At 43.6% G+C, this 63,323-nt stretch overlaps 2 protein-coding genes and 1 long non-coding RNA gene across 5 annotated transcripts; 1 reads left to right on the top strand and 2 right to left on the bottom strand.

Moving 5' to 3' along the window:
• Positions 1 to 6,946: 6,946 nt before the first annotated feature.
• AGMAT (agmatinase) lies at positions 6,947 to 29,465 on the bottom strand. Its single transcript, XM_040422595.1, is given in 8 exon segments — positions 6,947 to 7,170; positions 7,362 to 7,446; positions 9,195 to 9,374; positions 10,368 to 10,563; positions 10,897 to 10,945; positions 26,740 to 26,942; positions 29,069 to 29,133; positions 29,135 to 29,465. Coding segments are annotated over 8 exon segments (1,131 nt in total). The 5' UTR covers positions 29,414 to 29,465; the 3' UTR covers positions 6,947 to 7,096.
• Positions 29,466 to 30,913: 1,448 nt separating this feature from the next.
• On the bottom strand, positions 30,914 to 40,411 carry CDA (cytidine deaminase). Of its 3 annotated transcripts, none has more exons than XM_040422574.1 (5): positions 40,168 to 40,411; positions 37,800 to 38,050; positions 37,027 to 37,138; positions 33,112 to 33,169; positions 30,914 to 31,876 (listed from the first exon to the last, which is right to left on the bottom strand). In XM_040422574.1, the coding sequence occupies exons 1-5, from the start codon at positions 40,293 to 40,295 to the stop codon at positions 31,769 to 31,771; spliced, it is 657 nt and encodes a 218-aa protein (XP_040278508.1). In that variant the 5' UTR covers positions 40,296 to 40,411; the 3' UTR covers positions 30,914 to 31,768. The 3 variants fall into 3 exon arrangements, with proteins under 3 accessions (XP_040278508.1, XP_040278521.1, XP_040278516.1); XM_040422587.1 differs by having other exon boundaries at positions 37,800 to 38,044; XM_040422582.1 differs by having other exon boundaries at positions 37,800 to 38,047; positions 40,168 to 40,407.
• An 18,315-nt stretch (positions 40,412 to 58,726) lies between these two features.
• Positions 58,727 to 59,146, top strand: LOC120994107. Its single transcript, XR_005777334.1, has 3 exons — positions 58,727 to 58,756; positions 58,843 to 58,920; positions 59,012 to 59,146. It is a non-coding gene; the product is annotated as an uncharacterized LOC120994107 (long non-coding RNA).
• The last annotated feature ends 4,177 nt before the right edge of the window (positions 59,147 to 63,323 follow it).

Below are 63,323 nucleotides of genomic sequence, written 5' to 3'. Positions count from 1 at the left end.
AAATGTGTTATTGCTGTTATCGTACTGACGCAGAGAATGAAGGTAAAAGATCAGTTTTGCCACACAGTAAACACTGTAAAAACAAAAAACTGTTGGAAATTGTATGCAATATTACATGGCGGAATAAGAAAGTACAACTTGTCCTGCAACAAACAAGCCCTCATACAGCTATGCGAACATAGAAACTAAAAAATCATGGCAATACATGGCATATAATGTCCCTTTTTTTTCAATTTAAATAAAGCACCATGTAGACATAGACAATAATAAATACACAGACTGGAGAGTGGAGGTAAAAATTGGCCATGGCCTGTTTATTTAAAACCAAACTTTAACCATTACTTTAATAAACCATATTATGAGCATAGTCATAAACTCTGACTCAATTAAACCATAACCATACATAAGAGTCCATCCCATCACGAGATGACTATCCTTAACCACCCACCAGGCCAGAATTGCCTTTAAGGCGGCAAGGGCCCCACCCCACCAACAGCTATTTCCACCATAGCCTGCAGGTTGAGATTAGAAATATCATAACCAATATCCGATAAATGAACACCATCCTTAAAAAACAGGCCTGTCTCTCCACTCTCCAAGTCAATGTGCCTAAAAGAAAACCCCCATAACAATTGAATAAAATGTGACATTGCACGATTTATTCTTTTTCTGGACCTTATCCTTAATTTTGGGTCGGGTTAAACTCTCCAACACCACCTACAAATTAATTTCAGAAAATATTAGCCTAGTGTCGGGAAAAAGTCAGCCAAGGTCCGTCATTGTCTTTCTCATCTGGAACTTAAAATCCATGGTGTCTCCACAGCCAGTGTCATTACCACCTAAAAGAATAATAATAATGTCCGGATTAGGGAAATCATCGTGTAAATGTAGAACAAGATCTATCAAACCTGACCAGCGAATCCCTCAAACTCCAGCCCAGCAGATCCTGATGACCTCTGACGATAAGGTCAGATACAATCCATAACAGCGCTCTGCAGACCTCCTATTAGCCCAATGGATAGAGGAATGGCCCAGAATCCAAACTGTATGACCTGTAAAGGCTAAGAAAAGATTAATTAATTAACAAATGGGGCCTCACGTAAAGCTGATACCTATTAGAAGACCACCTTCCAATACGTCTAATAACAGATTTGTGCAGGTCCGCCTGGGCGGCAGCCATCGCAACCCCGATCCGAAACGAATGAAAAGAGAAAAACTGTGCACTTAAACCCAATTTAACTAGGCATTTAGATAAAACTGCTCTAAATTGAAATTGCAACAAAGGAGACAAATCCTGATGCACAAGAAAAAACTTGCTATTTCCCTGAGGCCGAATAGCTAAATATTGCAAAACAGCATTAACCTGACAGATCCTTTTATCTGCAATAGCCCCAACCTTCAAATAACGACCTCTTCCAGCCTGATCGGTTTTGGATCTCTCAATGAAAATTGACACCATCGAATTCTGAACTGAAACATGATGCAAAGCTAAACCTGTCCTTCCCAAACGAGAACGTGGCAATAATTCCCCAATCCGTAAAGCCCCAAAACATAATACAATGAACGCTGTACAGAATAACGACGCATCAAACTGCAGAAAACAAACTGAAACTCCACACAACTTAACCATCAAATCCGGAGAGATAGGACACCGCCCATCAGGTAAGCATCCCATGGATTTATAACCCTTCATTAGCTGCTTAATCAAGAAAAACTCTAAAAAAGATTGGGATCGAAATAACTTAAGGAAGAAAGACATGCCAGGCAAAATTCTGCATACTGAACTGTGAGCCAGCTTCTCCTCGAACAACTGCAGCAAAAAGCCAGTGCCAAAGATTCATTCACCAACGAAGGTGATACCGACAAACCAGAAGTAAACTTATCCCAGCGTAACCATGCCGACATATAGCCTTTCCATGTTGAAGCTGCAACTAAACGACTCAGTATTTCCAAGGCTACGACCAAATCAGAACCCACAGATGTTCTGGACAAGGAATCCCGCAAGCATCGGCCGACGGAGCCAAACTGTGAAAGCGGACCATCTGAAAACGTGACAAAATATGCACTGCTTTAATCCAAACATTTAATTTTAAACAAAACAAAACTAAATGCCTTAACAGCTTGATGACCACTTTACTCTTAGAGGATAAACAATTTACTGCAAACATAACTCCTTTGCTGTCAGTATGCAAGCGGATCCGTTTATTCTTAAAAAATTACACCAAAGCGCCAATGCCACCATAACAGAAAAAAGTTCTAACAGAACAAAGTTTAACAATAGCAAATTTGAAACCCAAGACTCGTGCCATGCCTCAGCACACCAATGTCCGACTGAATATTGGCTTTCGCCATTAAGGCTCCCTTCCCAAACTCCTTAACTACAGAAATTGCTGAATCAACCACATCCGGAAACTGCTGCACCGACGGCAAATTTTTAAACATTGCACAACCTTCACCCGCAAATGGAGACAACACAAATCCTTCTGAAAAACCCGCCATTAATAAATCAGCCATCTGCCGGTTTGAGAACCTGCTTAGCCAAGGAAGAATTTTCAGTAAATTTATCGGCATCCATGCTTTTGAAAATAAATTCTTTTGACATCGGTTGCGACAGCAAATTGGCTTTCTAAAAGCATCTGGACATTGGGTGATTTGCTCCACAAAACCCACTCTCAGGCTTGTACTTACAACTGGCAGGATATTTGCACTGCGACTCATTATAAGCAAAGCAAAGGCCCCGCTTCATAAAACCTCCAGCAGTAGATAACTTCTGGCTGACAGCTGGAGGCTTCTGTGGGACCAGAAGATTGAGCCACAAGTTCACATCCTTCGTGCATCCCACTTCAAACAGTGCCCTCACCATTATGAAGTAAAGGAGAAGCTTCTTGACATCATCCAAGTACCTGATGTTACTCCTGTCCTTTTTGATGACAACCTAGGTACCACAGTGTTTTGTACTTCAAGTGAGGACAACAAAATAGTCTTGTCAGTTGAAGACAGAGAATTAATAAAATAATGGATAAGGAATTCTTTCAGGATAAGTCTATTAGCTGGGTTGCACCATTACCTCTTCGTGCTACAAGGGCCAAACTCCCAACCAATCGTGAACAGGCTTTATCCAGATTCAACTCACTTCAACGAACACTAAGGAACAGGCCTGAAATGAAGGACCATTTCATCGCCTTTATGAAAAGGATCTTTAACAATGATCACGCCGAACCAGCGCCACCACTTCAAAGACACGATGAGTGCTGGTATCTGCCTTTCTTCAGAGTGTATCATTCACGTAAGCCAAAACAAATCAGGATAGTATTTGACTCCAGTGCCAAGCATCAACGTGTATCCCTAAACTATGTTCTTCTCACTGGCCCGAATCTAACCAACAACCTTGTAGGCGTACTTATGAGATTTAGAAGAGAACCAGTTGCCATAACTGCTGATATTGAACAGATGTTTCATTGCTTCATTGCGAAGACCATAGGAACTTCCTAAGGTTTCTGTGGCACCGTAACAACAACATGGACAATGAGATTATTGAATACAGCATGAAAGTACATGTTTTCGGAAATAGTCCCTCACCCGCTGTTGCAACATACAGTTTTGGAAGGACTGATATTGATGGAGAAAAGGAGAATGGAGCAGATGCTCGACACTTCGTTGAGAGAGACTTTTATGTTGACGATGGACTTAAGTCTTTACCTACAAACGAAGAAGCCATAGACCTGCTCCAAAGGACACAAGGTATGCTTTCTGAGGCTAACATCAGACTACACAAAATTGCCTCAAATAGTGTTGCTGTTATGAAAGCCTTTCAACCTGGCGATCATGCCACAGGGTTTAAGGACTTAAATCTGGGAATGGACATGCCACCTATACAGAGAAGTCTGGGCCTACGGTGGGACTTATTAAATGACACTTTCAGCTTTCAAGTCAGCTCTACAGACAAGCCATTTACCAAGCGTGGTGTTCTGTCAGTGGTAAACAGCCTATACGATCCAATGGGATTTGTGGCTCCCATCACGATACAAGGTAAAGCCTTACTTAGACAGCTCTCAGAGTCTATTAAAGATTGGGTTGCTCCACTGCCATCTGACAAGCTTTCAAGGTGAGAGACTCTTCTAATCAAACCCACATAGGGTTTCTGTTTGGGAAAGCTAAGTTAGCACCTAAGCCTGAGCACACAATTCCTAGGCTTGAACTTTGTGGGACTGTGCTAGCTGTAGAAATCGCAGATTTCATATTACGCAAGCTAGACATTCAGATAGATGACACCAAATTCTACACAGACAGTAAGGTTGTTCTGGGCTACATATCTAACCAGACTAAACATTTCTATGTCTACGTCAGCAACCATGTAGAAAGAATCAGGAAATCATCTAAACCTGAACAATGGCATTATGTCCCATCCAAAATTAATCCTGCAGATCATGCTACTAGGCCAGTGTCTGCAAGTGTATTTGCAAATTCTTCCTGGTTAACAGGTCCTGAATTCCTGCTGGATCACACAGAAGAGACCACGGCTGACGTCTTCGGTCTTCTAGAACCTGACAAGGATCCAGAGATTCGTCCTGAAGTTGCAACCCTCGCCACCAGAACTGAACTCGTCTTGGGCTATCAACGCTTTGAACGTTTTTCCAAATGGATAAGGCTTGTACGCACCATTGCAAGGTTAGTCCATATTGTGCACTGCTTTCACACACAGCCCACGAATGTTCAATGTCAAGGTTGGCACGTGTGTCAAAAGCACCTTTCTGCAAAGGACATTGCTAAAGGTGAAATGATCATAATACGCAGTGTACAACAGGATGTCTTCGGCTCTGAAATTAATTGTATCCGTGACAAGAGGGACATTCCAAAAAACAGTCCAATTGCTAAACTGAACCCATTCATTGACAATGATGACATGTTAAGAGTTCGTGGACGTTTAAACAAGGCTGAATTGGGAGAACAAGAACAGAATCCTCTCATAATACCTGCTCACCACCATATCACCACACTGCTCATACTTCACTACCATAAAAGGGTTAAGCACCAAGGTTGACACTTCACTGAAGGTGCCATAAGAGCTGCCGGCCTTTGGCTCATAGGCGCAAAAAGACAAATTACAGCTATACTGCACAGCTGTGTTCAGTGCCGTAAATTAAGAGGTAAACATCGGCAACAGCTAATGTCAGATTTGCCAGCTGACAGATTAAGTACTGACCCACCTTTCTCTCTTTCTTGGATTGGATGTCTTTGGGCCATGGATGGTAACATCCCCCAGAACTCGAGGTGGCCAAGCAAACAGTAAACGATGGGCAGTGATGTTCACTTGCATGAGTGTGCGCGCAGTATACATTGAAGTGATAGAATCTATGGATGCCTCAAGCTTCATCAACGCTCTAAGACGATTATTTGCCATCAGAGGACCAGTCAAAACACTGAGGTCTGACTGTGGAACTAATTTCGTTGGAGCCTGTAGAGAGTTACAACTCAACTCTAAGCCAATCCAAGAACTTTTAGCTGAAAAGAGCTGTACATGGATTTTTAATCCTCCTCATTCTTCCCACATGGGTGGCTCATGAGAGAGAATGATAGGCATCACAGGAAAAATACTGGACTCTATGTTTATGGACTTGAACTCCACGAGACTTACCCACGAGATTCTAACCACCTTCTTGGCAGAAGCATCTGCCATAATCAACTCAAGACCACTTGTTCCAGTGTCTACAGATCCAGAGAACCCAACTATCCTTACCCCAGCTACCCTGCTTACCCAGAAGCTTGGGTCCGTTCCTGTTCCACCTGGAAACTTTAAAGACGGAAATCTGTGCTTTGATCAATGGAAGCGAGTACAAAACCTTGCCGACCGCTTCTGGAATCGTTGGTAAGGGTATCAGAGTATCTTTCCACTCTGCAAGGACGCAGGAAATGGCAATGACAGTGCCCTAACATACAAGTTGGAGATCTCGTTCTGCTCAAGGACCAGCAAGCCGAAAGAATCGAGTAGCCTAAGGGACTTATTGTTAAAAGCGTTCCTAGTGATGACGGTAAGGTACGCAAGGTGGAGGTGAAAGTTGCAAGGCAAAGGACTGTAAAGACTTTCATCAGGCCTATCACGGAACTTATTCTGCTCTTGCCCTTTGGAGAATGAACTTATTGCCTAGGCTGCGGAATCCTACTTCAAACTTCAAGGAAGAAGTGTTTGAACTTTACTTGATACACTTAAGCCTTACATTTTAGTTGTTGCATTACATGCCTGTTCTCTTTATGTTTTTCAGGTCCTCGGACATCAAGCAAATTGCACTGTTGTTTATTTGCAATTACATAACTGCCGTTATGTAGTGACATTTTCAATGCCAGACAGGGAGTGTGCTGCTACGCAGTTAAATCTATATAGTTTAATTCATATGATATTCTATATTTGGTTATATGCTCCCATCTAGTGGCCGATTTTAGTAATGCACTTGTTTTTCTGGTTTGTGATATATGTCATTCATTTCATTGCTCCACCCCTTCTTCTGTGTACCTCACTTCCTGTTTCTTTATACTGCTCCCGGCATTTGCACAAGGTACACATGTATTCTCATGTAAGCTCACAAAAGCATCATCTTTTGACCGCACAATACCGGAATCCATCTGTTCTGCTGTACTCTGTATCTGGCTTACAGAATAAAGCAACTTACACGGATAAACTCGGTGTTGGTGAGTTAAAGCTATCTGATAAGGATTGTCCGCAGTGATTATATCTGCTTATACAGGCCAGGCATAGAGGTCTCACTAGGGATAAATCGCTATTACAACAATCGGAGTCAGAATACCACCATTTTATGATACTTTATTCAACACGTGTTTTTTACATGGACTATCTGCTGCGGAGGCGGCAGTGTTATATATGAAGAAAAGTTGAAGTTAATAAAGAAGTTATTTCAAGCATTTGGTGTGCTCTTTAAACCTACTGTTTTCATAGAACGGCGCTAGAGGAATTACAGAGTAATAGACAGTCTGGTTAGACCAAAAAGTCAGAGATATCAAAATTCTTCTAATGCCACAGCGCAAAAGGCACTTCATAGTGCTGCGCCTGCCACAGCGCCCCCTTCTGCTCATCCGCTGGTATTCAGTAGGACTGGACTCCTGGCAGTACGCACAGCATTTCAAATAGTAGGTTGGCGGCCGTCAGCGCAGTATTACCTGGGAAAACGGATAAAGGGTGAGGGTTTATATCATGGTGCAGAGCATGTGGCGAATATTGGGCACATCGCAGCTCACATCCCCCTGCTCCCCCGCTGGTTCAGCAGTGGGTGTGTACTGAGCATGCTCCGCTGCTGTGCATTAGCGGGGATGAAGTGCTGATTTTGGCTTCTAAGTGACGTCTCGCTCACCTGACAGATCGTACATGGGCGCCACTTCCACCAGGTCACAGCCCACCAGATTGAGGCCGCGGCTTCCTCGGATGATCTCCAGGGCCTGATCACATAGACATACATCAGACGGTCAGTGGCTGCACTGTGACAGGTCATACAGGGTTAACAATTCTATTACGACTCCCTGCCACAAAGCATCAGGGGACAGATTTTTGGATCTATGAAAAATGCCATCCGGGTTGATACCCTGAAGTCTGAACTAGTCTTAAATGCATCTTTTGTTTCACTACAAGCCCTAGGGTTATTTTCTGTCCTCCCTATGCTTTATACAGCAACTTTGCTCCTTCAGGGGACCACAGCGATCGGTGACTCCAGTTTAGCTGCACTGCTTATTGGAGTCTGCATGCATTTTCTATGCAGTGGATAACAGTGTGAACACAGATACCATCTATGCTCTGTTCAAAGTAGTGCCCGTGGCAGTTTTTTTCCACTCACATATGGTCCATGTGAATAAACACATTAAGGCCCCTTTCACACGGGCGAGTATTCCGCGCGGATGCGATGCGTGAGGTGAATGCATTGCACCCGCACTGAATACCGACCCATTCATTTCTATGGGGCTGTTCACATGAGCGGTGATTTTCACGCATCGCTTTTGCGTTGCGTAAAAAAATCGCAGCATGCTCTATATTGTGTGCGTTTTTGACGTAACGCAGGCCCCATAGAAATGAATGGGGTTGCGTGAAAATCGCAAGCATCCGCAAGCAAGTGCGGATGTGGTGCGATTTTCACGCACGGTTGCTAGGAGACGATCGGGATGGAGACCCGATCATTATTATTTTAACATGGTTATAAGGGAAAATAATAGCATTCTGAATACAGACTGCATAGTAAAATAGCGCTGGAGGGGTTAAAAAATTTTTTTTTTTATTTAACTCACCTTAGTCCACTTGATCGCGCTGCCCGGCTTCTCGTCTGTCTCCTTTGTTGAACAGGACCTGTGGTGACGTCACTCCGGTCATCACATGGTCCATCACCATGGTAAAAGATCATGTGACGGACCATGTGATGACCGGAGTGACGTCAGCACAGGTCCTGTTCCTGTAGTTAATGCTCACCACAGGTCCTGTTCAACAAAGGAGACAGAAGAGATGCCGGCAGCGCGATCAAGTGGACTAAGGTGAGTTAAATTATTATTATTATTATTTTAACCCCTCCAGCCCTATTGTACTATGCATTCTGTATTCAGAATGCTATTATTTTCCATTATAACCAAGTTATAAGGGAAAATAATACAATCTACAGAACACCGATCCCAAGCGCGAACTTCTGTGAAGAAGTTCGGGTTTGGGTACCAAACACTCGCGATTTTTCTCACGCGAGTGCAAAACGCATTACAATTTTTTGCACTCGCGCGGAAAAATCGCACGTGTTCCCGCAACGCACCCGCACATTTTCCCGCAACGCCCGTGTGAAAGGGGCCTAACATAAACGCATCCGTGTTCTGCTTCTGGAGAACACGGATGTGTATAAGCTCTTAGGACACAACTATGAATAGTGACTCCAGCTTAGCTGCAATGCCTACTGGAGTCTCATGTAGTCTGAAAGTCACCTCCTGTCTCATCACAGGCTCAGGATCCTCGCATCTACCTGTGCTTTACACTGCAGCTCTGCTTCTTTTAGATTGGCTGCTGTGGATAAGTCAGTACCTGGGAAGATAACATTAGTAACTAAGTAACTAACCTGCCAGTGTGAGAGGGAGGAGCCTCTATACATGGGAGGGGCCTGGAGGACAATGCTGTATATATAACCATCAGAACAAACACTACAATTATATTGAACGCGTCCTACCTGGTGTGTGGTCAGGCCGCCGATCTCTGGGGTTCCCGTCCCAGGGGCAAATGAAGGGTCGATCCCATCAATGTCAAAACTGAGATAGACCGGTTTGTCTCCCATTTGCTGTCTCACTTCTGACATGAGGGGAACCAGAGACTTAGACCAGCAATCTTCAGCAAACACCACCCGAAAACCCTGCAAGAAACAGGAGACCGATGATGTCATCAGAAACACAATGGCGTCCTTACCATGGAGGCAGACCACACGACGGCTGTGGGGTCCGGAGACAGCGGGGCTCAGCGCTGAACATACATGGTATTTTCCTGAAACTACCACTAAAGGAAGCTCAGTGCAAGGAGATTTTACAACTGCCATTGAGTTCAATGGTAGCTGTATAAATTCCTATTTGCCGTGTGCTATATGAAGGGACGCAGGGGACACACAGCGATATAGGGAGATTTATTGATGTGTTTATACCAGTTGTGTGGTATAAATGAGCGTCATTTTTATGACGCATCTTTTCCACTTTTTCATATATTGAAGTCGGATAAAGTGGGAGGTGAAGGGTTATTTATTTTATTTTTTTACCGATGATCTATCCCAGGGATGGCCAACCTGAGGCTCTCCAGCTGTTGCAAAACTATAACTCCCAGCATGCCCAGACTGCCTACAGCTATCAGCCTAAAGAAGAGCATGGTGGGAGTTGTAGTTTTACAACAGTTGGAGGGTCGCAGGTTGGCCAACCCTGATCTATCCTCGGGATTGGTCATCAGTATATAATTGGTGGGGGTCCAGCACCCAGGACCCCCACCGATCACCTGGTGCTCGCAGTAGTAGCGCCACCATCTTCTCTTAGCTTTTCCTAGGTTATGTGACGTCAAGTTTATAGGCACAGCTCAGCCCCATTGAAGTGAATAGGGTTGAGTTGCGATACCAAGCGCAGCTGCTATACAATGTACGGCGCTGTGCTTGATGAGCTGCAAGAAGGCCGCGACGCTACTGCAAGCCCCGGTGGGGGTCCCAGGTGTCAGACCCCCACCGATCAGATACTGATGACTTATCCTGAGGACAGGTCATCAGTTAAAAACCCCTTTAACTAGGCAGAAGTAAGAAATCTCACTGAGGGGCCCCTATTAAGTTTAGATCTGGGGCCCTACGATACAGAATATTTTAAGCTTCATCTCTTACCTGCTCCCTGCAGAATTTGTAGGGCTCAGGGCTGTAGGAAGAACCGCGGATCCCGATCTGCACAACTCGCTTACAGTCCAAGAGACCCTCATCCACACAGCGCCTAAATGGGGTGCCATGATAGATCTTCTCCCCCAGGGCCTGCTCCGCCGTGTCAGTGTGAGCGTCCACGTGAATCAGGCCAACAGGTCCATGTCTGCAACCAACGCAAAGTTTTGAGAGAGTACAACAGACTCCAGGATGATATGCGTTGTCTGCGCTGATACATTGTAACAGACTAGCAGGACAGGGGAAAGATGTCTGCTGCTCAAAAAATTGTCCAGACTGATACACTGCAGCAAACCCTCAGATGTATCAGGTCAGGATGGATTTACAGCCCCTGGCTTTTAAAAAACAGTGGTGCCATTCACTGAAAGCAAGCACTAATACTGAAAATAGTGAAGACTTGAAACCCAAGGTCTATTAGGATTGTGTAGCTTGGCTCTGTTCCAGTGACACTGACATCTTGGGCTGCAGGTGGGTCACTTACCTCTCAGCGATAGCCTGCAGGATGGGGTAAGTGATGGTGTGGTCTCCACCTACACGAGAGAAAACCAAGATACAGAAACTCTGTCATAAACATCCCCCCTCCCCTTCCCCGTACATGGCAGTATTAGCAAAGCTATTAATTTTTTTTGTCTTCACTGTACTCACTGAGGAAAATAAACTGTCAGATGAAATGCAGAATGTAAAAGTAAATTCCCCATTAAAAGTGCCCTGTCTGACCCAGGAAGATGTTAAAGACGCAGCTCCAAAGATGAAAATAGACAAATCGCCGGGACCAGATGGCATACACCCTCGTATCCTAAGTGAATTAAGTAATGTCATAGCCAGACCCTTATTTCTGATATTTAAGGACTCTATACTGACAGGGAATGTCCCACAGGATTGGCGCAAACTATAGGCCGGTAAGTTTAACATCTGTCGTGGCTAAACTGTTTGAAGGTTTTCTAAGAGATGCTATCTTGGAGTACCTCAATGTCGTATATCTGGACTTCTCCAAAGCATTTGACACTGTACCGCATGAAAGGTTAGTATACTGTATATATACTACAGAGGACAGTATACTGTGTATATATACTACAGAGGACAGTATAATATATATATATAAGAATAAAAATACAGCGGAACGTCCATTTAAGTGATATGCGCTTTATTCACCAAAAAATGCGATGTTTCGGTTCACTCCATGGAACCTTTTTCAGGCAGTGAAAAAGGTTCTATCGAGTGAACCGAAACGTGCATTTTTGGTGAATAAAGCACATATCACTTAAATGGACGTGCCGCGGTATTTTTATTCTTATTGATACATGGGTGGTAGGATCACCACCCCAACCGCTGGCACTCCGTTCGTACTTTGGTCTGGTGGTGCTGCCCAGAAGTTTTTATATATATACAGTACAGACCAAAAGTTTGGACACACCTTCTCATTCAAAGAGTTTTCTTTATTTTCATGACTATGAAGGCATCAAAACTATGAATTAACACATGTGGAATTATATACATAACAAACAAGTGTGAAACAACTGAAAATATGTCATATTCTAGGTCCTTCAAAGTAGCCACCTTTTGCTTTGATTACTGCTTTGCACACTCTTGGCACCGACGGATTCTGCGTCTCCTTCTGGATGACCCCCCCCCCCCCCCCCCCGACATCAGGAGAATGAGTGGGACTACTCTGCTGTCAGGAGTACCGCTACCTCTGATGATAAGCCTCTCAGGGAGACTGTGTCTGTAGCTTAGAGTGCGGTTAGGATATCTGGGAGTTTATTTTTAGGGAGGGAAGGTTATTGGTATTAAGAAATCGGTATGGGGGGAACGACGTTTCAGTTTTCACTTCAGGCAGCAGAAAGGCTAGGTGCACCCCTCGACCACACTTACCTTTATTGATTTTGGGAGATTTGAACTCATACTCCGATATAACACTTGACAAATTTCCTGCCCGTGATCCGCTCCCTGCCCATACAACAACTCAATTTGGTAGACTAATAAAGGAACTAGGTCTTTCCGATATATGGCGACTTAAAAATCCCTTGGCAAAGGAATAAATACTCTTGTGCATCCGCAACATAGACCTCTTTATCTAGAATTGCTCTTGCACTTGGTAATGACAATATGTTGGTCGCTGGGTCTCGGTTCCATTGTAGACATTGTCGGAACCATTCCCCGTTGCAGGTTACTTTACAATTGAGAGGTGCTGGCAGTGGGAGCCCCAGAAGGTGGAGCCTGAACCTATTCTGGTTAAAAGTAATAGATCTTAACGATGTCAGGAAACAACTGTTTAATGAGGGAACCGCCTCTGTGGGTATGGTATGAGACTCAATGAAGGCAATTCATGAGAGGTATATTGAGCAAAAGTATAAATATGGTTAAGACGCGCATGCGCTGGGAGAGGAGACGCGGAATCAACGGACTAGCAAGGAGGCGGCATATGTTGGGGATCCCTCTGGGGTCACACTGGGAGCTTGGAAAGCCGCACAGGAGGCTCTCAACGCCCACATCTTGGAACAGGCTGCTAATAAGTGGTCTTCTCTAAAACAGCAATACTATGAGGAGGGAGAGAAGGAGGACATATGCTGCCGATGATAGCTAAGGCTTAACAGCGGTCTACATAAGTGTCATGCTTACAGACTACAGAAGGCAGGACTACAGACGACGACACGCATGGAATATTGGAGATTTGTAAGGGGTTTTATGAAGCTCTATATAAAAGTAAGTTTACAGCCACGGAACAGGATCTGGGGGGTTACCTGGACGGGGTGGGACTGCCGACTTTATCTGCGGAGGAGAGGGACAGGCTAGATGCTCCTCTTACTTTAGAAGAACTACAACAGGCGGTGAGCGCAATGCCAAACGAGAAAGCTCCCGGTCCTGAAGGGGTGCCTATGGAAATGTACAAGGATTTTTCGGAAGATATGCTATCTAACCTGTTGGAGGTATATGGACAAGCTTATGAAGTGGGTGGGTTACCCCCATCTATGTATGAAGCCACGACTGTGGTTTTACCTAAACTGGAGAAGGATCATAAACTTCCTGAGTCATATCGGCATGCCTCTCTCCAAGATATTGTCGACGCGGCTGTCCCAAGTAGTCAAGTAGGTAGTGCACCGGAATCAATCCGGATTTATGCCGGCGAAATCCACCGTTATCAATCTGAGAAGACTCTTTTAAATCTCCAGGCGGCCCCAGGTGATCTAGCTGATAAGGCGGTGCTATCATTGGATGCCGCCAAGGCGTTTGAAAGCGTAGAATGGAGATACTTATGGGCTGTCCAGGGGCGGACTGACAACTCATGGGGCCCCGGGGCAATAGGAGATTATGGGGCCCCTGTGTCCTCGCCCACCCTCAAGCCACACCCATACACAGCCCCGCCCACATATCGCACCACCCACATCACCTACACTTGGTACAGAATTTCTCTTCACTATGTTCAAAATAAATGTTTATAAAAAATTTTTAAAAATCACGCCCTCCACCACAACACAAGCGTATCTCAGACTCAGTGTATCGCACTGCTCCACACCACTACAACTCACAGTAATGTGCGATGTGCAAGTACATCACAGATCACCTCAGCATTAAAACGCAAAGAAAAGTGCAGTGTGTGAGTATCACAAGCAATATACGTCACAGGAATGTGCAGTGTGAGTATATCATAGCCAACCCACTGCTTTCCCATAGGGAAGCATTAGGAGGCTATTGGCTTCATAGAGATGCTTTGAATCAATGCATTTCTATGAGGATTGTTTAGCGTGAATGCTTGTGTTGCATGTTGTGCAACACTGGACTAGGAAGCACCTCTAGTGGCCGTCTGATGAGTGGCCGTCTGATGAGTGGCCCCTAGAGGGGTTCCTTGGCAGTAATGTAAATACTGCCTTTTTTTTAAAAAAAGCCAGCGTTTACAGTAAAAAGCTTGCAGAGACATGCTATAGACACCGGAACTATGACGTTTAGCTGTTGTGGTTCTGGTGACTATAGTGTCCATTAATATAGAGGGAAAAAGAATCAGCACAAAAGTATCAAATAAAATGGCTGTATCATTATTCTAAAAATTAAAAAAAAGCACAACGTCTGACACAAATACATAGTATTTTGCAGATTCCTTTTATTTATTTATTTTTATTTATTTTTTGCAATGTGCAGATAGTACTGTACTACTAACCCCTCCATCCCCCTTCTCCACCCTCCCACCACCTTCTCCAACGACCCAGCACTCTTACTCACATAAAACAAGTAATATACATAATATAGATTACAGTGAATGACTGTAAATACTTCCAGTTCTGAAGACTCCGGCGGCTCAGGATCAGTGCTCGGGGCAGCTGGGCTCAGGCTGGAAGTGGGCACCGCTCTGCAGGAAGGAAGGAGACCTGTAAGACGCACCTAGGTTTTAGAGGGGGACAATAAGAAAAAATATTTTTCATTACACCTCAGGTCAGACCCCCAATGTTAATCAGACCTCAGCTGACAGCCCCAATCAGACCCCCAATGTTAATAAGACCCCAATAAGACCTAAAATCAGACCTCAGCTCAGACCCCAATGTAAATGACCCCCAATCAGACCTCAGATGAGAGCCCCATGCCTCTCATCACCCCCATAATCAGCCCTTATGCCTCTCAGCCACCATTATCATCCCTTATGCCTCTCAGCCAGCCCCCATTATGCCTCTCAGCCAGCCCCCATTATGCCTCTCAGGCCCCCCATTATGCCTCAGCCCCCAGCAGCCTAGCCATTATGCCCCCAGCAAAAATAAATAAAACACTTACCTCTCCTGCTCCTGGACTCTGCCCCTCCTCACCGGCACCGCAATCTTCTTCCTCCTGCTGTCGGCTGGCGCACACAGCGTGACGTCACAGAGCGACTGACACTGTGCGCAGCCCTGCACATCAGATAGCTGAGGAACAGGGAGCGGTGAGTACAGATCCTTCACCGCTTCCCGGTCCTCCGGTACTAATCAGCGCTTCCAAAATGGAAGCGCTGATTACTATTCATGGTGAGTCCTTCACTAGGCGAGCCATCAGACCCTCTCTAGCCTCAGATCAGCCCCCATCAGACCCCCAAGCCTCAGACTCCAATAAGACCTTGCAGCCTCAGATCAGACCCCATTCAGACCCCCCCAGCCTCAGATCAAACCCCACAGCCTCAGATCAGACTCCCATCAGACCCTCCTATCCTCAGATCAGCCCCATCAGACCCTCCCTAGGCTCAGATCAGACACCCCAGCCTCAGATCAAACCCCACAGCCTCAGATCAGACACCCCAGCCTCAGATCAGACCGCACAGCCTCAGATCAGACACCCCAGCCTCAGATCAGACCCCTTCAGACCCCCCAGCCTCAGATCAGACCCATTCAGACCCCTCATCCTCAGATCAGCCCTCCCCAGGCTCAGATCAGACACCCCAGCCTCAGATCAGACCCCATCAGACCCCCCAGCCTCAGATCAGACCCTTCCCAGCCTCATATCAGCCTCATTCAGACCCCTCATCCTCAGATCAGCCCTCCCCAGCCTCAGATCAGACCCCCAGCATCCGACCAGACCTTCCTTCCCCCCTCATTTAGCCTCAGATCAGCCCCTATCAGACCCCCCCAGCCTCAGATCAAACCCCACAGCCCCAGATCAAACCCCACAGCCTCAGATCAGACTCCCATCAGACCCTCCTATCCTCAGATCAGCCCCATCAGACTCTCCCTAGGCTCAGATCAGACCCCCCAGCCTCAGATCAAACCCCACAGCCTCAGATCAGATCCCCCAGCCTCAGATCAGACCCCATCAGACCCTCCTATCCTCAGATCAGCCCCATCAGACCCTCTCTAGGCTCAGATCAGACACCCCAGCCTCAGATCAAACCCCACAGCCTCAGATCAGACCCCCCAGCCTCAGATCAGACCCCATCAGACCCTTCCCAGCCTCATATCAGCCCCATTCAGACCCCTCAGCCTCAGATCAGCCCTCCCCAGCCTCAGATCAGACCCCCAGCATCCGACCAGACCTTCCTTCCCCCCTCATTTAGCCTCAGATCAGCCCCTATCAGACCCCCCAGCATCCAAACAGACCTCAGAGCAGACAATAAAAAAATAAAAATAAACTTAAATCTCCAGCTCCCGACGGCGCTGCCACTTGGCAGATTCCCTTCTTCCTCCTCCCTAGTCTTCTTCCCGCCGCGCTGTACTGTAACCTGACAGCGCACAGCATCAGGTCATAGTGCGCGTCTATGTGCACTATGTCTGGACGCTGTATGTTGCAAGAAAATTTTGACTAGAACCTTCAGGATCACAGGTGCATATCCATGAAGCAAACATAATTACAAAAAACAAAATGGCTGCACACCGTTATATATACAAATAATAGAGCTAAGAAATGGGGGTCATTCTAGATAAAAGTGGTACAATACCGACTATAAATGAGTAATGGAAGCTCTTAGCGCACATACGTGTCGGGCCCATCTACCAGGCGTCAAGGTGGCTTCCGCAGATGGGTCCCTATCACTAAAGATACTGCCTCACTTTGGACTTACTTAAGCCTACAATATTCAGGGCAGTGTAGGAACCAGCTACATACGTACTCTGCTCAGAAGTCCCAGGTCGATGGGCATAGTCATAGTGCGCGTCTATGTGCACTATGTCTGGACGCTGTATGTGTCAGGACACAGAGCGGGGCCAGAAGAAGATCAGGGAAGGTGAGGCCAGCCAGTGCAGTGCTGTTCTCACCTCCCTTAGTATGGACTGCAAAGGTCAGTTTTTTATGCCTATTTGCAGCTGAGACATGCTACGCAACATCAAGAGAAGGAAGTCTCTACATCTATTGCTACTACAGCTTTGTTCGATCGGGGGGTGCAGGCATCAGCCTCTTATAAACTCATCTCGTTTGGCTATGGGCTCCTTTTGGAGAGGAGTCTGGGGGATCTGTAACGCCCCCGAGGTGCATTACCACTTCTGCACCCGGCTGCTGTCTCCTATAGTTAACCTCATGTCATCATACCTGTTTATTGCAGGTTCTTCACTATGTGCATTCTGTATTTTGCAACTATTATGTTATCATGTAATATGCCTGGTTCACCAGCAGGTGGCAGCAAGTATGGCAGAGCTACAGGGACAGAGAATGGTGTCCCACTGCCTGCAGGAAGGGTGGGGACCAGTTAGTTACAGTTTAGGTCTTCCCTAGACAGGGGAAGGGTGTACAGCAGGTGCACGTCCAGGTTAGACGTGCCTTGCCCTGGCCAGCCGTAGCACCTTCGGCTCAGCTGGATATGGAGGCCACAGCTTAAGAGCCTCAGGAGTCAGGAGAGAGAGACTCCCTGGTATAGCATAATTCAGAGTCAGACTACAGAGAGAAGTTGCAGCATCCACAGGAAGCTAAGTTATACAGCTACCCTGTCAGCACAGCAGAGCCAGAGAGTAACAGACGTAGCAGAGAGGAGTTTGCCTGCCACCGTTAATGCCAAATCCTGCTGGAACCAAGACAAAGCCTGAAACGTTTGGAGAAACGTTTATTCAAGTAAAGCTGTTATCAACTATATCACAAGGTCTGGACTCAATTTATTCTTCATCCCCTTCATCACCTACCCCCTTGCTCTGCTTCAGACAACAAAGCCTGGGGTCCAGCGTATCCAGGTAGGAGCACCGTGATACGTGCACCAACATTAAAGGACAGTATAGGCTACCCTACACCACTCTGGCATTCCTACACCTGGGTACCATCCACAGTATCACTAAAAGGGGCCCTGTGCCCTTGTTGCTTTACTGCAACTGGCGTCACGAAAACAAGTAGACTTATCTCATCTTAAAGGGACCCCTTGCCGCTGCCGTGCGTCGCAGATCCAATAGCAAAATGGGAAAAGGATGAGGGACCTTTAACTTCTGATCAGTGGCAAGCCATTCTGGAAAATACACCATTGTTGTCCATCAGTGAGGCCTAGCGTCGATCACAACTATTCCTGTTACATAGAGTGTATAGAACGCCCCTAATGCTCCACAGGATGGGAATCCGACCCAGCACTAACTGCCCTCGCTGTACAGAGACCGAGGCAGATCTTATACATATGATGTGGTCCTGCAGAGAATTGGGTACCTACTGGTCAATATGGTAGATACTGTGTACAATATTGCAGTTCCTAGGAACCCAGTGGTTGGTGTTCTGGGCCACACTCAGGATCTAGCAGTAACGGAGGGGTGTAGGTTGGCGATAGCGAAAACTCTGTATTGTTCAAGGAAACTGGTTTGCGAAATATTGGCTGCAATGGTCCAAACAAGCAAGAATTGATAGGGGCTGTAATCCATCTGGTTCGGTTGGAAAGGGGAATCTACCTGAAAACAGGAAGACTTAAAAAATTCCAGAAACAGTAGGAGAAATGGATAGTAAGATCTCGTTTAGCCTCCAAGGACTTGACGAGATCATGGTTGGTAGACACCATGGTAATAGTCAGCCTAGATCAGAGAAGTAGCACCCGGTCCGGCGGGACAGTCCTGGATTACAGTGGTTGTCCCGCTGTCCCGGTACGGGGGAGGTATGTCCCGCTTTCTGGCAGCTGTCCTACGTCGATAGGACACAGAGAGAGCTGCCTGTATTATGATGAAGCAGAGAGTGGTCGGCTCCCTGTTCCATCATTCCTCCCCCCTGCCGGCTCTTCACACCTCTGGTCTGTGCGGGGGGCGGGGCTGGATGGCAATCAGCCTGGGCTCCGCCTCCTTCACAGACCAGAGCAGCCGATGTCCTGCTGCTGCTGCCGCTAGGAGGAAGGTAAGTATGTGATGTTTATTTTTATTTTACTTTCTGTGAGGGGCACAATGTGGGCATATTATTGGGGGGCACAATGTGGGCATATTACTGGGGGGCACACTGTGGGCATATTAATGGGGGACACAATGTGGGCATATTACTGGGGGGCACACTGTGGGCATATTACTGGGGGGCACAATGTGGGCATATTACTGGGGGCACAATGTGGACATATTACTGAGGGGCACAATGTGGGCATATTACTGGGGGGACAATGTGGACATATTAATGGGGGCACAATGTGGGCATATTACTAGGGGCACAATGTGGGCATATTACTGGGGGCACATAACTAGGCACATTACTGGGGGCACACTGTGGGCATATTACTGGGGGGCACAATGTGGGCATATTACTGGGGGCACAATGTGGGCATATTACTGGGGGGACAATGTGGACATATTAATGGGGGCACAATGTGGGCATATTACTAGGGGCACAATGTGGGCATATTACTGGGGGCACATAACTAGGCACATTACTGGGGGCACACAGCTGGGCATATTACTGGGGGCACAGCTGAGCATATTACTAGGTGCACATAACTGGGCACATTACTGGGGGCACATAACTGGGCACATTACTGGGGGCACACAACTGGGCACATTACTGGGGGCACACAGCTGGGCATAATTCTGTGAAGACAATGTGGGCATAAATACTGTGCGGTGGCATGAAGGGGGAATAATTGCTATGTGGGGGCATTAAGGGGACTGGGTGGGATTAGGTGTATAGTTATGTTTTAGGCGGAGTTAGAGGCGTGGCCTAGTGCGGAAAAAATTTGCTGCGCCGCGATTAACACAGTGTTCTTCTTTGTTCGTTTACAAAGTTGGGAGGTATGAAGTAGGACTGCCCATAGATGATCATTGAATGAAGCAGCTGAGGATGGAGGGGTTAACTGTCGATAGGAATCAAGTATAGAACTTACTGAGGGAACGGAGGACACTGCACGGGGGAGGGGGAGTTATTGCTTTATATGTTTTGTACTGTGTGTTAAAAGACAAAAAAAATGATCTGATTTAGAAAAAATGGTAAAACACTCGGTAACACTGACATGGAAAAGGACCTAGGAATTTTAATAAACAGCAAACTAAGCTGCAAAAACCAGTGTCAGGCAGCTGCTGCCAAGGCCAATAAGATAATGGGTTGCATCAAAAGGGGCATAGATGCTGTGATAAGAACATAGTCCTACTACTTTACAAATCACTGGTCAGACCACACATGGAGTACTGTGTACAGTTCTGGGCTCCTGTGAACAAGGCAGACATAGCAGAGCTGGAGAGGGTCCAGAGGAGGGCAACTAAAGTAATAACTGGATTGGGGCAACTACAGTACCCTGAAAGATTATCAAAATTAGGGTTATTCACTTTAGAAAAAAGACGACTGAGGGGAGATCTAATTACTATGTATAAATATATCAGGGGTCAGTACAGAGATCACTCAACCTCTCAAATGTATGTACACTAATGCCAGAAGCCTGACTAATAAAACTGGGGAGCTGGAATTAGTGATGTGTGAGGAGGACTATGACAGTGGGAATAACTGAGACATGGCTGGATGATAGCTATGACAGTGGGAATAACTGAGACATGGCTGGATGATAGCTATGACAGTGGGAATAACTGAGACATGGCTGGATGATAGCTATGACAGTGGGAATAACTGAGACATGGCTGGATGATAGCTATGACAGTGGGAATAACTGAGACATGGCTGGATGATAGCTATGACAGTGGGAATAACTGAGACATGGCTGGATGATAGCTATGACAGTGGGAATAACTGAGACATGGCTGGATGATAGCTATGACAGTGGGAATAACTGAGACATGGCTGGATGATAGCTATGACAGTGGGAATAACTGAGACATGGCTGGATGATAGCTATGACAGTGGGAATAACTGAGACATGGCTGGATGATAGCTATGACAGTGGGAATAACTGAGACATGGCTGGATGATAGCTATGACAGTGGGAATAACAGAGACATGGCTGGATGATAGCTATGACATAGTGGGAATAACTGAGACACGGCTGGATGATAGCTATGACAGTGGGAATAACTGAGACATGGCTGGATGATAGCTATGACAGTGGGAATAACTGAGACATGGCTGGATGATAGCTATGACAGTGGGAATAACTGAGACACGGCTGGATGATAGCTATGACATAGTGGGAATAACTGAGACACGGCTGGATGATAGCTATGACAGTGGGAATAACTGAGACATGGCTGGAGGATAGCTATGACATAGTGGGAATAACTGAGACATGGCTGGATGATAACTATGACAGTGGGATTAACAGAGACATGGCTGGATGATAGCTATGACAGTGGGAATAACTGAGACATGGCTGGATGATAGCTATGACAGTGGGAATAACTGAGACATGGCTGGATGATAGCTATGACAGTGGGAATAACTGAGACATGGCTGGATGATAGCTATGACAGTGGGAATAACTGAGACATGGCTGGATGATAGCTATGACAGTGGGAATAACTGAGACATGGCTGGATGATAGCTATGACAGTGGGAATAACTGAGACATGGCTGGATGATAGCTATGACAGTGGGAATAACTGAGACATGGCTCGATGATAGCTATGACAGTGGGAATAACTGAGACATGGCTGGATGATAGCTATGACAGTGGGAATAACTGAGACATGGCCGGATGATAGCTATGACATTGGGAATAACAGAGACACGGCTGGATGATAGCTATGACATAGTGGGAATAACTGAGACATGGCTGGATGATAGCTATGACATAGTGGGAATAACAGAGACATGGCTGGATGATAGCTATGACAGTGGGAATAACTGAGACATGGCTGGATGATAGCTATGACAGTGGGAATAACTGAGACATGGCTGGAGGATAGTTATGACAGTGGGAATAACTGAGACATGGCTGGATGATAGCTATGACAGTAGGATTAACAGAGACATGGCTGGATGATAGCTATGACAGTGGGAATAACTGAGACATGGCTGGATGATAACTATGACAGTGGGAATAACTGAGACATGGCTGGATGATAGCTATGACAGTGGGAATAACTGAGATGATAGCTATGACAGTGGGAATAACTGAGACATGGCTGGATGATAGCTATGACAGTGGGAATAACAGAGACACGGCTGGATGATAGCTATGACAGTGGGAATAACTGAGACATGGCTGGATGATAGCTATGACAGTGGGAATAACAGAGACACGGCTGGATGATAGCTATGACATAGTGGGAATAACTGAGACATGGCTGGATGATAGCTATGACAGTGGGAATAACTGAGACATGGCTGGATGATAGCTATGACAGTGGGAATAACAGAGAACATGGCTGGATGATAGCTATGACAGTGGGAATAACTGAGACATGGCTGGATGATAGCTATGACAGTGGGAATAACTGAGACATGGCTGGATGATAACTATGACAGTGGGAATAACTGAGACATGGCTGGATGATAGCTATGACAGTGGGAATAACTGAGACATGGCTGGATGATAGCTATGACAGTGGGAATAACTGAGATGATAGCTATGACATAGTGGGAATAACTGAGACATGGCTGGATGATAGCTATGACAGTGGGAATAACTGAGACATGGCTGGATGATAGCTATGACAGTGGGAATAACTGAGAACATGGCTGGATGATAGCTATGACAGTGGGAATAACTGAGACATGGCTGGATGATAACTATGACAGTGGGAATAACTGAGACATGGCTGGATGATAGCTATGACAGTGGGAATAACTGAGACATGGCTGGATGATAGCTATGACAGTGGGAATAACTGAGATGATAGCTATGACATAGTGGGAATAACTGAGACATGGCTGGATGATAACTATGACAGTGGGAATAACTGAGACATGGCTGGATGATAGCTATGACAGTGGGAATAACTGAGATGATAGCTATGACATAGTGGGAATAACTGAGACATGGCTGGATGATAGCTATGACAGTGGGAATAACTGAGACATGGCTGGATGATAGCTATGACAGTGGGAATAACTGAGACATGGCTGGATGATAGCTATGACAGTGGGAATAACTGAGACATGGCTGGATGATAGCTATGACATAGTGGGACTAACAGAGAACATGGCTGGATGATAGCTATGACAGTAGGAATAACTGAGACACGGCTGGATGATAGCTATGACAGTAGGAATAACTGAGACACGGCTGGATGATAGCTATGACAGTGGGAATAACAGAGACATGGCTGGATGATAGCTATGACAGTGGGAATAACTGAGATGATAGCTATGACATAGTGGGAATAACTGAGACATGGCTGGATGATAACTATGACAGTGGGAATAACTGAGACATGGCTGGATGATAGCTATGACAGTGGGAATAACAGAGAACATGGCTGGATGATAGCTATGACAGTGGGAATAACTGAGACATGGCTGGATGATAACTATGACAGTGGGAATAACTGAGACATGGCTGGATGATAGCTATGACAGTGGGAATAACTGAGACATGGCTGGATGATAGCTATGACAGTAGGAATAACTGAGACACGGCTGGATGATAGCTATGACAGTAGGAATAACTGAGACACAGCTGGATGATAGCTATGACAGTAGGAATAACTGAGACACGGCTGGATGATAGCTATGACAGTGGGAATAACAGAGACATGGCTGGATGATAGCTATGACAGTGGGAATAACTGAGATGATAGCTATGACATAGTGGGAATAACTGAGACATGGCTGGATGATAACTATGACAGTGGGAATAACTGAGACATGGCTGGATGATAGCTATGACAGTGGGAATAACAGAGAACATGGCTGGATGATAGCTATGACAGTGGGAATAACTGAGACATGGCTGGATGATAACTATGACAGTGGGAATAACTGAGACATGGCTGGATGATAGCTATGACAGTGGGAATAACTGAGACATGGCTGGATGATAGCTATGACAGTGGGAATAACTGAGATGATAGCTATGACATAGTGGGAATAACTGAGACATGGCTGGATGATAACTATGACAGTGGGAATAACTGAGACATGGCTGGATGATAGCTATGACAGTGGGAATAACTGAGATGATAGCTATGACATAGTGGGAATAACTGAGACATGGCTGGATGATAGCTATGACAGTGGGAATAACTGAGACATGGCTGGATGATAGCTATGACATAGTGGGAATAACTGAGACATGGCTGGATGATAGCTATGACCGTGGGAATAACTGAGACATGGCTGGATGATAGCTATGACCGTGGGAATAACTGAGACACGGCTGGATGATAACTATGACAGTGGGAATAACTGAGACACGGCTGGATGATAGCTATGACAGTGGGAATAACAGAGACATGGCTGGATGATAGCTATGACAGTGGGAATAACAGAGACATGGCTGGATGATAGCTATGACAGTGGGAATAACTGAGACATGGCTGGATGATAGCTATGACAGTGGGAATAACTGAGACACGGCTGGATGATAGCTATGACATAGTGGGAATAACTGAGACACGGCTGGATGATAGCTATGACAGTGGGAATAACTGAGACATGGCTGGATGATAGCTATGACAGTGGGAATAACTGAGACATGGCTGGATGATAGCTATGACATAGTGGGAATAACTGAGACATGGCTGGATGATAACTATGACAGTGGGATTAACAGAGACATGGCTGGATGATAGCTATGACAGTGGGAATAACTGAGACATGGCTGGATGATAGCTATGACAGTGGGAATAACAGAGACATGGCTGGATGATAGCTATGACAGTGGGAATAACTGAGACATGGCTGGATGATAGCTATGACAGTGGGAATAACTGAGACATGGCTGGATGATAGCTATGACAGTGGGAATAACTGAGACATGGCTGGATGATAGCTATGACAGTGGGAATAACTGAGACATGGCTGGATGATAGCTATGACAGTGGGAATAACTGAGACATGGCTGGATGATAGCTATGACAGTGGGAATAACTGAGACATGGCTGCATGATAGCTATGACTGGGCAGTTAATGTACAAGGTCTGTTTAGAAAGGATCGTCAAAACCGGAGAGGAGGAGGGGGGGGGGGGGGGGCTGCCTTCATGTAAAGTCCTGTCTAAAGCCCACAGTCCGTGAAGATATAAGTGAGGGACATGAACATGTGGAGTCACTGTGGGTAGAGATACATGGAGCCGAAAACAACAATAAATTACTAATAGGAGTTTACTATAAACCACCGAATATACCAGAGTCCACAGAAAATCTACTACTAAACGAGATAGACGAGGCGGCAAATCATAATGAGGTGGTTATTATGGGGGACAGTGGCGTAGGGATCGCCATAGCAACCATAGCCACTGGGGGCCCGTCCGGGCCGCCTTCTGTTGATTTTTATATATTTTTTTTTATTTACATACACACCACACACAGGCAGCCAGGCCCGAGCCGCGGATCGCCCGCCCACTGGAGCAGGGCGCACGCAGGGCCGGGCCGACACAGAGGCTGGGGAGGCTCCAGCCAGGCCACTGAGTAAGATCCGACGGTATATTCTAACCCCCAGGCGTTCCCATGGTGACAGGGACGCTTGCCTGGGGGTTAGAATATACAAGGGCCACGCCGCTCACAGCAGTACATTTATAAACTAATCAGTAACTTTAACTTTAATCATTGACATTGCTGATCTCTTTACTTGGATACCTTACTCTGTCTTAGCTCCGGTAACAGCAGGCAGTGCGGGCGGGCGGCGCTCACTCACTGACGTCACGCGCCTGCGCCGCCCGCCCGCACTGCCTGCTGTTACCGGAGCTAAGACAGAGTAAGGTATCCAAGTAAAGAGATCAGCAATGTCAATGGTTAAAGTTAAAGTTACTGATTAGTTTATAAATGTACTGCTGTGAGCGGCGGGGAGGGGAGGGGGATCTGTGGATGTTACTGTTTAGGGGGGATCTGTGGATGGCACTGTTTAAGGGAGGGGGATCTGTGGATAGCACTATTTAGGGGAGGGGGATCTGTGGATGGCACGGGGGGGGGGCCATAAAAATTTTTTGCTATGGGGCCCATGCATTTCTAGCTACGCCCCTGATGGGGGACTTCAACTACCCAGATATTTATCCCCAGGACTGTGACTGTGACGAGGGGACATCCTCTGCGTCTGGAGGAAAGAAGGTTTGTACACAAACATAGAAGAGGATTCTTTACGGTAAGAGCAGTGAGACTATGGAACTCTCTGCCTGAGGAGGTGGTGATGGTGAGTACAATAAAGGAATTCAAGAGGGGCCTGGATGTATTTCTGGAGTGTAATAATATTACAGGCTATAGCTACTAGAGAGGGGTCGTTGATCCAGGGAGTTATTCTGATTGCCTGATTGGAGTCGGGAAGGAATTTTTTATTCCCCTAAAGTGGAGAAAATTGGCTTCTACCTCACAGGTTTTTTTTGCCTTCCTCTGGATCAACGTGCAGGATGACAGGCCGAACTGGATGGACAAATGTCTTTTTTCGGCCTTATGTACTATGTTACTATGTTACCCAGGGTCAGCGGGATACATCCAGCCACCATGATCTTCTGGTAGGCTTCTCGAATCCTCTGGCAGCTGTCCTTAAGGTTATAGAGATTGACGTGGACATCTCCAATATCAGCCACCATGAGGGAGTTGTATGGCGCCGCCCTAGTGGTGACATTATACGTCCGCACCATGCAGGATTCAGCTCTGATGTGGCGGGGTCCAAACCTGGTTAATCATAAAGAATATTCCATGATGTGGAGTGTAGTGCAATGTTGTTCACCGAGACTGTATCACACATTATAGGCTTAGATACACAGACAGTATCTCACCTGATCAGCTTACATACATGGCTCGGCAGATGGTAATCTTAGGTACCATGCTTAGCAGACAGTATCCTACATACTAGGATTAGATACAGCAGCTTAGCAGACAGTATCCTACATACTAGGATTAGATACAGCAGCTCAGCAGACAGTACCCCACATACTAGGATTAGATACAGCAGCTAAGCAGACAGTATCCTACATACTAGGATTAGATACAGCAGCTAAGCAGACAGTATCCTACATACTAGGATTAGATATAGCAGCTCAGCAGACAGTACCCCACATACTAGGATTAGATACAGCAGCTCAGCAGACAGTATCCTACATACTAGGATTAGATACAGCAGCTAAGCAGACAGTATCCTACATACTAGGATTAGATACAGCAGCTCAGCAGACAGTATCCCACATACTAGGATTAGATACACAGCTCAGCAGACAGTATCCCACATGCTAGGATTAGATACACAGCTCAGCAGACAGTACCCCACATGCTAGGATTAGATACAGCAGACAGTATCCCACATACTAGGATTAGATACAGTTGGTCAGCAGACAGTATCCCACATGATAGGATTAGATACAGCAGCTCAGCAGACAGTATCACACATGATAGGATTAGATACACAGCTCAGCAGACAGTATCACACATGATAGGATTAGATACACAGCTCAGCAGACAGTACCCCACATACTAGGATTAGATACAGCAGCTCAGCAGACAGTATCACACATACTAGGATTAGATACAGCAGCTCAGCAGACAGTACCCCACATACTAGGATTAGATACAGCAGCTCAGCAGACAGTATCCCACATACTAGGATTAGATACAGCAGCTCAGCAGACAGTATCCCACATACTAGGATTAGATACAGCAACTCAGCAGACAGTACCCCACATACTAGGATTAGATACAGCAGCTCAGCAGACAGTATCCCACATACTAGGATTAGATACAGCAGCTCAGCAGACAGTACCCCACATACTAGGATTAGATACAGCAGCTCAGCAGACAGTATCCCACATACTAGGATTAGATACAGCAGCTCAGCAGACAGTACCACACATACTAGGATTAGATACAGCAGCTCAGCAGACAGTATCCCACATACTAGGATTAGATACAGCAGCTCAGCAGACAGTATCCCACATACTAGGATTAGATACAGCAGCTCAGCAGACAGTATCACACATTACAGCCTTAGGGCTTATTCACACGACGGACCATTATAGAAATGCCTATTAGGACATGATCTATAATCTTTCCGCCTCAGATGCAGAACCAAACCGCGGTCGTGTGAATGAGCCCTTAGACACATAGCTCGGCAGATGGTAAACTTAGGTACCATGCTTAGCAGACAATATCTCACATGATAGGATTAGATACAGAAGACAGTATCACACGGCAAGCTTAGATACACTGCTCAGCAGAGTATTACACATTATAAACTTGGATAACAAGGCTTAGCAGATCGTATCCCACAGAATAGGATTAGATACAGCAACTCAGCAGGCAGTATCACACATGATAGTATTAGATGCACTGCTCAGCAAAGTATCACACATTATAGACTTAGATACAAGGCTCAGCAGATGGGATCCAATAGAATAGGATTAGATACAGTCCATATTTACCTACTAATGTTTAAAGAGGCTTGAGAGAGCCTTTTTCTATACAAACCCTACCCTCAGAAGAGTAACTAAAGTACTTCCTCCGCTAACGAAAAAATACTTCCTGCCTGTAGTCGCCAGTAGGTGCCGCTCACTAGATATAAACATTTATACAGCTCCTATTGATGTCAATGGCAACCATATAAAATATGTATGCAGTAGGCTCCCCCTGGTGGTGACAGCCAGGAACTTCTGCAGGAGACTTGCACATTGGGAACGGGGGAGTTCTCCTTTAACTCTAGAGTCTAGCAGACAATGGGAGAGATCAGACAAATACGATGTATTGTGGAATATTTATAGGAAGCGTCCTGCGATGTCATTTCTATAGGTGACACGGTGTGGTTTCCTTGCCTTGCTCCAGGTCGGTTAGAGGTGCCTGTATCCAGGGGGACCCCAATAAAGGCCAAATTCAGGCCCCTCCGCAGACTCCTGGTAGGGAAGGCGTAGCATAGTGCAAACTCCAACTGGTCGAGCCACTTCTTCGGCACTCAGAGGGGCGTTAAACCTTGTGTCTGAAATCCTGCGTTCAGGGGGGGACTGGAGCTTTCTGCTCCCACAGACCAGCAGGGACCCCAGAAATGAACGAGAAGATGATAGCAGATGCATTTTCTGGGTGCACGGTGCGAAAGGGCCAAAAGCAGGCCCCTGGGAGATGGCTCTGCTGGCTGCTCTGCAGATGGCCATTCCTTCAGCCATGCTGAGACACTTGTCTCCGAGTTCAAGGTGCAGCAGCGATCTCCTCCTCTTTGGTGACCGCAGCTAAAATGTGTCTCTCCTCCCCTAAATGGAGACACTTCTAGGTTATGGGAGTGACCAGCTCTCTTATGTCTATAGCCAGCTAAGGCTATTTTTACACTTGCGGCAGAGTGATCCTGCAAAACGTAAGACTGATCAGGATCCTGATCAGTCTTACAGATTCATTGAAATTCCGGATCCGTCTTAACGGTGTCATTCAGAAAAACGGACCCGGCATTTATTTTTTTTACATTTTTTTTTGCTCTGCGAGGACGGATCCGGCATTGCGGTATTTTGAATGCCAGATCTGGCACTAATATATTCCTATGGGAAAAAATGCCGGATCTGGCATTCAGGCCGGAGATAAAACCGTAGCATGCTGCGGTATTATCTCCGTCCTGAAAAGTCAAAAAGACTGAACTGAAGACATCCTGATGCATCCTGAACGGATTGCTCTCCATTCAGAATGCATGGGGATAAAACTGATCAGTTCTTTTCCAGTATTGAGCCCCTAGGACGGAACTCTATGCCGGAAAAGAAAAACGCAAGTGTGAAAGTGCCCTAATTAGCCTGTAGCTGCAGGGGAGCAGGGCAAGTGATACAATGTAACAGCTCCCCCTGCTGACAGAAGTGTGAAATGTGCAACGCTAGGTGACAGATACAATGTTACAGCTCCCCCTGCAGACAGAAGTGTGAATTGTTGTGCAGCACTAGGTGACAGATACAATGTAACAGCTCCCCCCGCTGACAGAAGTGTGAATTGTTGTGCAGCACTAGGTGACAGATACAATGTAACAGCTCCCCCTGCTGACAGAAGTGTGAAATGTGCAACGCTAGGTGACAGATACAATGTAACAGCTCCCCCTGCAGACAGAAGTGTGAATTGTTGTGCAGCACTAGGTGACAGATACAATGTAACAGCTCCCCCTGCAGACAGAAGTGTGAATTGTTGTGCAGCACTAGGTGACAGATACAATGTAACAGCTCCCCCTGCAGACAGAAGTGTGAATTGTTGTGCAGCACTAGGTGACAGATGCAATGTAACAGCTCCCCCTGCTGACAGAAGTGTGAATTGTTGTGCAGCACTAGGTGACAGATACAATGTAACAGCTCCCCCTGCTGACAGAAGTGTGAATTGTTGTGCAGCACTAGGTGACAGATACAATGTAACAGCTCCCCCCGCTGACAGAAGTGTGAATTGTTGTGCAGCACTAGGTGACAGATACAGTGGTCCCTCAAGTTACAATATTAATTGGTTCCTGGAAAACCAAGCGCTGGATGGAGAGCCCTGCTTTATACAGTGAGGATTCTGGGCCTCAGATGACATCTGCAGGTCATTGCTGGTACTGCACATTTTTCCATTTTTTGATGGGAGGGGAAGGATGACCTTGGTGAGCATCTTCCAGTCATGTCATATTTCATTGCGACCGGAATATTTGAGAAAGGTGCTTGAGCCACATTTATTATCATATTGGATTTATTAATTAAATTTTACACTGGAGATTACAGATCATAACAATAAAAATCATCAGCACATATCAGTCCTGGACTTGTCTCGTGTCAACTGGTTTGAAATTCTATTCAGCTGTGTCTTAGCCCTTTCTGTTGCTGAGAGTGAGTAGCAATATAGCCGCCATTACTCCTCTCTTGGACAAATCTGCCGCGGCATACTCACCATAAAGGCTGACCATACCACTGCTATGGGGCTGGTGGGGAGATAGGTTTCTGCGCTAAACTCCTTATGCTTCCCAACATAAATCCACAGCATTTTCTGCAGTCGCCACTAGGGGGAGCTGACTGCAAAGACATTTTAAAATCTTCCATTGAGTTTAATGGTAACTGTATAAATTCCTATGCACTGAGCGCCAGCTAGTGGTGACTGCTGGCAAACAGTTTTATCATGAAGGGAATCAGAGATGTATCGGGGGGAATTTATGAATGCATTTGTGGCAGTTGTTACGTCATAAAATAATTTGTAAATCGGTCAGAAATAGCACTGGGGGGCCCATAGTACGCGTTGCTATAGGGTCCTATAATATCTGTGTATGTTACACAGCAGTATGGGAGATGGGGGGGGTGTATTATTGCCCCAGATAAGTCATTCAGGACCCTGGGAAAGCTGCGTTAGCCCCCTATCTCAGGAGGAGTTGTGGGGTGTCGAGCTGTCGTAGACCCCAGACTGTGATGTCGATGAGACCGCCCCCCCATCGCTGTATACAGGGGGATCGCACAGCCTCCGTCTACCTCTAGGATCAGCCCTATATCCCATAAATAACACTATATACATCGGGTAAATATTCATCTCATTCCATGGTATTATTTCAAGTTCTCGGGTCCAAAGGACATCGGCAGCAGCTGCTGAAGTGTCTTTACCAGGTAGGAGCCACTGGGCTTGGTGAGGATGATCTGCAGCTCCGAGCCAAACTGGAAGAATAAAACACAATGCTTCATAAGAGGGGATCAGTACGCTGCTCTTAAAGAAGCACTTCCACGAAAATCTTTATTTTCTAACCTGTTAGAAGGTACATGATGTAAACCATAGTGAAATTAAAGGCTAATGTACACCTTTAGGGGAATTTTTTGTTAATTATTGCACTCATTTTGAGCTAAAAATCATTTTTTAGATGGGTATTTATTACAAATGTGGAGCCCTTTTCTCTGTACAGAGCTAAGATGCTCTAACAGAGGAATCTGAATTTTCAATCTGTCAGCCAGCATATCTGACGGCTCCTTATTTTATGCTCTCTGACCTTATTTACACTTATTATTGCTCAGTTCTTATCTTACTGATAAGAATGTGGCTTACATAAGTGTTTATGACCTCTTAGTAATTTAGGATGCACACAGCTAGACAAACAATTAACTCTTTGTGACAGAACTGCTCTATATTTTTAATAAAGACCCAATAAAAAAATGAGTAAAATGCAATCATAAAAAAAATTGCCTCCGAAAGTGCACATAGTCTTTAATCTTCTTAGCAGTGACTGTATTTGTGAGTTATAACCTCCCTTCTGCTCCTCGGCTGTGTCATGTGACCAGCACTCTGATCTGCAACTGACACAGGACAGGAAGTCAGTTACTTCTCTATTCATTCCTATGAGACTGACATTGAGGCTCCCATAGGAATACACAGAGAGACTGGCTTCCTGTCCACACATAAGATGCTGTGTTATTTGGAAAGTCAGAGTGCTGGTCACATGACACAGCTGAGGATCAGAAGGGAGGTTATAACTCACACACAGACACTGGTAAGAAGATTACCTCCACCACAGTTTACATCATGTATCTTTCTAACAGGTCAGAGAATAATCATTTTTGTGAGAGTGCTTCTTTTGTGGGATCTGCCAGGAGTGCATCGCCATGAAGGCGTTCATTGTGCGCTCCAGACTCCTTCATTTGATAGGTGAATGGAGTTTGTTGTGCCTTAAAATTGTGCTTGGACTTCTGCCTGGGAGAGGGGAAGAGAGAGCTGCATCGTTTAGTATCTGGACACAGAGCAGATGGCTACACACTGTCAAATATTAGGAATATATAAAGAAAAATGGGATGTTTTCTAGAGGGCTGAAGGTCATCCCCTATACATTACGTGTGCACTCCCTACAATCAGAATAATATGGTCAGGTGACAATTCATTAATTGATCAGTAATAACTCTCGTACCTCCCTCATGACTTGTCTGCAGGCGCCACACGGGGTTATAAATTCTTCTTCCACATCACTGCAAGAAAAAAGAGGGACAACGTCATCCACGACAAAACGCTTCTTATATCCGTATTCTGTAATATAGCAGTTGGCCCCTAGAGGGCAGCAATGTCCCCTTACTACAAGAGGGAGGGTATATTGTACTGCAGGAACCAGATAGGCAGGACGCCACCAGAGACAGCAGCAGAGGGGAGCAGCTCGCTGCTTTACAGAAGATGTTTTTACCATATTTCTGCCCCCACTTTTTGACCGACAAAAGTATAGTACAGAAATGGCCCCATGGCTATTAAAGGGACAGTACCCTATACAGAAAGGAAACAGAAGTGCTGTGATCCTAATGATTTACCAAACCTGACACTTTATATCGGGAGGGCACTGTCCTTGTATATATGTACCCCCCGGCCGGGGTATACATTACATAGCGGTTGTTCATACATTCCGTAGATATTTCCATGTCATAACAGATCAGTGACAACCAGGAGGATACGGACTGTACGTGGTTAATAAGTAACTGGAGCTTCAGGGTTAAATCGGTTATCAATCATTAATCCCCGGGGTCAGCTCACTGCAATCATTCACAGCACGTCAGCTTATTGTGGAAGTAAAACGCAGCTATTGTTCTCTGGTATCCGCCATTATTAAAGAGGAGCTGCCCCCTCTCCTGTCCGTTTTAGGAACTGCTTGCACCCCCCATGTAATAACAATTCTGGAGCATCTGTTCTTATAAGGACGCACAAACGTATTTCCTTTCAGTGTTTTTTTTTCCGGACCGTATGCGGAACCATTCATTTCAATGGGTCTGCAAAAAAAAAACGGAAGCTACTCTGTGGGCATTTCGTTTCTGTATGTCCACATGTCCGCTCCACCAAAAAATAGAACATGTCTTATTATTGTCCGCATAACGGACAAGGATAGTACTGTTCTATTAGGGGCCGGCTGTTCCGTTTCACAAAATACGGAATGCACACGGACGTCATCCGGATTTTTTGCGGACCGCAAAATACATACGGTCGTGTGCATGAGCCCTAACTGTGTGCTGTTCCTCTATTATGGCTATTATAAATTGATAAATAAATTGCCAACTGGGTGCCACCATTGTCGTCAAAGGGGTGTGTCCGTGCACAGTCTGCCACCGTCACCCCCCCAACTGTTAACGCCCAGTTGGCAGTTTATTCCTAAACTTCTAATAGGGATAATAGAGGAGCAGCACAACCTACAGTTAAGAGAAAACATACCCCTAAGGCCTCATGCACACGACCGTTGTTGTGTTCCGTGTCCGTTGTTCCGTTTTCCATGATTTTCTGCAGACCCATTGACTTTCAATGGGTCCGTTGAAAACTCGGATAATGCACCGTTTGTCATCCGCGTCCGTGATCCGTGTTTCCAGTCCGTCAAAAAAATAGGACCTGTCCTATTTTTTTCAAGGACAACGGTTCGCGGACCCATTCAAGTCAATGGGTCCGTGAAAAAACACGGAGGCACACAAGATTGTCATCCGCACCCGCGCGTCCGTTTTTTTCCTATCATTTGCAAGGCAAACTTGACTTAGATTTTTTTTTCACTTTTCATGTCTGGTGATCCTCCGAAAATCAAGGAAGACACACGGGAAAAAAAACGGATCACGGAACAACGGAACCCCGTTTTGCGGACCATGAAAAAATACTGTCGTGTGCATGAGGCCTTACCCGTCATTTCCTGTGGGATACAATTATTTCTTAAAACAGACATGTCAGGAGAGGTGAGGGGTGTCCGTGATGACATCCGTAGTTCATCCGTGAAGGATCCGTGTATTTCACGGACACTGCTAGGCTGAAAATTAGTTTCCAGAACATCTCCTACCAATGAAAACCAGAGACCAAACACGGATGGCATCCATGTTGCTTCCCTGCTTTTCACGGACTATAATGTGCACGAGGGATCCAGACTCACAGAGGACGGACGGCGCGCTTCTGGGCTGAGAATTTAGGAGATTTACCAAAACTGGTGTAAAGGAAAACTGCCTTAGGAGTTCTGAAAAATGAACGATGGAATCTGATTGGAGTAGTTTTTCGCCAACATTTACGCCTTTTTCCAGGCATAAATGTTAGTAAATTTGCCGGGGCGGGGGCGTACACGGAGCACAGGGGCGTTGTGCTGGCGGTGCTCCTAGAGCTATGGCCAGCCCCTCGGTGCTCCAAAAAGGGCATTTACGTAAATATAAAAACACATTGGGGCACATTTACTAAGGGACTCCCCTTTTTTTAACCATACCTGCGACAATATTTAGTTGCGCGGTTGGTTTTATGCCATGTCTGCCAGTTGGGCGGGGCGGGAGCGTGTCCGTCGCCGTGCTGGGGCCAGAACTTCAGCCTCGGAAAATGTACTAACTTTTAAGCGTAAAAGTTAGCGAAAAACTTACGCCAGCCAGGGGATGGCGTCGTTTTTATGCCAACCACAAGAACTGCCAAATGCCTGCGCATGGCTCATCATCAATTAGACACACCCAATGGCCGCACAGGGGAACACTGCCATAAGACCGGCCTAAAAACCCATTCTTAGTAAATGTGCCACATTGTCACACCGGCATTTAAAAAGTCACATCACGCCCATTATAGTCTATGGGTCCGTGAAAACCACGGATGCAACATGGATGCCCTTCCGTGCTTCATCCGTCTTTCACGGATCATTAGGAAGAGATGCTTTGAAAATTATTTTTCATCTGCGCAGGGCCAGTAACACGGATGACACACAGACAGCAAAAAACGGACACACAAACCCAACACGGATCCATCATTGACCACCTTTTCACGGATTTAAGCGCGGACACGGACGTGTGAATGAGGCTTAACTTTATGGAGTTTTGTTTGGACATCACTGGTTTGGAGCCACATTAAATATTATATATCAGCATCGTCTAGGTGAGAGCGACCTGTTGCTCTGTTCATCCTGAGCTTCCTGGTTCAGGAGCAGAATGTGATATATAGAATGAACAAGCGAATGTAACCCGGATTAGGCCATTCTGGGTCTGGGGAAAGCTGGGTGATACCCCTCCGGTGGCAGCAGGAGACCAGAGGTTATTCTCAACCTGAGAGGAATGCAACAAAGTAACAAAACATTTACAGAAATGTACAAAGTGTCAGGTGGGTGAACCTGGGGGCCGGGGCCGGGGCCTATCACCGCTAGATACAATGTAATAACGTGACCAGGCTTTTTGTTAAAATATCAGTAAAATCTTTACAGATCTATAAATCTTAATTGTGATTTTCTGCCTGATAAGAGGTAAAAAAAAAACTCCCGATTCGGCACAAAAGAATTTACGGCTCGCCCCTTAAAGTTTATTGAGACCTTGGACTGGACCTGCCGCGGTCACCTGTGCTCAGATCTGGATGATTGCATCCCCCGTGGGGTTCATTTCTATAGATGAGAAATCTATTGTAACCTCACAGAGAGCGATGATGTTCATCCTGAGCCTTCTGGTTCATGAATAGAATGCTGGATCTACAGTTAGTACTGACATTTTTGCAAGCATGAAGAAGAGGCCTTAACTCGACAAATGTTAGAGACCATTCATGGTCCGGACGACCACCTCTAGGGGCAGTATAGTAGAATATATCAACCGCCCCCCTTAGTGGAACCCTCGAACCCCCCTGGAGGAAGTAAGAGAGAGGCCGGGAACGGGCAAAGGAGGCTAAAACAAGGAGGTTGAAATAGGTATTATAAAACATGTCTGCTTTCTTTCAGCCACAGCGCCACACCTACCCACAGGCTGCGTCTGGTACTGCAGCTCATATCCATAGAAGTGAATGTGACTGAGCTGCAGTACCATACACAACCTGCAGAGAGGCGCGGCGCTGTTTCTACCAGAAGTTTGTTTCCAGACATGGTGTCACTTACCTGGCTATCGCTATGGCGACAAACTTTTTGGCGCCTTCGGTCACGGCCGTCTGAATGGCGGAACGTTCCGCGCAGATCCCCAGCGTGTAACAGGCGTTCTCCACATTGCAACCTGCAAAATCGATCAGGCGTCATATAGGTCGGAGGGATGGAGGCGCCCCCCCCCCCCCCCCGCGACATGGCATTATAAATGGCGGCACGACTCAGTGATGGGAGGGGCTGTGACAACCTCTCAGTCAGTGGTTGTCAGTACTAGGAGATGATGGAGGATACTGGGGTGACGGGCTATCATGCTGGAATTACCCAAACCGGGAAATGTCTCAGCTGGGAGACGTTTGCACTGACACGTCTGCAGGGGATTTACGAGAACCTTGCGTCTGACGCACACATTACGCCATGGCCGCCGCTGACTCATATCGCAGAGTCGGCTCTGCTTCACGGATGTGGCTCAGCTTTAAGTTATGACATTTCCCATCCTCCTTGTGTCTCCTGTAACAATTATTAGGAAATCCTGTGCAACAATGTAACAAGTATCAGCGCGTCTGTTTAAAGCAGGCATGCTCAACCGGCGGCCCTCCAGCTGTTGCAAAACTACAACTCCCATCATTCTCGGACAGCCAACATCTATCAGCCTACAGCGGGGCATGATGGGAGTTGTAGTTTTACAACAGCTGGAGGGCCACAGGTTGAGCATCCCTGGATCTCCTGTATTAAAGGGGCGGGGGGCCAGTGCCCTTTACATTTTAAAGGGCTAAGTAAGATTTCATATTTACCCAGGAAAATCCTCCCGTCCTGACTGAGGAGAGCGGCTCCGACCCGGAAGCTGCTGTACGGGCAGTGGGCTTTGGCTTTGGCTTCGTGGCTCTTTTGTACGAGTTTTCGGATCATTTCCGGCTCCAAGTCGCGGTCAGGTTCGCTGAAGTGTGGATGACCATTGTTGATGAGGACGCCGTCTTCCTGGTAGCGCAAATCTTCATTCATCTTCTTAACGGAGCTCGCAGTTCTACCCTGAACTTTCCTACTGCTGGAACAAGCAACAAGGAAGATATCAGCACGAGCGGTTTTTATCATTTTATTGCATATTTTATAAAAGTGTTTTATTTTTTGAGTGAGATTCACACCGATCTGGGGGCGCTGGCTGTTTTTTTGTGGCCCGTATGCAGAACCATTCATTTCACCTGGCCGCAAAAAAACGGAAATGACTCAGTGTGCATTCCGTATCCGTATGTCCGCAAGTCCGTTCCGCCAAAAAATAGAACATGTCCTATTCTTGTCCGTTTTGCAGACAAGGACAGGCATTGTTACGCGGATGAAAGCGTCCATGCACGTGACCGCATGCTCTCCGAGATATATGGTCTATGAGCGGGCAATATGTCCCAGAGCGGCGTGGATGGCGTGCACGGGAGCGTCATACTATGATGCGGTGTGCATCGGGCCGCCCGTGGCACTCATAAGACATACGAGTGCGGGACAGTAGTCTCGCGGGTGGCCCGCCGCGCACAGCATCATAGTATGACTCCGCTCCCGTGCACACCATCCACGCCGCTCTGGGACATATGGTCCCCTTATAGACCATATGTCTCGGAGGGCATACGGTCATGTGCGTGGGTCCGTTTTCTGCAAAATACATACGGACGTGTGTAAAGAGCAAATACCTTACTGACTGACTCCAATGCTGAAAGAGTATTCAAAAGCAGCACCAACATCCCCTACGAGGTCCCACCGGTGGATCCACATCCAGTGCTCAGCAAACTCGGATGTCCGCATCTCCCTCAATGGCTTCTTTCATTAAATTGATCCAAAAATCTACAAAAAAATTTTTAACGACTATGTTCTGTAACTAGAAGAAGCCATTGAGGGAGAGGCTGCCGTCCAGTGAGATGCCGCCACTGCTCAGCCATGCAGCTTGTGGACCTCTCGTTCCTTCTCTCCGGAGGACCGTAGAGCAGACGTCTCAGACATAGCGATTTTCTGGGAACCAGGACCCATCTTCTGGGGAGCGAGGACATGCCGCTCCTCTCTCTTCCTCAGCTAACACTAGACCCCTAAACAAGGGGTGGACCTAAGTCTATCTCCTAGGACAAGAATAGAACGCGTTCTATATTTTTGCGGAGCCACAGAACGTGGCACATGGAGTGCAGTCCGCATCTTTTGCAGCCCCACTGGGTCCACGTCCAACCTGCAAAAGATGCGGATGGGATGCAGACAAAAAATACGTGCATTGTGCGCTTGAGCCCTTATCCATTAAATAACGACACTGGTTGCAATACATCAGAACATTATACGGTTTTGCAAGTACCTTATTCTGGGCTACTGCGCTAGGCTCAGTTTTTGGCGTAAAAAAAGTTGCAAGACCCCATTTTCACTCTGCCCTCGACACTAGGTAGTGGCAGGGACCCCCCAAACCCCCTCAAATTTACTATCATTTACAGGTGTAAATGACAACTGAAATCGACTCCAGTCAGTAGTAAGTAGGAGAGCGGACTGGGGAGGATGTGCCCATGACCAGACTGGTGTAGTAATAATAATAATATATAGCGCCAACATATTCCACAGCGCCACGCTGCTAAATAACCCCAAAATACTTCTATTAAAAGCCTGCTCACCAGGGTCAGGGGTCAACAGCGACAGTAAAGATCTCATTATTTACAAACTTTAAAGAATGATTTACTATTATTTGTAATTAGTAGGAAAACCAGACCCCAAAACTAAGACCCCTGAACAGATTCAGCCCCCAGACCAGATCTCTAAACCCGGTCATACTCCAGAACCGACCCCCTAAACTCATCCAGATCCCACATCAGACCCATAAATGCAGATATCCCCTGGTCGGCTCTGCTGTGCCGGGTCAGTGTATTGTCCTTGTATACCTGTCGGTAGGTACTGTATATATGTGCGGTATATATTATATTGTGTCATATGTATGCAGTATACGATGTATAATAATGCAGGCTGTGTATTCCCTGGTCGGCTCTGCTATGCCGGGTCAGTGTATGGTCCTTGTATACCGGTGTATAGGTATATATGTGCGGTATATATTATATTGTGTCAAATGTATGCAGTATACGATGTATAATAATGCAGGCTGTGTATCCCCTGGTCGGCTCTGCTATGCCGGGTCAGTGGACGGTCCTTGTATACCTGTCGGTAGCTCTGGCTGGGATTCTTCCTCCTCCTTCTGCTTCAGCCACAGACTGAGACGTCCCAGGAAAGGCAGCAGCATAACCTGAGGTGGCGTCGTCCGCCCGTCCGCTGCTCTCGGAGCTCATTGGATGAGGAGTGACAAACAGCTCGCTGTCCCTGGACCCCCCCAGGACTGCACAAACAGCAGCGCGGAACAATAGGGGTGGTGGTCATGGCTGGAGGGGTCAGCAACCTCCGGCACATCAGCTGTTTTGAAACTACAACTCCCAGCGTGCTCCATTCTCTTCTTTCTCTTCTATGTGATTTCAGAGAACAGCTGAGCAACTGTGCATGCTGGGAGTTGTAGTTTCACAACAGCTGGAGTGCTGAAGGTGGCGGCTGCTTCTGCAACAAATCAAGTTTTACACGTTTCAAGATCATTGCTTGTTGTCAGTAAACAGCAACCGTTCTGCTTGCAGACCTAATACATCCCACAGCTGATATTCGTTACAGTTGTATCCACTCTAGACAATACTCTCTGAGCTAAACACTGCAGCCTCACACATCTCTCTCCTTTCCCGATAGTTTGTTACAATGTATCAGTGCAGGTAAATTGTATCAGTCTGGAGTCCAGGCTGTTTACCTCACAGAGGATTGCCTTGGTTGGAAACTATGTAACGACCCCTCAGCTGTGAGACGCATCAGCCTCTGGAAGTAAACAAAAATGTTTCCATTCACTTACTGCCGGCAAAGATCTTACAATGCAGAGGAATTGAGACACAAAGTATATTACAAAATTGCAGTTTTCAGCCCAGCTTTATCTCGTCTTTTTAGGGTACTTTCACATTTGAGTTAAAGTATTCCGGTATTGAGTTCCGTCCTAGGGGCTCAATACCGGAAAAGAACTGATCCAGCAAAATGGATCCGGTTTCCCGATCTGCGCATGCGCGGACCTTTAAAAATGTGGGGGAAAAAATACCGGATCCGTTTTTCCAGATGACACCAGAGAGACGGATCCGCATCCGGATCCGTCTACAAATGCTATCCGTTTGCGCACAGATTTCCGGATCTGGCAGGCAGTTCTGGCAACGGAACTGCCTGCCAGATCCTCACAACGCAAGTGTGAAAGTACCCTAAGATCTGTGCTTGCTCTCAGTGAGTCGTAAGAGTCTTGTTCACATCCAAAGACTGATATTTCTCACAGCTGAGGGTTTGTTACATTGTATCCATTCTAGACAATCCCCCTTATGAGAGAAACAGCTTGGACTCCAGACTGATACATTTTTACCAGCGCTGATACATTGTAACAAAGTATCAGGAGAGACAGATTTGTGCTGCTGATGTGTAAGGATGGGCCCACCTGCGGCAACCAATGGGCGCACAAGTTTGCCGCAAACTTATACTGCCCATGGTTGCCATGGGTGGGCGTGGCTTGGCTGCATGTGGGCAGCTGCACCATGAGGGTCACACCCTAACCCTTTGGTTACCTGAACACGTTGCAGACTACGCTTGTTTTTCCGTGCAGAAAAAAAGCGCATAAAAGGTTATTATATAAAATGAGAATGCTCGGACTGGGAGAAGACGTCTGTATGTGGGTAAGTAACTGGCTGAGTGATAGAAAACAGAGGGTGGTTATTAACGGTACACACTCAGATTGGGTCACTGTCACTAGTGGGGTACCTCAGGGGTCAGTATTGGGCCCTATTCTCTTCAATATATTTATTAATGATCTTGTAGAAGGCTTGCATAGTAAAATATCAATTTTCACAGATGACACAAAACTGTGTAAAGTAATAAACACTGAAGAGGACAGTATACTGTATATATACTACAGAGGACAGTATACTGTATATATACTACAGAGGACAGTATACTGTATATATACTACAGAGGATAGTATACTGTATATATATACTACAGAGGACAGTATACTGTATATATATACACTAGAGGACATTATACTGTATATATATACTACACAGGACAGTATACTGTATATACACTACAGAGGACAGTATACTGTATATATATATACTACAGAGGACAATATACTGTGTATATATACACTAGAGGACAGTATACTGTATATATATACTACAGAGTACAATATACTGTATATATATACTACAGAGGACAGTATACTGTATATATATACACTAGAGGACAGTATACTGTATATATATACTACAGAGTACAATATACTGTATATATATACTACAGAGGACAGTATACTGTATATATATATATACACTACAGAGGACAGAATACTGTATATATACTACAGAGGACAGTATACTGTATATATATATATATACACTACAGAGGACAGTATACTGTATATATACTACAGAGGACAGTATACTGTATATACACTACAGAGGACAGTATACTGTATATATACTACAGAGGACAGTATACTGTATATACACTACAGAGGACAGTATACTGTATATACACTACAGAGGACAGTATACTGTGTATATATACTACAAAGGACAGTATACTGTATATATACTACAGAGGATAGTATACTGTATATATACTACAGAGGATAGTATACTGTATATATACTACAGAGGACAGTATACTGTATATACACTACAGAGGACAGTATACTGTGTATACATTACAGAGGACAGTATACTGTATATATATGCTACAGAGGACAATATACTGTGTATACATTACAGAGGACAGTATACTATATATATATACACTAGAGGACAGTATACTGTATATATATACTACAGAGTACAATATACTGTATATATATACTACAGAGGACAATATACTGTATATATATATATACACACTACAGAGGACAGTATACTGTATATATATATATACACTACAGAGGACAGTATACTGTATATATACTACAGAGGACAGTATACTGTATATATATATACACTACAGAGGACAGTATACTGTATATATACTACAGAGGACAGTATACTGTGTATATATACTACAAAGGACAGTATACTGTATATATACTACAGAGGACAGTATACTGTATATACACTACAGAGGACAGTATACTGTGTATATATACTACAGAGGACAGTATACTGTATATATACACTCCAGAGGACAGTATACTGTATATATATACTACAGAGTACAATATACTGTATATATATACTACAGAGGACAGTATACTGTATATATATACTACAGAGTACAATATACTGTATATATATACACTACAGAGGACAGTATACTGTATATATACTACAGAGGACAGTCTACTGTATATATACTATAGAGGACAGTATACTGTATATATATACACTAGAGGACAGTATACTGTATATACACTACAGAGGACAGTATACTGCTGTATATACACTACAGAGACAGTATACTGTGTATATATACTACAGAGGATAGTATACTGTATATATACTACAGAGGACAGTATACTGTATATATACTACAGAGGACAGTATACTGTATATATATACACTACAGAGGACAGTATACTGTATACAGTATATACTACAGAGGATAGAATACTGTATATATACTACAGAGGACAGTATACTGTATATGTACTACAGAGGACAGTATACTGCTGTATATACACTACAGAGGACAGTATACTGTGTATATATACTACAGAGGATAGTATACTGTATATATACTACAGAGGACAGTATACTGTATATATACTACAGAGGACAGTATACTGTATATATATACACTACAGAGGACAGTATACTGTATATATACTACAGAGGACAGTATACTGTATATATATATAGTACAGAGGACAGTATACTGTATATATACTACAGATGATAGTATACTGTATATATATATAGTACAGAGGACAGTATACTGTATATATACTACAGATGACAGTATACTGTATATATACTACAGAGGATAGTATACTGTATATATATACTACAGAGGACAGTATACTGTATATATACTACAGAGGACAATATACTGTATATATACTACAGAGGATAGTATACTGTATATATATACTACAGAGGACAGTATACTGTATATATACTACAGAGGACAATATACTGTATATATACTACAGATGACAGTATACTGTATATATACTACAGATGACAGTATACTGTATATATACTACAGAGGATAGTATACTGCATATATATACTACAGAGGACAGTATACTGTATATATACTACAGAGGACAGTATACTGTATATATATATAGTACAGAGGACAGTATACTGTATATACACACACTACAGAGGACAGTATACTGTATATATATACTACAGAGTACAATATACTGTATATATATACTACAGAGGACAGTATACTGTATATATATATAGTACAGAGGACAGTATACTGTATATACACACACTACAGAGGACAGTATACTGTATATACACTACAGAGGACAGTATACTGTATATATACTACAGAGGACAGTATACTGTATATACACACACTACAGAGGACAGTATACTGTATATATATATAGTACAGAGGACAGTATACTGTATATATATATATAGTACAGAGTACAGTATACTGTATATATATACTACAGAGGACAGTATACTGTATATATATACTACAGAGGACAGTATACTGTATATATATATATAGTACAGAGGACAGTATACTGTATATATATATAGTACAGAGGACAGTATACTGTATATATATATAGTACAGAGGACAGTATACTGTATATATACTACAGAGGACAGTATACTGTATATATATACTACAGAGGACAGTATACTGTATATACACACACTACAGAGGACAGTATACTGTATATATATACTACAGAGGACAGTATACTGTATATATATATATACACTACAGAGGACAGTATACTGTATATATACTACAGAGGACAGTATACTGTGTATATATACTACAAAGGACAGTATACTGTATATATACTACAGAGGACAGTATACTGTATATACACTACAGAGGACAGTATACTGTGTATACATTACAGAGGACAGTATACTGTATATATATACTACAGAGGACAATATACTGTGTATACATTACAGAGGACAGTATACTGTATATATATACACTAGAGGACAGTATACTGTATATATATACTACAGAGTACAATATACTGTATATATATACTACAGAGGACAATATACTGTATATATATATATATACACACTACAGAGGACAGTATACTGTATATATATATATACACTACAGAGGACAGTATACTGTATATATACTACAGAGGACAGTATACTGTATATATATATACACTACAGAGGACAGTATACTGTATATATACTACAGAGGACAGTATACTGTGTATATATACTACAAAGGACAGTATACTGTATATATACTACAGAGGACAGTATACTGTATATACACTACAGAGGACAGTATACTGTATATATACTACAGAGGACAGTATACTGTATATATATACTACAGAGTACAATATACTGTATATATATACTACAGAGGACAGTATACTGTATATATATACTACAGAGTACAATATACTGTATATATACACTACAGAGGACAGTATACTGTATATATACTACAGAGGACAGTCTACTGTATATATACTATAGAGGACAGTATACTGTATATATATACACTAGAGGACAGTATACTGTATATACACTACAGAGGACAGTATACTGCTGTATATACACTACAGAGGACAGTATACTGTGTATATATACTACAGAGGATAGTATACTGTATATATACTACAGAGGACAGTATACTGTATATATACTACAGAGGACAGTATACTGTATATATATACACTACAGAGGACAGTATACTGTATACAGTATATACTACAGAGGATAGAATACTGTATATATACTACAGAGGACAGTATACTGTATATGTACTACAGAGGACAGTATACTGCTGTATATACACTACAGAGGACAGTATACTGTGTATATATACTACAGAGGATAGTATACTGTATATATACTACAGAGGACAGTATACTGTATATATACTACAGAGGACAGTATACTGTATATATATACACTACAGAGGACAGTATACTGTATATATACTACAGAGGACAGTATACTGTATATATATATAGTACAGAGGACAGTATACTGTATATATACTACAGATGATAGTATACTGTATATATATATAGTACAGAGGACAGTATACTGTATATATACTACAGATGACAGTATACTGTATATATACTACAGAGGACAGTATACTGTATATATATATACTACAGAGGACAGTATACTGTATATATACTACAGAGGACAATATACTGTATATATACTACAGAGGACAGTATACTGTATATATACTACAGATGACAGTATACTGTATATATACTACAGAGGATAGTATACTGTATATATATATACTACAGAGGACAGTATACTGTATATATATACTAGAGGACAGTATACTGTATATATATATATACTACAGAGGACAGTATACTGTATATATACTACAGAGGACAGTATACTGTATATATACTACAGAGGACAATATACTGTATATATACTACAGAGGACAGTATACTGTATATATACTACAGATGACAGTATACTGTATATATACTACAGAGGACAGTCTACTGTATATATACTATAGAGGACAGTATACTGTATATATATACTATAGAGGACAGTATACTGTATATATATACACTAGAGGACAGTATACTGTATATACACTACAGAGGACAGTATACTGTATATACACTACAGAGGACAGTATACTGTATATATACTACAGAGGATAGTATACTGTATATATACTACAGAGGACAGTATACTGTATATATACTACAGAGGACAGTATACTGTATATATATACACTACAGAGGACAGTATACTGTATACAGTATATACTACAGAGGATAGAATACTGTATATATACTACAGAGGACAGTATACTGTATATGTACTACAGAGGACAGTATACTGCTGTATATACACTACAGAGGACAGTATACTGTGTATATATACTACAGAGGATAGTATACTGTATATATACTACAGAGGACAGTATACTGTATATATACTACAGAGGACAGTATACTGTATATATATACACTACAGAGGACAGTATACTGTATATATACTACAGAGGACAGTATACTGTATATATATATAGTACAGAGGACAGTATACTATATATATACTACAGATGATAGTATACTGTATATATATATAGTACAGAGCACAGTATACTGTATATATACTACAGATGACAGTATACTGTATATATACTACAGAGGATAGTATACTGTATATATATACTACAGAGGACAGTATACTGTATATATACTACAGAGGACAATATACTGTATATATACTACAGAGGACAGTATACTGTATATATACTACAGATGACAGTATACTGTATATATACTACAGAGGACAGTATACTGTATATATACTACAGAGGACAGTATATTGTATATACACTACAGAGGACAATATACTGTATATATACTACAGAGGACAATATACTGTATATATACTACAGAGGACAGTATACTGTATATATACTACAGATGACAGTATACTGTATATATACTACAGAGGATAGTATACTGTATATATATACTACAGAGGACAGTATACTGTATATATACTACAGAGGACAGTATACTGTATATATATATAGTACAGAGGACAGTATACTGTATATATATATAGTACAGAGGACAGTATACTGTATATACACACACTACAGAGGACAGTATACTGTATATATATACTACAGATGATAGTATACTGTATATATATATAGTACAGAGCACAGTATACTGTATATATACTACAGATGACAGTATACTGTATATATACTACAGAGGATAGTATACTGTATATATATACTACAGAGGACAGTATACTGTATATATACTACAGAGGACAATATACTGTATATATACTACAGAGGATAGTATACTGTATATATATACTACAGAGGACAGTATACTGTATATATACTACAGAGGACAATATACTGTATATATACTACAGATGACAGTATACTGTATATATACTACAGATGACAGTATACTGTATATATACTACAGAGGATAGTATACTGCATATATATACTACAGAGGACAGTATACTGTATATATACTACAGAGGACAGTATACTGTATATATATATAGTACAGAGGACAGTATACTGTATATACACACACTACAGAGGACAGTATACTGTATATATATACTACAGAGTACAATATACTGTATATATATACTACAGAGGACAGTATACTGTATATATATATAGTACAGAGGACAGTATACTGTATATACACACACTACAGAGGACAGTATACTGTATATACACTACAGAGGACAGTATACTGTATATATACTACAGAGGACAGTATACTGTATATACACACACTACAGAGGACAGTATACTGTATATATATATAGTACAGAGGACAGTATACTGTATATATATATATAGTACAGAGTACAGTATACTGTATATATATACTACAGAGGACAGTATACTGTATATATATACTACAGAGGACAGTATACTGTATATATATAGTACAGAGGACAGTATACTGTATATATATATAGTACAGAGGACAGTATACTGTATATATACTACAGAGGACAGTATACTGTATATATATACTACAGAGGACAGTATACTGTATATACACACACTACAGAGGACAGTATACTGTATATATATACTACAGAGGACAGTATACTGTATATATATATATACACTACAGAGGACAGTATACTGTATATATACTACAGAGGACAGTATACTGTGTATATATACTACAAAGGACAGTATACTGTATATATACTACAGAGGACAGTATACTGTATATACACTACAGAGGACAGTATACTGTGTATACATTACAGAGGACAGTATACTGTATATATATACTACAGAGGACAATATACTGTGTATACATTACAGAGGACAGTATACTGTATATATATACACTAGAGGACAGTATACTGTATATATATACTACAGAGTACAATATACTGTATATATATACTACAGAGGACAATATACTGTATATATATATATATACACACTACAGAGGACAGTATACTGTATATATATATATACACTACAGAGGACAGTATACTGTATATATACTACAGAGGACAGTATACTGTATATATATATACACTACAGAGGACAGTATACTGTATATATACTACAGAGGACAGTATACTGTGTATATATACTACAAAGGACAGTATACTGTATATATACTACAGAGGACAGTATACTGTATATACACTACAGAGGACAGTATACTGTATATATACTACAGAGGACAGTATACTGTATATATATACTACAGAGTACAATATACTGTATATATATACTACAGAGGACAGTATACTGTATATATATACTACAGAGTACAATATACTGTATATATACACTACAGAGGACAGTATACTGTATATATACTACAGAGGACAGTCTACTGTATATATACTATAGAGGACAGTATACTGTATATATATACACTAGAGGACAGTATACTGTATATACACTACAGAGGACAGTATACTGCTGTATATACACTACAGAGGACAGTATACTGTGTATATATACTACAGAGGATAGTATACTGTATATATACTACAGAGGACAGTATACTGTATATATACTACAGAGGACAGTATACTGTATATATATACACTACAGAGGACAGTATACTGTATACAGTATATACTACAGAGGATAGAATACTGTATATATACTACAGAGGACAGTATACTGTATATGTACTACAGAGGACAGTATACTGCTGTATATACACTACAGAGGACAGTATACTGTGTATATATACTACAGAGGATAGTATACTGTATATATACTACAGAGGACAGTATACTGTATATATACTACAGAGGACAGTATACTGTATATATATACACTACAGAGGACAGTATACTGTATATATACTACAGAGGACAGTATACTGTATATATATATAGTACAGAGGACAGTATACTGTATATATACTACAGATGATAGTATACTGTATATATATATAGTACAGAGGACAGTATACTGTATATATACTACAGATGACAGTATACTGTATATATACTACAGAGGACAGTATACTGTATATATATACTACAGAGGACAGTATACTGTATATATACTACAGAGGACAATATACTGTATATATACTACAGAGGACAGTATACTGTATATATACTACAGATGACAGTATACTGTATATATACTACAGAGGATAGTATACTGTATATATATATACTACAGAGGACAGTATACTGTATATATATACTAGAGGACAGTATACTGTATATATATATACTACAGAGGACAGTATACTGTATATATACTACAGAGGACAGTATACTGTATATATACTACAGAGGACAATATACTGTATATATACTACAGAGGACAGTATACTGTATATATACTACAGATGACAGTATACTGTATATATACTACAGAGGACAGTCTACTGTATATATACTATAGAGGACAGTATACTGTATATATATACTATAGAGGACAGTATACTGTATATATATACACTAGAGGACAGTATACTGTATATACACTACAGAGGACAGTATACTGTATATACACTACAGAGGACAGTATACTGTATATATACTACAGAGGATAGTATACTGTATATATACTACAGAGGACAGTATACTGTATATATACTACAGAGGACAGTATACTGTATATATATACACTACAGAGGACAGTATACTGTATACAGTATATACTACAGAGGATAGAATACTGTATATATACTACAGAGGACAGTATACTGTATATGTACTACAGAGGACAGTATACTGCTGTATATACACTACAGAGGACAGTATACTGTGTATATATACTACAGAGGATAGTATACTGTATATATACTACAGAGGACAGTATACTGTATATATACTACAGAGGACAGTATACTGTATATATATACACTACAGAGGACAGTATACTGTATATATACTACAGAGGACAGTATACTGTATATATATATAGTACAGAGGACAGTATACTATATATATACTACAGATGATAGTATACTGTATATATATATAGTACAGAGCACAGTATACTGTATATATACTACAGATGACAGTATACTGTATATATACTACAGAGGATAGTATACTGTATATATATACTACAGAGGACAGTATACTGTATATATACTACAGAGGACAATATACTGTATATATACTACAGAGGACAGTATACTGTATATATACTACAGATGACAGTATACTGTATATATACTACAGAGGACAGTATACTGTATATATACTACAGAGGACAGTATATTGTATATACACTACAGAGGACAATATACTGTATATATACTACAGAGGACAATATACTGTATATATACTACAGAGGACAGTATACTGTATATATACTACAGATGACAGTATACTGTATATATACTACAGAGGATAGTATACTGTATATATATACTACAGAGGACAGTATACTGTATATATACTACAGAGGACAGTATACTGTATATATATATAGTACAGAGGACAGTATACTGTATATATATATAGTACAGAGGACAGTATACTGTATATACACACACTACAGAGGACAGTATACTGTATATATATACTACAGAGTACAATATACTGTATATATATACTACAGAGGACAGTATACTGTATATATATATAGTACAGAGGACAGTATACTGTATATACACACACTACAGAGGACAGTATACTGTATATACACTACAGAGGACAGTATACTGTATATATACTACAGAGGACAGTATACTGTATATATACTACAGAGGACAGTATACTGTATATATACTACAGAGGACAGTATACTGTATATATACTACAGAGGACAGTATACTGTATATATACTAGAGGACAGTATACTGTATATACACACACTACAGAGGACAGTATACTGTATATACACACACTACAGAGGACAGTATACTGTATATATATATAGTACAGAGGACAGTATACTGTATATATATATAGTACAGAGTACAGTATACTGTATATATATACTACAGAGGACAGTATACTGTATATATATACTACAGAGGACAGTATACTGTATATATATATATAGTACAGAGGACAGTATACTGTATATATATATAGTACAGAGGACAGTATACTGTATATATATATGGTACAGAGGACAGTATACTGTATATATACTACAGAGGACAGTATACTGTATATATATACTACAGAGGACAGTATACTGTATATACACACACTACAGAGGACAGTATACTGTATATATATACTACAGAGGACAGTATACTGTATATATATACTACAGAGGACAGTATACTGTATATACACTACAGAGGACAGTATACTGTGTATATATACTACAGAGGACAGTATACTGCTACAGAGGGATCTGGATAGATTGCAGGCTTGGGCAGAGAAGTGGCAGATGAGGTTTAAAAAGGGCTTCTGTCACCCCACTAAACAGTTGTTTTTTTTTGTTTACTAATAATCCCTATACTGCGATTTATGCATACATAAGTTAAATAATCATTTTGGTTCAGTAGAATTTGATAAACAGCTATTTTTAAAATATGCAAATTACCTTGCTACCAGCAAGTAGGGCGGCTACTTGCTGGTAGCAGCCGCATCCTCCGATCCTAATGACGCCCCCTCCGCATTGTGTTTGACAGGGCCAGGGAACGGAATCGTTCTCTGCTGGCCCTGCCTGTTAGCATTCAAAATCTGGCGCCTGTGCCGCAGCCGTACCTGTCTTCAATCTGCGCAGGCGCACTGAGAGGCGGCCGCTCGCTCCTCAATGCGCCTGCTCCGGGTGTAGATGTGACGTCATCGGCGCAGGCGCATTGAGGATGGAGCAGCCGAGCGAGTGGCCGCCTCTCAGTGCGCCTGCGCAGATTGAAGACAGGTACGGCTGCGGCACAGGCGCCAGATTTTGAATGCTAACAGGCAGGGCCAGCAGAGAACGATTCCGTTCCCTGGCCCTGTCAAACACAATGCGGAGGGGGCGTCATTAGGATCGGAGGATGCGGCTGCTACCAGCAAGTAGCCGCCCTACTTGCTGGTAGCAAGGTAATTTGCATATTTTAAAAATAGCTTTTTATCAAATTCTACTGAACCAAAATGATTATTTAACTTATGTATGCATAAATCGCAGTGTGGGGATTATTAGTAAAGAAAAAAAAATAAATGGTTTAGTGGGCTGACAGAAGCCCTTTAACACTGACAAATGTAAGGTTATGCACATGGGAAGGAATAATGCAAGTCACCCGTACATACTAAATGGTAAAACACTCGGTAACACTGACATGGAAAAGGATCTAGGAATTTTAATAAACAGCAAACTAAGCTGCAAAAACCAGTGTCAGGCAGCTGCTGCCAAGGCCAATAAGATAATGGGTTGCATCAGAAGGGGCATAGATGCCCGTGATGAGAACATAGTCCTACCACTTTACACATCACTAGTCAGACCACACATGGAGTACTGTGTACAGTTCTGGGCTCCTGTGAACAAGGCAGACATAGCAGAGCTGGAGAGGGTCCAGAGGAGGGCAACTAAAGTAATAACTGGAATGGGGCAACTACAGTACCCTGAAAGATTATCAAAATTAGGGTTATTCACGTTAGAAAAAAGACGCCTGAGGGGAGATCTAATTACTATGTATAAATATATCAGGGGTCAGTACAGAGATCACTCCCATCATCTATTTATCCCCAGGACTGTGACGAGGGGACATCCTCTGCGTCTGGAGGAAAGAAGGTTTGTACACAAACATAGAAGAGGATTCTTTACGGTAAGAGCAGTGAGACTATGGAGCTCTCTGCCTGAGGAGGTGGTGATGGTGAGTACAATAAAGGAATTCAAGAGGGGCCTGGATGTGTTTCTGGAGTGTAATAATATTACAGGCTATAGCTACTAGAGAGGTTGATCCAGGGAGATATTCTGATGCCTGATTGGAGTCAGGAAGGAATTTTTTATTCCCCTAAAGTGGGGAAAATTGGCTTCTACCTCACAGTTTTTTTTTTTTGCCTTCCTCTGGATCAACTTGCAGGATGACAGGCCGAACTGGTTTGAGATCTCACCTACACTTTGCTTTTTCGTTCCGTGCGGAAATTGACCTGCCGTGCAGATTTTGAAATCTGCAGCGTGTCCCATTGTTTGCACGGATTTCAACCTTTTCAATGGAAGGTTGAGGTCTGAGGCAAACACGCATCAATCCACACCAAAAAACACAATTATGTAATGCATTTTTTGGTGCAGATATGCACAAAAATCTACAAAGAAATTTACGCAAGACAGGCCGCAGTGCTCACTGGAGTTCCTCGCACCTTACTAAGTACAGCGCCACCCATTGTATAGTGGCTGTGCTTGGTATTACAGCTCAGCCCCATTCACTTAAATGGGACTGATCGGCACCTAGGCCACGTGACTGTTGAACGTGACAACACGTGGCCTAGGAAGAGTGCTGACGGAGCGCTGGGGCCTCTTCATACAGCCGATCAGCGGGGGCGCCAGGAATCGGATCCCCACCAATCTGATATTGATGACCTATCCTAAGTCCTGGAGAACCCCTTTAAGCTCCAGACTGGACACAACTGCTCTGAGGAGTGCTAGATCTGCAAACAAGATTTTTCCCCCCATTCATAGACAGCAAGCAGAGATATTGAAAAAGGAGGGAAATTGAAATATACAAAGTGTAACACCCCAGATAGAATGGAACTCACCATTCCATTCTCTCCCCCCCCCCCTTTGGTCAGAAGTGGGCCAGTCCTGCTTGCTACCAGAAGGAAGTGGGGCAGTTCTGGTTTGTGCTGGTTGAGACTTCATGTTGGAGCTGCCAGGATTCTAACCTATTCTTTGGCTGAAGATAAGTCTGACTAAAAAGTGAAGTGCAGCATAAAGAAGAAGCCAAGTTACCCAGTCAGCCTGTCAGTACAGTAGAGTGAAAGAAGGATATAGCAGAGTTGAGTTTGCCTGACAGTTTATGCTAGAGCCTGCTGGAACCAAGACAAAGCCTGAAACTGTTTGGAGAAACGTTTTTTCAAGTAAAGCTGCCATTGAACTTCATTTTAAGGTCTGGACTCAAGTTATTTCTTCAAATCTCTCAATAACCCCCCTATTTATTGTTTCGAAGCCAAAGCCTGGGGTCCAGCCGTATCCAGGTAGGACCACCGTGACACATATAAAGAGACATTTTAGGCTGCAACATACCACTTGGCATTTCCTACACCTGGGGCGCGCGATAGAGAGGGCCCTGGGGGGAGGCGCCCGTTGCACAAAGTATATTAGAAAATTGCAGAACTGCCCAGTAAGGCCCCTTTCACACGGGCGAGATTTCCACGGGGGTGCAATGTGTGAGGTGAACGCATTGCACCCGCACTGAATCCGGACCCATTCATTTTTATGATGCTGTGCACATGAGCGTTGGTTTTCACGCATCAACAAGTGATGCGTAAAAACCAACGCTCATGTGCACAGCATCATAAAAATGAATGGGTTACTTTGATGACATCACTGCGCTCATCACATGGTCCATCACATGATCCATCACCATGGTGATGGATCATGTGACGGACCATGTGATAACCGGAGTGACGTTATCAAAAGTCCTTTTCCTGTGCACAGCAAAGATGAAGACAGAAGAGAAGCCGGGCTGCGCGAACAAGTGGATTAAGGTGAGTTAAATTATTTTTTTTATTTTTTTAACCCCTCCAGCGCTATTTTACTTTGCATTCTGTATTCAGAATGCTATTATTTTCCCTTATAACCATGTTTTAAGGGAAAATAATATCCCGATCGTCTCCTAGCAACCGTGTGTGAAAATCGGACCGCTTCCGCACTTGCTTGTGGATGCTTGTGATTTTCACGCAGCCCCATTCACTTCTATGGGGCCTGCGTTGCGTGAAAAACGCAGAATATAGAACATGCAACACACAAGGTGTGGATTAAGGTGAGTTAAATTTATTTATTTATTTTTTTAACCCCTCCAGCGCTATTGTACTATGCATTTTGTATTCAGAATGCTATTATTTTCCCTTATAACCATGTTATAAGGGAAAATAATACAATCTACACAACCCCGATCCCAAGCCCGAACTTCTGTGAAGAAGTTCGGGTTTGGGTACCAAACATGCCGATTTTTCTCACGCGCGTGCAAAACGCATTACAATGTTTTGCACTCGCGCGGAAAAATCGTGCATTTTCCCGCAACGCATCCGTTGCGCATTTTCCCGCAACTAGCTCGTCTGCAAGGGGCCTTATAGTGAAACTTTACGGACATAACACTGGATGGCACCTCTGTGGGACTCCCCAGGTATCAGTGGGGAGCAGGTGGTGCCCTAGAGCAGCGCTCTGTATGACATCACTTTATGGAAAAACTGCCCGCTCCGTCTATCTGGGGATTCCCAGAAATCTCATCTGGGCCCCCGCTAATTACACACAGGTAATTACAGGCAGCAGGTGTTCTGAGGAGTTTAACTCCTTAATGACCGGGCCATTTTGCATCTTCGTGACCAGACAGATTTTTGCAAATCTGACACGTGTCACTTTATGTGGTAATAACTTCAGAACGCTTTTACTTATCCAAGCCATTCTGAGATTGTTTTCTCGTGACACATTGTACTTCATGTAAGAGCTCTTTCACACCTGCGTTATTGTCTTCCGGCATAGAGTTCCGTCGTCGGGGCTCTATGCCGGAAGAATCCTGATCAGGATTATCCTAATGCATTCTGAATGGAGAGAAATCCGTTCAGGATGCATCAGGATGTCTTCAGTTCCGGAACGGAACGTTTTTTGACCGGAGAAAATACCGCAGCATGCTGCGCTTTTTGCTCCGGCCAAAAATCCGGAACACTTGCCGCATCGACGGATCCGGAATAATACCCCATTGAAAGGCATTGATCCGGATCCGGCCTAAAATCTTCAGTTGTTACGACGCAACAACGGATCCGGAAGTTGCGTCTGCACCTGCGCCAGGAAGTAGGAAGGTCTTGGCTGGCGCGAACTTCCACAGACAACCCGTGCGGGAGAGGTCGAGGACAGGTCGTCTCTTCAGCTATTGGAGGTGAGTATTCAGTGTGTGTTTTGTTTTTTAAATACATCGACTACATGCATCTACTATGTCCTAGACATAGTAGATGCATGTAGAAGGCAGCAATTGAATTTCGGGGGTAGTAGTCTCCAGGGGAATGCTGCCCCCAGCAACCAGCATGCAGTCACCCCAGCTTCAGTCCCAAGTGCTTTTTCTTTGGGACTGCAGCTGGCTGGGGTGACTGCATGGTGGATGTTGGGGGTAGTAGTCACCTGGTGAATGCTGCCCCCAGCATGCAGTCACCCCAGCACCCAGTCACCCCAGCACCCAGTCACCCAGCATGCAGTCACCCCAGCACCCAGTCACCCCAGCACCCAGTCACCCAGCATGCAGTCACCCCAGCACCCAGTCACCCAGCATGCAGTCACACCAGCATGCAGTCACCCCAGCATGCAGTCACCCCAGCACCCAGTCACCCCAGCACCCAGTCACCCAGCATGCAGTCACCCCAGCACCCAGCATGCAGTCACTCCAGCACCCAGTCACCCCAGCACCCAGCATGCAGTCACCCCAGCTGGGGTGACTGCATGCTGGGTGCTGGGGTGACTGGGTGCTGGGGTGACTGCATGCTGGGTGCTGGGGTGACTGCATGCTGGGGTGACTGCATGCTGGGTGCTGGGGTGACTGCATGCTGGGGTGACTGCATGCTGGGTGCTGGGTGACTGCATGCTGGGTGCTGGGGTGACTGCGTGCTGGGGTGACTGCATGCTGGGTGCTGGGGTGACTGCGTGCTGGGGTGACTGCATGCTGGGTGCTGGGGTGACTGCATGCTGGGTGCTGGGGTGACTGCGTGCTGGGGTGACTGCATGCTGGGTGCTGGGGTGACTGCATGCTGGGTGCTGGGGTGCTGGGGTGACTGCATGCTGGGGTGACTGCATACTGGGTGCTGGGGTGACTGCATGCTGGGGTGACTGCATGCTGGGGTGACTGCATGCTGGGTGCTGGGGGTGGTAGTCCCCTGGGGAATGCTGCCCCCAGCACCCACCGTGCAGTCACCCCAGCTTCAGTCCCAAGTGCTTTTTCTTTGGTACAGCAGCTGGCTGGGGTGACTGCATGGTGGATGTTGGGGGTGGTAGTAAGGTGGTACTGTTGTTTAATATTAATGTGTTAAAACTTTCATCTTTTTGTTCTCATTTTTCTTTTAGGTTATATTTTTTGGGCGAAAGACCTGAACTTAATACATTTAAAAAAAAATGTCGAGTAAGTATCTTTTTTTAAGGATTTTTTATAATGATTCAAAATCAATTGTTTAATTATTTTTAATTGTTTCAATAGGCTATTCAAGTGAGTCCGGGAACTCTCCTCCAAGGCGACGAGTTCGCTTGGAAATGGTATGTCATGTTTTAAAGTTTTATTTTATTATCCCATCCATGTCCAAAATATTATTATTTTTTTCTTTTACAGCAATCGTCAACGGAGGAGAGGTATTCCGGCCCAGCTCCGACAGCGGAAGAGGAGGAAGTCGGGGGTGGACACCATGAATCGGTAATTAAAAAAATAAATAAAATGTATTGTGTTTTTTCATAATTCTTAGAATTTATGGTTATTAAATTGATATTCTTTTATTTTAGTCTAATCCTACTGTTGCCTCAAGAGGTCGTCAGCAACCACCCACAAGGCGCCGGGGAGCACGCGGCGGTCGGGGACGTGTGAGTATATCTCAGTATTGAATCTTGTTATATCATGTGTGTAAATTATTAAATTATTTTTTTAAATTAATACATTTTCTTATTTTTTTAGGGTTCAAGGGCCTCTGCCAGAACGGATGAGGAGGAATTATCCGGTTTCTATATAGACAATGAACTCCTCATCCATCTGGTGGAGGAACGCGTCCCACTCTGGGACCATACCGACCGCCGCCATGCAGACCATCACCTGACCCGGAGTCTGTGGATGGAGATTTGCAGCAAAATGCTGACTGATTGGGACGACCTCAGTGAAGGCAAACAGGAAGATTGCAGTAAGTATCCTTACATTTTTTAAATTGATTAGTTCTGTCATATCCAAACTGCGGCCCTCCAGCTGTTGCAAAACTACAACTCCCAGCATGCCCTATCCAGGCATGTTGGGAGTATTAGTTTTGCAAGAGCAGTAGGGCTGCAGTTTGGTAAATGCCAGTAATTTGAAAGTAATGTTTATTTTTATATTTTTCAGAGACGGCAGTCATGGTGCGATGGCGCTCAATAAGGGACCGCTACAAAAAAAAAGATTACAATGAGGAGGTCAATCGCCCGAGTGGGTCTGGCGGAACCCGCCGGCAGCCGTACCGCTATGCGGCTGCCCTAGGGTTCCTACGTAGAACCCTAGAGCTGCGAAGGTAAGTAAAAAAAATCACAAAAAAAATGGTAAAATGTTGAAATTTTAAAAACATGCTAATTTTTCTTTTTTTTGTTTATTTTACAGAACAACTAGCAGTACTCGGGCGCCAGAACCTCCTTGTGAAGGTCATCAAGAGGCGGTCCCTGCTGAGCTGCCACCCGCGGATCCCTCTCCACCTGTTCCAGCACCTGGTCAGGACCCTAATCGTCCTCTACTGGTGCCCTCTGGTGACGCAACAATGGCCGTTATGGCGCCACTTTTTGAGGCGTTGATGCGTCGCCAGAGGGCCGGTAGAAGCCGCCAAGCTGATTACGAAGACCTCACAAGGCTCTTGTATGAGACCTTGTGTGGTTACAGCAATAGGATTGTAGCCATGGAGGCCGAGCAGAGAAGTCTGCGGGAGTGTGTGGCGCAGTTTTCTCTGCCGGGCCCGCTACAACCCTATTGGCTGTCAGTTAATCAGCTGGTGGCGGACTTCACGCCCGACCAGGTGTTGGAGTTGAGACGTAGGGTGGAGGATGCGGTGTGGGATCTGAGACACCGCACAACTTCCGTCCCCCAACCACCAACCTATCCCCCCTCCCATTCCTATCCCCCCTCCCATTCCTATCCCCCCTCCCATTCCTATCCCCCACCACAACCTCCTCACCACTTCCAACCTCCTCACCCCTTCCAACCTCCGCAAACTCCAACCCGTCCACCTCAACCACCTCCCCATTCTACAACCCCCGAGCCTTTTCAACACTGTTCTCTCTCTCCTCCTAACTATTTTCAACAATCCACTTTCACCACTCCTTCTTCGCTGGCTCAGACAACTCCTTCACCCAATCCCCCATCCCGTTTGCATACTCCCGCTGTCTCTCCTCCCACATCGCACATTTCAGTCTCCACCAGAACTTACGAAGGTGGAGAGGGATCAAGCCGTGCACTGCCTTCCACCCCCAAACCTCCTCCTCCAAATCCTCAATACCAGGATTTGTAATTTTTTTTTGTTTGAAATTTTATATTAATATTGTTTTATTTATATATATTTTTATTTTATAAAATTCTGTAAAATTATTTTAAAAGTTTTTATGTGTCCTTGTGTTTTTTTAACTTATCAAAAAATAAAGGCCTGACATGCTCTCCCACCGCTTGTGGAGCGATACTGCAACTGTCGCTCTACAGGCGTTGGGAGAGGGTGTGGTGGATAAAGGCCTGACATGCTCTCACACCGCTTGGGGAGCCAGCCAATGATAGTGGCTACTCATGCGGTGATAAGATATTTTTACAAAAATAATATAAATTATTTATAAAGAAACACCATACTACTATATTTGAAAAAGTTATTAAACTTTATTAATGATCAATTTTTTGGAGAAAAAAAACAGCAATAGTAAAAAAATTCAATTTTAAACATTCTGGTCCTGCCACTGTAAACGTCCAGCATCTGAGCTGAAGTAGGCAGCAAATGAATCACGCATGGTGGACACCGCCACAGTACCACGTGGTCCAAAATTTTCAATACTAGACATTTCGCTGTCCTCGATTATTCGCTCAATGGCGGGTTCTTTAGTCCGTATGAAATTGTGAAGAACTACCCCACACTTTACCACTTCGTCTACAGTTTCAATCTTCAACTGAATCGGTTTAGCAAAAACTCTCCATTTAGAGGCAAGGATCCCAAAGGTGCACTCGACCATTCTTCGTGCCCTTGTTAACCGATAATTGAAAATGCGTTTTGTCGCATCCAATCCACGGCTGGAGTAGGGTTTAATCAGATTTCCAGACATTTGGAAAGCTTCATCACCCACCAAGACGTATGGCAGTGGTGAACTGTCGGTTCCAGGCATAGGTTCAGGAGGTGGAAAGTCAAATTGCCGATTGTAAACGCTCCGTCCCATGAAAGAGTTTTTAAAAATCATTAAAACATTGGTGCGGCCATATGCACCAATATCAACTGCCACAAACCGGTACTCAGCATCAGCGATGGCCATTAAAACAATTGAAAAATACTTTTTATAATTAAAAAATTCAGATCCGGTACCTGGTGGCTTTATAACACGGATATGTTTTTCGTCCACTGCGCCGACACAATGCGGAAATTGACACACCTCATAAAAAAATTTTTAAAATTTGAAGCCATCTCTGCTGATTCGGAGTAGGTATGAACTCCTCATGCAGTTCCTCCCATAAAACTTGACATAGAAACATAGAAACATAGAATGTGTCGGCAGATAAGAACCATTTGGCCCATCTAGTCTGCCCAATATACTGAATACTATGGATAGCCCCCGGCCCTATCTTATATGAAGGATGGCCTTGTGCATATCCCATGCATGCTTAAACCCCTTCACTGTATTTGCAGCTACCACTTCTGCAGGAAGGCTATTCCAGGCATCCACTACTCTCTCAGTAAAGTAATACTTCCTTATATTACTTTTAAACCTTTGCCCCTCTAATTTAAAACTGTGTCCTCTTGTGGTAGTTTTTCTTCTTTTAAATATGCTCTCTTCCTTTACCGAGTTGATTCCCTTTATGTATTTAAAAGTTTCTATCATATCCCCTCTGTCTCTTCTTTCTTCCAAGCTATACATATTAAGGTCCTTTAACCTTTCCTGGTAAGTTTTATCCTGCAATCCATGTACTAGTTTAGTAGCTCTTCTCTGAACTCTCTCTAGAGTATCTATATCCTTCTGGAGATATGGCCTCCAGTACTGCGCACAATACTCCAAGTGAGGTCTCACCAGTGTTCTGTACAGCGGCATAAGCACTTGACTCTTTCTACTGCTTATACCTCTCCCTATACATCCAAGCATTCTGCTGGCATTTCGTGCTGCTCTATTACATTGTCTTCCCACCTTTAAGTCTTCTGAAATAATTACTCCTAAATCCCTTTCCTCAGATACTGAGGTCAGGACTGTGTCAAATATTCTATATTCTGCCCTTGGGTTTTTACGCCCCAGGTGCATTATCTTGCACTTATCCACATTAAATTTCAGTTTCCAGAGTTCTGACCATTCTTCTAGTTTTCCTAAATCCTTTTCCATTTGGCGTTTCCCTCCAGGAACATCAACCCTGTTACATATCTTTGTGTCATCAGCAAAAAGACAAACCTTACCAGCGAGGCCTTTTGCAATATCACTTATGAAGATATTAAACAAAATCGGTCCCAGTACAGATCCCTGTGGAACCCCACTGGTAACATGACCTTGTTTTGAATGTTCTCCATTGACTACCACCCTCTGTTGTCTGTCACTCAGCCACTGCCTAATCCACTCAACAATATGGGAGTCCATGCTCAATGACTGCAGTTTATTGATAAGTCTTCTATGTGGGACAGTGTCAAAAGCCTTACTAAAATCTAGATATGCGATGTCTACTGCACCTCCACCGTCTATTATTTTATTCACCCAGTCAAAAAAATCTATAAGATTTGTTTGACATGATCTCCCTGAAGTAAACCCATGTTGTTTTTCATCTTGCAATCCATGGGATTTTAGATGTTCCACAATCCTATCCTTTAATAGGGTTTCCATTAATTTGCCTACTATTGATGTCAGACTCACTGGTCTATAGTTGCTCGATTCCTCCCTACTACCTTTCTTGTGAATGGGCACGACATTAGCCAATTTCCAATCTTCCGGGACGACTCCTGTTACTAATGATTGGTTAAATAAATCTGTTAACGGTTTTGCCAGCTCACCACTAAGCTCTTTTAATAATTTTGGGTGTATCTCATCAGGCCCCTGTG

This window comes from Bufo bufo, chromosome 1 (genome assembly GCF_905171765.1).
Source record: "Bufo bufo chromosome 1, aBufBuf1.1, whole genome shotgun sequence".
Classification (NCBI taxonomy): Eukaryota; Metazoa; Chordata; class Amphibia; order Anura; family Bufonidae; genus Bufo; species Bufo bufo.
Note: the sequence above shows the minus strand (reverse complement) of the source record. Positions and strands in the feature narration are given on the sequence as shown.

Excerpts from the sequence above, each read along its gene's own strand:
- CDA (XM_040422574.1), bottom strand. The coding sequence starts at position 40,295 with ATGAGCTCCGAGAGCAGCGGACGGGCGGACGACGCCACCTCAGGTTAT. Across the intron at positions 37,139-37,799 it reads GGACGGGAGGATTTTCCTGG|GTTGCAATGTGGAGAACGCC; the intron begins GTAAATATGAAA and ends TCGATTTTGCAG. Across the intron at positions 31,877-33,111 it reads GCAGACAAGTCATGAGGGAG|TTTGGCTCGGAGCTGCAGAT; the intron begins GTACGAGAGTTA and ends TTATTCTTCCAG.